Genomic DNA, 61620 nt, shown 5'->3' with positions numbered 1-61620 from the left:
TTGCTTGCTACCAAAGAACACTTAATCACCCTGCATCTGATCACACTGTCCTGGCCACCCCACAGATTGTCCTGAGGACAAATAGACCACCGAGTGTAAGAGTGTTTTGCTGGCCATAAAGCTCTGGAGGGGGTTTGGCATCTTCACCACGTGGATTCAAAGTCACAGAGAGAACAGGCCAGGAACACAAGTCCTAGAGGCTGGGAAATTCCCACTGCATTGGTCTCATGGAGTTTAGAATCCATCATGCCAAGGTAGCCCAACGCCCAGAGAGAATGATGTGCATGGTGCACTGCAGAGTGTTTTCCACGGGCCCCGAGCACCTGGCCAGCAGCACCAGCCCTGCCCACTGCAAGCAGGCATCACAGGCTGGGCTTGTGGTTCACAGATTCGGTGGGATAAATCCTCCGTGCCTCAGAAACCAGCTAAACAAACAAGGGAGCGCATGACGTCAGTGCCTGCTTTGCCTTCTGAAGACCAGGAATGGGCAGAATGATGCTGGGGTTATAATTAGCTCCATTGAGATGCTTTGTAAAATGCCCAGCGGTTTTGATGCAAACCATCCAGCCTGCCGTTTCCTTGGTTTCCTATTGTGGCTCTTTCCAGCCATAACACATGAGCCCAGAACACTGTTTGTTCTCTTAAAAGAAAGGGCTTGCCTTTAGAGTAGGGCTTCCCTCGTAGCTCCAGTCGGTAAAAAATCTGCTTGCAGTGCAGGAAACCAGGATTCCTGGGTCAGAAAGATCCCCTGGATCCTGGAAATGGCGATACATCCATCAAGGAAATGGGAACCCACTCCAGTATTCTTGCCTGGAGAATCCCATTGACAGAGGAGCCTGGCAGGCTACAGTCCATGGTGTCTCAAAGAGAGTCGGACACGACTTAGTGACTAAACCACCACCATGGTGAGAGCTCAGGGTGGGCTCTGTCTGCTCAGCCAGTTGATGACTTCTAAATACCCAGTCAGGAGGTAAGTGCTTATCCCACTGGTCTCTGTTGTACACTGTCAAGAGGAATTTTAAATCCTAAAGCGAACAGAAATGAAATACACAAGCCAGCCTCGCCCCTCAGTTTTCAGTGCAGAAGAAGCACAGCTTTCCTTGACTTGGTGTCCAGTGTGTGCAAGATACTATGCACGGACCTCCCTGGTACCTCAGTGGTTAAGAATCCACCTGCCAATGCAGGAGATGCAGGTGTGATCCCTGGTTCGGGAAGATCCCACATACTGTGGAGTAACTAAGCCCTCAAGCTGCAACTACTGAGCCTGTGCTCTGGAACCCGGGAGCCGTAACCACTGCGCCCACGTGCCACAACTTCCAAAGGGTTGTCCATGGAAACCAAGGCCTCCCTGCAGAGTTTGGGAGGAAGAGCTATGGTGACTATGGAGCGCCAGGCACTGGAAGCTGCAGCCTAGCCCTGGAGATGGTCCTTGTGCGGCCTCTACCCAGGGAAACCTCGGGGAGGGCACTGCACACGGGGTCATGTGGCAGTAGGGGTTTGCCGGCCCCCCGAGGGGCAGTCATCATTCACCCAGGACGGGTCTGCTCTGCACCTGCCATCCTGCTGCTGGTGGGGGGGAGGTGAGAACCCTGGGTGCACCCCGCCATCCGAGAGCAGTGCCCAGGAGACAGGCAAATGTGGTCTGAGCTGCAGAGCAGCACAAAGGGGACCCCGGGCCCTCAGACCTTCGGGGTTAGCAGACCCACTCGTATGGTGCTGGTGAAACTCATTTTAATCTCCGCAGCATGATCACTGCAGTGCCTTAGATGCAATGACACATCTCAGAACCTCATTCAGAAGAGTCTCAGAGCCTCTCCCTCCATTTGCCTGCTACACCTTAACAGATGGTCGATTAGGTATCCACCCAGGTCAACTTTACTCTAACCTGGGCAGGACGTGCGGGAGGCTCTGAGCTGCACCCTCCATGGGCTGAGACATCACAGAACCTCCCCAAAGAAAGCTCCGGATGACACAGAGCAGCCATAGAGCAGCCAAGGGGCAGAAGGAAAAAGACACCACTCAAGAAAGAACCTTTCTTGTTGACTCAGGACCAGAGCAATTCGTTTGTTCGAGGACTTCATTTTTCATGAGTTAAATCAGTCACGATTTCCGAGCACACAGTGTGTGCCCACGCGTGTCAGAACCACGGATGTGCTTGCAGATGGGACCAGAGACAGCACTATGTGGGCTTTGGACACCCTAGTTTTGAGGAACAGTGGCCATACTGATGCTCCAACCCAGGGAGCAGCCCCAGGCCCCAATTCCTTTTAATTCCCTTTTCAGTCCAGTGTTCAAGGCCCCGTGGTCACCAGTGCTCTTGGAAGTTCTGCCTTGGAGGCTCTGGGAGCAAGAGCCAAAGCCCATCCAGCCCCCACTCCCCCAAGCTGGCAGGATCACCCGCTGTGGTCTCAAACCACATTTGCATAAACCATCATTTTCTTGGATTTCTAGGTTCTGTTCTCATGCACAGGCCAGGCTTGGGAAGTTGTGCAAAGCTCAGGAAGTGAATTCCTCATAAGAAAATGATTTATAACATGACCGCTCTAGGGCTACACGCGGTCAGAATAAGTCCAGCTCAACTTCTCCCCAAGTTCATCAATTATTTCTCCCTCAGCCCCTCCTTGTCTGCCCCACCACACACATGCGCACATTCATGCACACACAGCACACACACTGCCCTCAGCTCACTTGGGTCATGCCCCTGTTTTCACGTCTGTGTCTCCCTCACCAGCCAGCCATGCCCCGGGACAGTGACCCAGCTGGGAACCCTGGTCTCAAATGTCAGCCTGGAGAGTGACCCCCACTGAGGGTCTTCAGACACCTGTTGTCCCTTAGTTGGCAGCTCATCCACACCAGCCAGAGTCTCAGAGCCTTTCTAGAAGGTCCTGCCCACCCCAAGGGGATGGTGAACGATAAGAAAGGCAAGTATCAAGCAGGCTCATATGTCGTCTTCACCCTCAGACCAGAACAGCATCCTTTGGGCGTCCCAGTGCCCACCAAGAGCCCAGTGGGACCCAGTGAGGCAGCTGACATCCAGCCTCAGGAGTGTGGGTGCCATGATCCTCAGAGCAGCTGCGGGGTGGTGTGAGGAGGCCCCTGGGTGTCTGATACTCTTTCCCTCCAAGCGGCTCGGAGACCTGTTTTAAGCAGGTGGGGGAAGGTGGGGTGGGGGTGGTGATCTATAGTTTCCCTGTCACCCCTTCTTCTCTGGGGACCTTCAGAAACATGGCCTTAACACACGGCCTTCAGGGACATTTCTAACTGGTTGCCCTGGGCCCCACCAGGGTGACTGGCACTGACCCTCTGTTTCTCTTGAAGAAGCAAAAGCAGGAGGACTTGCCTTCAGGGTTTGAAAGCCTGAGTTCTGGCCCCAGATCGGAAGCTTGGAATGACTGGGCTGTCACTTTGCTCCCGTGTGTTGGGTTCCTTGGAGGTGGCCTGGACCTGTCTCCTCGCTGTCAGCCCAGACAGAGGGCTGGCTCAGCCTCTCCCAGAACACGCATGGGTTTGCACGGCAGCATCAGAGGAGGGAAACGAATCCTGTGTTCTGTGGTCCCTGCCAACTTCTTGATGATCAGCAAAAGTCATGGACAATTAACCATCCGCTCCCAGGGACACGCTCGACATGGACAGGGGCGTGGACAGGGTCGCCAAGGCAGGCATGCCTCCAGGGCATCAAACCACAGGGAGAATCCAGGGTCATACAGGGTGTGGGCTCTGGGCACAGATGGAGCCAAGTCCTGCTCCAGTTGTTCCCAGTGGCTCTTACGGGTCACCCAGGAGCTTGACTCCTCCTGACACACTTACCAAATTTCACTCAAACTCATGAAGAATACAGATTTGTCCATTTGAAAATCATAAAAGTCTCCCAGCTGGAGAAGACTTTAAAGTCACTTACTTCAACCTTTTTTGTGACCCTCGCACCACAGGTAGGTATGCAATCTCCCCATCAGGGGGTCCTCGCCCCCTAGGGGCTCGACTGGAGGGTCCCTTCATGCTGAGCCCCGCTCCCCCACAGCATGTCCTGGCCCAGCCTCATGGGAACAGCGCCTACGCCGTCCAGGGGCTCGTCAGCTCTCTTAGTCAGGTGTGTGTCCCCTCCCCCATTTCTCATACAGCATGGGTGCGGGCCCACGAGGCCCCAGCTCTCCTCTTGGCAAAGCTCCCCATCCGATGTGCCCCTGATGTGGAGAGAGGCGCCCCTTGCAGGACGAGTCGCACTGCTCGGTGGCCCAGCAAAGCCTGAGTGGGATGAGCCCTCGTGCCTTCAACACTGCCCTTCTGTTAGCGCAGTGGCAGCTCAGATTCCCGGCAGGCACGACCTTCCAGGACTGAGGATTAACTTCATCCTCAACCAGCTTGCAGCCCGTCCCAGCCCATCTCAGCCCGTCTCAGCCTGTGCGCACTGGCTCCCATCACCCCTCCCCAAGCTTCTACAATTCACTTCCTGGACCCAAGAGCCAGGCCTTTTGTTTGCTGGGCATTTTAATTTAGAAGTAGACAGCTAAACCACAAATCAAAATTAGGGCACACCCACCCACATCCTTCGAAAGTTGCCAGAGAACATCCAACAAACAAGATCCAACAGGAGAGCAAGAATGTTCGAGCTGACCTGAAGCCCAGCCCTCATCTCCTCTGGACACTTGATGCCCTATCCATTTTAGCCGGTGATTCATTCAAGCCCTGCAGGGTCCAGTGGCCTCAAGGGATGAAGGCATCTATTAAAGCAAATGTTCTGATGTCGAGAGCCACAGGGCCTTTCCCTCTCTTCGGCCCGTGGAACACAGCCGGGGGCTGGGGCCAGCAGAGGGGCCCAGCGAAGTTGAGCCTCCTGGTCCCAGAAGGGCTGCCAGAGAGCCAAGCAAACCAGTGCTCTCCCACCTGGCCCGCCATGCCGCCTACCTGGCACCCAGGGCTGGGTGCCCCCAGCAGACTCCGCCCACAGCAAGCACCACTGCCACCTTTGGGGCCCCACCACAGTAGTGGGGTGTGCCAGCTTCCTTCTTGTTTTCCTTGAGTCTCAGTCTCTGAACAGCACTGGTAGAAGGAAAGGAAGAGAAGGGAGGATGAAGAAGGCAAAGATGGAGAGACACAAGATGAGTCCTGGGCCTCTTTGAAAACCTGGACAGAACTCTGCACTCTGATGTTTTGCAGGAAAGCAGACTCTAAGAGGAACAGCGTGCACTGACCTCTGTGCTTGGAGAGAAAAGAAATTTGTCCTTCCAGCCTGCATGGAGAAAGGGGGCTTCCCCAGTGCACCCAAGCCACCAGCCAGGGTCACACCCTGGACACAGAATCCAGCAGGAGGGCTGGCCTCGAATTCCCTAACAGCAGTGACCCTGGGCGAAGGCCCTTCCCGCTGGGGATGTGGGGTCTTGTCCACTGAGGGGTGACCCCGCGCGCTCGCCGGCTACCCCAGGGCCTAGAGACTGAGCACAGAGGATCACCCTCCACGCAGGCGGTCTTTGCTCCTCCTGGCTCATAAATCATGTTTCGTTACCAGCCCACGAGTTCTCCTGGGGACCGACTTCTTTGACTCCGCTTTTGGTTGAAAGGAAAACAGAGTGCAGCAAGAAGCACGACTCAAGCTTTTCCCCAAATGTTTCCAAGATGCTGTTGGTGTGGTTCCTCTTATGTGGGGGCTGTGCTGGCCAGAGGCACCCACTCCGCTCACACGCAGCTAGGGAGCAGAAACACTACCGGAGCATCTCCGTTATTCGGCAGGCCTTTCTGTGGTGTCTCAGTTTTTAACTGCAGTTTCCTTTGGAAATGCTCAGAGCAAAGACATCTGTTTCCTTTCATTGGGATTTTTATGTTCTTCCAGCCAAAAAAGGAGAGGACAGAGTTCATTAATTCAGCCTAGTAATAATTACAGTGTCCACATAAATTCTGTTGAGTTTGGTGCTTTCAAATATTGAAGCCTCCACCCCCTCCTCCCCTCCTGCTTTCTCAGTTGAGAGGTGAAGATGACAAGAAAACCAGGACGACCCTGGAGGTCTTGCCAACCATAAGGAACTTGCCACCAGCTCTCCAGGAGAACGGTGACATCCCCAAGACCCCCAGACAGCACAAGGACACGGTGGGCCCAATTCGGTGGACACAGGGAGATTCAGACCGCCCCACATTTTATTTGTTGAAAAAGTAAAAATCTGCCCCAGAGAAGAGAGGGCAGAAGGAGGCGGGGCCGGGACGTGAAAGCCCACATAAGAAACTTGGACTTCTTCCTTAAAGCATGGGCTCTCAACTCCTCAGAGGTCAGGACTGTGTCATACATAGCTCCTGTTGTCTAGGTTCTAAGCCTGGTGTGGAGCCCACAGTCTAAGCTCTGCACATCCCGATGAGTTGAGGTGATTGATGGATTTTAATTCAGCACCACTGCCCCTCAGGAAAAAATGAAAACTGATGGTGCTCGATAATGACACCAGGAAGCCTGATTCTCTGGGACCTCAGAAGCTTCACAAACTCTTGACATGTGCAGCTTTTGTACCAAACAACCTAATTAGTTTTTTCACAAAATCATCTGGGTATGTATTCTGCATGCTTCTCAGGAGAGCTCCTGCAGACTCTATAGGAGGCAGGTTCATTGACCATCATGGTTAGGCAAAGCCAGCAGCAGTCTGGCCCTTGAGGTCAGCAGGCAGGCATCGGCTGCAGCCTCCCTGCCTGCCCTCCTCCAGCAGCCACGGCGGAGCCAGAACAAGCTTCCTTATTTCGTTCCTGTCGCTCATGACGTCCAGGCTCCTATGTTCATGTGCTGTGCCCCCACCTAACTGGATGCGTGCAGAGGGCAGTCTGCACACCCAACTGCCGAGCTCCCCTGTTAACCAACTGCCTGCAAGAGCCCCTGTGCTCACCTAAAACACGCAAAAATGATCACGTGGGGTCAAACTAAAAAGCTTCTGCACAGCAAAGAAAGCCATCAACAAAAAGAAAAGGCAACCTATGGAATAAGAGAAAATGTCTGCACATCATATACATGATAAGGGGTTAATATCCAAAAAATATTTAAAAACTCAAACAACTGGAAAGCGAACAAACAGGGAGCTCCCTGGCGGCCTAGTGGCCAGGATTCAGAGCCTTCACTGCTGCAGGCCGGGCTCAACCAGGGTTAGGGAACCGAGATCCCACAGGCCACGAGGTGTGGCCAAATATATGTGCATGGACATATGTATCTCTATATATCCATATATATTTTCATATTGTTGTTCAGTCACTCAGCCGTATCTGACTCTTTGTAACTCCATGGACTGCAACATGCCAGCTTCCCTGTCCTTCACCAGCTCCCAGAGTTTGCTCAAACTTTTGTCCACTGAGTCGATGAAAAGAGCAAACAATTCAATTTTCAAATGAGCAGAAGAATAGACATTTCCCCAAAGAAGACATACAAAAAATGGTCAACAGGCTTGTGAAATGAAAATCAAAACCACAATGATATATCACCTCATACCTGTCAGGAGACTACCACCAAAGAGACAGTAATAAACTCTGGCGAGGGTGTGGCGAAAAGGGAACCCTGACACAGTGGTGGTGGGAATGTAAATTGATGCAGCCACTGTGGAAAACAGTATGGAGGTTCCTCAAAACATTAAAAACAGAACGAGCATATGACCTACAATTCCACTCCTGGGTTTGTATTCAAAGAAAATGAAAACACTAACCAGAAAAGGTGCCTGCACTCCAACGCTCACAGCAGCATTATCGACAATAGCCAATAACCTCAGTGTCCACCAACCGATAACTGGGTGTGTGAATACAAACACACACACACGCTGGACTACTACTCAGCCATGGAGAAGAGAGAAACGTTGCCATTTGCAGCAACACGGAAGGACCAGGAGGGTCTTCTGTGAGTAAAGTCAGACCCAGAAAGAAAGGCTGAATGTTTTATGTTTCAACCGCTGCCTTCTTTCATAAATTAAGTTTTACTGGAACAGGGCATGCTCCCTCAACTACGTATTATCTGTGGTGGCTCTTTGCTACAACGGATGTGTTGAGTAGTTGTGACAGAGACCACATGTGTCCTGTAATATCTGAAATATTTACTATCTGGGCCCTTTGCAGGCAAACTTTTCCCAAAACCTCTGGTCAAAAGAGGTTATCTTCTCTGTGGTAACAAACAACTCCAAAATCTCAGTGGATTCACACACTGGGTCTGGATAAACCCCAGGCACCCTGTTCCCCATGGAAAAACATGTCTCGATCCCATGACTCTGCCACCACAACACAAAGCTTCCTGGATCACTGAGTAAGGAAGAACACACAGGCTTCTCACCTCCCCACCCGCACCACGACTCCACCCATAGAGCTTCAAGGCGCCCGACCAGGATGGCTGGAAGCAGACAGAAACCAGGTATTGGTAGGAAGTATAATATCTACCAAACAGATTTTATTACATCTCAGTAATTTCTTTCCATTCGTATTAAAAAGTTTTTATTTGGTTGTTAAATTTTCAACATGTATTGAAAGATTCTTATGGGTTTTCTCCATAGGAAATGCAAAGTAATAAATTATGCTCATAACTTTTCTGTGGGGGACTCATTCATGTGTTGCTGCAATAAAGTCTATTTAGTGAAATTTTTATGATGGTTGACTTTTATATATTAATATTTTATTATTGCAGCTATATCCACGTGTGAGATTAGGCTGTTGTTTTCCCTTTTAGTATTACCTTTATCATATTTTATGCTGGGAAAATCTCAATCTCAGTATTCATTAAAATCACAAGGAGCTTTTGCAAAACACCAATGTCCATATGTTTTGGACAGTTAGGCACAATGAGGAGACAAGGGAATATGTCCCAAACAAAAGAACAAGACAAAACTTCAGGAAAAGAACAAAACAGAAATAAGCAATCTTCCAGGTAAAGGGTCAAGAGTAGGGACTTCCCTGGTGGTTGAGAGGCTGGGACTCCACGCTCCCAATGTGGGGGGCCAGGTTTCAGTCCCTGGTCAGGTAACTAAATCCCACAAGCTGTGATTAAGATCCAGTGCAGTCAAATAAATAAAAATAAATATTAAAAAGTAACAGCAATAAAATTACTCACTGAACTCAGAAGAATGGAGGAACACATTGAGAACTTCAACAAAGAGATAAAATATTAAAAAGAACTGAATCAGAGCTGAAGAATACAATAACTAAAATTTTAAAAATATACTAGAGGAAATCAGGAGCAAATTAGATGATACAGAAGAATAGACTGGGGATCTGGAAGACAGTCTGGTAGAAATCACTCCCATCAGAACCAGCAAAAAAAAAAGAAGACAGTTTAAGAGACAACATCAGGCTTACAAACATTGCCATATAAGGGTCCCAGAGGGAGAAGAGAAAGATAAAGGAAAAGAAAACCCAGTGGGAGAAATAATAGCTGAAAACATTCCTAACCTACTGAAGAAAAGAGACATGCACGTCCAGGAAGCACAGAGAGTCCCAAACAACCTGAACCAGAAGGCAAATTCCTTTAAAGGAGTAATAAATAGACTGATAGCTGACTTCTTACAGGACCAGTGGGAGCCAATGACAATGGAAGCATGTTTTTAAAGGACTGAAAGAAAATAACTGCAAACCTAGATGGTACACCCAGCAAAAATATCGTCCCAGGATACAGATGAAATGATGACATTTTCAGATAAATTATTTAAAAGACAGGCTGTAGCAAGGGCAGGCTAGGACACATCAGCGCTCAGGAACACCATTCAAACACAGCAGAATCTACTGGGAAGCAGCAGACCCTGCCAATGGCAGTTAGGTTTCCCAGTTCCTCTCTGCCTGGTTTTGGAAGTAGAATGGACACCTTTGGTCAATTGTGAGGGGTGGGAAGGCTGGCAGGAGAAAAGGTCTATGATCCTCAGTCTTTACTTCATGGTCCCAAGACGACCACTTTGGTCCCAAAGCCAACCAAGTTCACGTTTCAATCTGGAGAACAGTATCAAGGAAACAATGACATAAGCAAAAATAAGAAAATGAAATGTCCTAGTAGCTTCCAGCAGTCTCCCACTTGCTTCTGACTGCTCATATCACGGGATCTCCCCCCAACAAGCAGTGTCAATGTTTTTACCTGGCAAATGCCACCCCAAACAATGGCAGGGTCTGTGGATGCAGAAGGAAGGGAGTGATGTGGAGAAAAGGCAGGTGGGCCTTCACAGCTAAGCCAGTTTCACAGGAAATACACCATCCAAACTACATCAAAACTCAATGGAATGCCTGCTTTGCAGTCGACATTTTCTTTAAGGTTACATTCTAGTCTCTGAAAGTCTGTGTGGCATCTTTTGGTTGGTTTGTTTCCTTTTTACAGATGCTTCCAGGCTGAATTTGTGGAACATGGTTTGGACACCACAAAGATTGTTTTATTCTTTACGGTCAATCAAAAATGTCTTCTTAGAAGTCAAAGAACATCATTAGAAATGGTATGCAAAGGAATAAATCTAAAACTGTTCCCCAAAAGTTAAAATCAGATTTTTTTTAATTGATAAGTGTCCTGAGGCATCATTCCTTTCCATTGAGGTAGGTCGAGGAAGTGTATTTATTCATCCTTAGGATAAACCATATACTGGCGATAATGAACTCCACCCATGCCTCACTCTCTGCATAGCCTAACGAGAAGCAGACGGTCCCAGCGGCCCCCGCCCTCTCCTTTCGCTTCAAGGCTGGCAGCTTCAGAAGGAGCTGCTCGTGGAGCAGGCCAATCATTCCCTTCGTCCTCGTGCACTGTGCCAGGCAGAGGGGAAGATGCCCCCTTCATCGCAGGGGAGACACTGCCATTCACTTCCAGACTGGCCATGGGACCAGAGCTCCTCACCCAGAGGCATCGTCCCCTCTGCCCATCTGCCCAGGTGGAGGGTTTGCACAGATGAGGTCAGGATCCTGGCTCCAAGGCCAGCTCCCCCGCCAGGACAGTAAGTTCCTGACCATCAGCTTGTGACTGTGGAGGCACCCTCTTCAAAGACAACAGCTACACAACTCGGTGAGGAGCCGGCCACCCAGGAAGGTCCCCTTTCAGAAGGCCCTGGGTGACCCAGATAACTGACCCGTCGAGTGACCCACTCCTCTCTGCCTGCACCCCAGTTCCTACCCTTATGCTTTCAATTTGCCAATAATTGAAATAACCTACAAAACACAGAGCACCCCACCCGGGACCCTAATAAAGGGCGAGCCCCTGGTCCTCACTCCTTCCCTCCTTCAACCTTGACCACAGTATGTGGTCAGGGTGTGCTGCACGTCCGCCAGGACTGCTGAGTCATAAATCTTCTTTTTTCCAAACTTTCCTGGTGCTTGTTGCTGAGGTGCATTCTGCAGTCATAAGACCCACAAGGCCTGATCCAGCCACATCCTTGGACCCTGGTCAGGGAGATGTCTGTAGGGGCTGCTGCAGGTGGGATGATCGACGTGAGCACCACAGGCATCTCTAGCCAGGAGCATCACTGTCATAGACTGAGACTTCCAGGAAACACTCTGCTGTGAAGATGTGTGTGCAAACTAAGTCACTTCAGTTGTGTCTGACTCCTTGCGAACCCATGGACTGCAACACAGGCTTCCCTGTCCTTCACCATCTCAGAGCTTATTCAAACTCATGTCTATTGAGTCAGTGATGCCATCCAACCATCTCATCCTCTGTCACCCTCTTCTCCTCCTACATTCAATTTTTCCTAGAATCAGAGTCTTTTCCAATGAGTTGGTTCTTTCCATCAGGTGACAAAGCATTAGAGCTTCAGCTTTAGCATCAGTCCTTCCAATGAATATTCAGGTTGATTTCCTTTAGGATTGACTGGTTTGATCTTCTTGTAGTCCAAGGGACTCTCAAGAGTCTCTCCAGTACCACAGTTCAAAAGCATCAGTTCTTAAGCACTCAGCCTCCTTTATGGTCCAGCTGTCACATTCAACATGACTACTGGAAAAACCATAGCTTTGACTATACAGACCTTGTCAGCAAAGTGATGTCTCTGCTTAGGAGATTTACTTTTTAAATTTCTGTTGCTTTCAAGCCCGTGTTGAAGCTTTCCTCTTCCCTCGCCAAGGTTCAACCTGAAAGTCAGTACACAGGCCTCTTACACATTAGCCAGGTGGGCAGGGTGTGCACATGCAACCCAGAATTCAACCACTTCAATTGTTAACTTAAAAAGCTGCTCATCAAGAATCAGATAGAAAAGCACATAACGCCTTACGCAATTATCAGATATTGTAAAAAGTTAAAGCTTACAATGTAAGTCAGTAATGAAATTAAAGGTATATTCTATAGCATCTTTTCATTAAAGACATCACTAGCATTTACCCACATTATTGCTATAATTATCCCAATTTTATAATGGAAAAACAAACTTTACATCAGCTATGTTATCTTCTGAAGGAGAGGGGAGAAGTTTCGTATCTATCCTTAGAATCAAGACAAACGCTTCCTTCATTTGGTAATGACACTTTGCATAATAAACATAAAATTCTGGTTTGAGATGATAAACCAGCTCGCCTGGGTTGCCCGTCCCCCTCAAGATTTGAGACTGCACTGCCACCTGGTGGAATTAAGTTTGACAACAATTCATTTGTGAGCTTGCCAGCCTTTGGGAAAGACCAACATCCTGGTAAAGATTGAAGGCAAAAGGAGAAGAGGGCAACAGAGGATGAGATGGTTGGATGGCATCGCTGACTCAATGGACATCAATCTGAGCAAACTCTGGAAGATGATGAAGGACAGGGAAGCCTGGTGTGCTTCAGTCCATGGGGTCTCAAAGAGTTGGACATGGACACAATTTAGTGACTGAACACACACACACACCCACACACCCACACACACACCCCCCCCAAACACACACACACACACCAAACACACACACAGCCTTTGGTTTACTATTTTTAAAAATAAAAAGGTGGTTATCATTTAACTTAAAAAAAAATGGAAGGGTCTGAGGGACACAGGATTGAAGGTGCCAAATTAAAACAAAATTTCCAAATCTTCTTGGAAAGCCGTTAGCCCCATCTATCCCCTGGAACAAAGCCCAACCCCACGGACACCTAGAACTCAGTGAGTATCCCCCAGGTACCCCGTGGAGGTCACACTACACTTCCAATATCCCTGTTTGCTTTAAAACCCAGTCGTGCCTCTCGGCCAAAGCCAAATGACAAGGCTCTGGAGGTTAGGAAACCTACTAGTTAGTGACCTAGTTTTAGAAAACCTCAAAGAACCTACGAGCACAGGTGTTACGTGAAACCAATGAATTCTGGTGATTCTCATTTCAAACATCTCACAGCACTTACAATATTAAGGCTGAGATTTTAAGGAGAATTTCCTAAGACCAAGTGGTTTAGCACAATAGCTAACGAGCTGTGGACAGGAAGAGGATGCGTTGCTGCCTCTCAGGGAAAGGGCTTTGGGGGTGCCCTCAGCAGTACCCAAAACTCTCCCCAGGATGACCCCAATGCAGCCCAGTACAACCACACAGAACTAGACTTGTATGTGTTGTTCAGTCGCTCAATTGTGTCTGACTCTGCAACCCCATGGGCTCAATGGACATCACACTTCCCTGTCCTTCACAGTCTCCTAGAGTTTCCTCAAACCCACATCCACTGAGTCTGTGATGCCATACAACCATCTCATCCTCTGTCCTCCCCTTCTCCTTCTGCCTTCAATCCTTCTAGGCATCAGGGTCTTTTCCAATGAGCTGGTTCTTCACATCAGGTGGCCAAAGTATTGGACTTCAGTAATTAATGCATATTTACATCAAATATTATACTAACTCTACGTACTTGATACTTAGCTCAGCATTCAAGAAGCTGCTGATAAGCCATCTCTGGGGAGAAGTATCAGAATTCTTTTCTACTATATGCATCTCTATAATTTCTAAGCTTCTAAAGTCAGCGTCACCTTCATATTCAGAAAAAAAAAAAAAAGGAAATAAAAAACCAAAATGCATCATGTGTAACACTGTGAGAACAACCCTAAATGTTAAGGTATTTTTACATTTTCTAACTCAAGGTCCTCACTTTCATTACACAGCTGTTAGAAACTTCTAAATACTTACTGTATCTTTCTGATACATGATCAAAGGACAGAGTACAAACGCCAATTTTAATATGCTTATTATGTACCCCAAACTATGCTGGGTTCTTTAAAGTGCCCTGCAGTCCTCACCACACCCACCCTGGATTGCACGGGAAGTGTGACCAGCAGGCGTGTGGCTGCTAAGGGGGCCTTGCGGAGGTCGCGCCATGTGCAAGAGTGGAGCTGAAACCCGAACCCAGGCTCATCTCTTCTCCAAAGCCAGGTCAGTTAAAGGTGTTTGCATTCGACCAGGCACTGCATTCAGCAGATCTGGTTCACGACTTCAAAATGTCAAGCCAGTCCCCTCTCTGAATATTGCACTTTAATTCTCGACCCGAATAATCAGACAACGGCCCACTTTCTGCCTCCCTTGTAGGTGGACAACACCTGCTTCCATCTGCTGAGCGTCTGCTTGGCACCAGGCTCTGCTTTCCCACCCCCTTCATGTTCAGTGAAGCAGGCATGGGTAGGATGCCCTCTTATGAGCAGAAAAATTGGGGCACAGAGAAAAAACACCCCAGGTCATAACCAAGGATGTGACCAAACTCAGAACATAAACCTGCCACGTCAGCCCAGGCCCCAGACTAGTAAACCCTCTGACATGCTCCCTTCCCAACCAGCTCATGCTTCATACTCGAAACTGTAACACTAAACACCACATATATAGCCAGTCATCTGAGTTAACTGCTTGAAAGGCCAGCTGTAAAGAGCCTGGGTTGCAAAATGCTTAAACTCTGAAACCATATCGTGGCCACAAGCTTCTAGCCACTAATGCAGTGTGTAATAAGTGTAGAATATTGTCTTGACGCCAAGATTTTCAAAAGCAGAAAATTACTTAATACATCCAGTACTGAGAGACTAAGACCAAAGCATGCTCTCATTTGTACTGAATTGAACATCAGTAAGCAAGAAGAGATAAGAAAGCCTTCCTCAGCGATCAGTGCAAAGAAATAGAGGAAAACAACAGAATGGGAAAGACTAGAGATCTCCTCAAGAAAACTAGAGATACCAAGGGAACATTTCATGCAAAGATGGGCTCGATAAAGGACAGAAATGGTATGGACCTAAAAGAAGCAGAAGATATTAAGAAGAGATGGCAAGAATACACAGAAGAACTGTACAAAAAAGATCTTCACAACCCAGATAATCACGATGGTGTGATCACTGACCTAGAGCCAGACATCCTGGAATGTGAAGTCAAGTGGGCCTTAGAAAGCATCACTACAAACAAAGCTAGTGGAGGTGATAGAATTCCAGTTGAGCTATTTCAAATCCTGAAAGATGATGCTGTGAAAGTGCTGCACTCAATATGCCAGAAAATTTGGAAAACTCAGCAGTGGCCACAGGACTGGAAAAGGTCAGTTTTCATTCCAATCCCAAAGAAAGGCAATGCCAAAGAATGCTCAAACTACTGCACAATTGCACTCATCTCACACGCTAGTAAAGTAATGCTCAAAATTCTCTAAACCAGGCTTCAGCAATATGTGAACCATGAACTTCTGATGTTCAAGCTGGTTTTAGAAAAGGCAGAGGAACCAGAGATCAAATTGCCAACATCCGCTGGATCATGGAAAAAGCAAAAGAGTTCCAGAAAAACATCTATTTCTGTTTTATTGACTATGCCAAAGCCTTTAACTGTGTGGATCACAATAAACTGTGGAAAATTCTGAAAGAGATGGGAATACCAGACCACCTGACCTGCCTCTTGAGAAATCTGTATGCAGGTCAGAAAGCAACAGTTAGAACTGGACATGGAACAACAGACTGGTTCCAAATAGGAAAAGGAGTACGTCAAGGCTGTATATTGTCACCCTGCTTATTTAACTTATATGCAGAGTACATCATGAGAAACGCTGGACTGGAAGAAACACAAGCTGGAATCAAGATTGCCAGGACAAATATCAATAACCTCAGATATGCAGATGACACCACCCTTATGGCAGAAAGTGAAGAGGAACTCAAAAGCCTCTTGATGAAAGTGAAAGTGGACAGTGAAAAAGTTGGCTTAAAGCTCAACATTCAGAAAACGAAGATCATGGCATCTGGTCCCACCACTTCATGGGAAATAGATGGGGAAACAGTGGAAACAGTGTCAGACTTTATTTTTCTGGGCTCCAAAATCACTGCAGATGGTGATTGAAGCCATGAAATTAAAAGACGCTTACTCCTTGGAAGGAAAGTTATGACCAACCTAGATAGCATATTCAAAAGCAGAGACATTACTTTGCCAACAAAGGTCCATCTAGTCAAGGCTATGGTTTTTCCTGTGGTCATGTATGGATGTGAGAGTTGGGACTGTGAAGAAGGCTGAGCGCCGAAGAATTGATGCTTTTGAACTGTAGTGTTGGAGAAGACTCTTGAGAGTCCCTTGGACTGCAAGGAGATCCAACCAGTCCATTCTCAAGGAGATCAGCCCTGGGATTTCTTTGGAAGGAATGATGCTGAAGCTGAAACTCCAGTACTTTGGCCACCTCATGCGAAGAGTTGACTCACTGAAAAAGACTCTGATGCTGGGAGGGATTGGGGGCAGGAGGAGAAGAGGATGATAGAGGCTGAGATGGCTGGATGGCATCACCGACTCGATGGACGTGAGTCTGAGTGAACTCCGGGAGTTGGTGATGGACAGGGAGGCCTGGCATGCTGCGATTCATGGGGTTGCAGAGAGTTGGACACGACTGAGCGACTGAACTGAACTGAAGCCAATATGGGGGACTCCCTGGTGACTCAGCGGTAAAGAACTCACCTGCCCATGCAGGAGACCTGGGTTCGATCCCTGGGTCAGAAGATCTCCTGGAGGCCAAAACGGCAACCCATTGCAGTCTTCTTGCCTGGGAAATCCCATGGACAAAGCAGCCTGGCGGACTACACCCCTTGGGGCCACAAAGAGTTGGACACAACTTAGTGACTAAACAACAACAAAAGCCAATTTTGCAGCTTCATCCATCTTCTTCTCAAAGACAGTGGGGCCCGTGGAGACCCACGCCTTGGACCAGGACTTGGCTCATTACAGTAGCCTGGAAAGGCCAGTCCTCCCAGTTCTCCTCTGTTAAAAGGTGCTCCAGAGAGAAGTTATGTAAGCTCTGATCTACAACGGTTCCTCCTAGAAGTGGCTTCCATTGCTCCTCAGACTTTAAGGGTGTTTCAGCTGACGATGCTTTGGACCGTCTGGGCCCAACCACCTGTTGAAAAAGGTCAAGTGTCTTCAGGAATCTTTTGTCCCCTGAGAATATTCCCATGGATCCCACCGTCCACAACTCAATCCCAACCTGGTGTCATCGTACCTCGGCCCACGCCCGCCAGTGCCCAGCTCAGGGGAGGAGTCGCCGCCAGTCCCACGAGATGAGGACCTGAGCCGGCTCCAGCTCAGGTGAGTCCAGGACTCGTCCCACCAACCCAGAAGCAAGACAGAGCCTTCGTAACAGGAAGTGAATCACACGTGGGAACCAAGTCCATGCCTCGCGTTTCCCCAAAGTGAGAAGCCCCAGTGTTTACATTCCTCCCTTTTCAAAACATGCAAGAAAAACCACCTCCATCCAACACAAGTATGAACACACAGTCCGCAGCACATGCGTTAAGCAGACAGCAAGGCGGTGTGGCCACGTGAGGGTCCCACATGTGGACCTGCGTTCTCGCCTCCCTCCCCGTAGACTCACTGTCCTTACAGCTCAAGTTCTGTGCGGCTGTGTACACACATCACACAGGCGGCTTGTAGGGCAGCGTTTGCCCACCTTCCTATCTCCCTCCTACAACGAAACCGTGAGAGACGCGGCTTTAGCAGAAGGGCCGGGACCTTCAGGGTCTTGCTGTCACAATTTCAGTGCCAGCCTTGGCAGCAAAACATCCCTGTAACGAGTGCAAGCTGGCAGGGAAGAGGAGCACGTGGTGTGTCAGGTCCTGGAACTCGTACGAGACATGCCAAGGAGATTCCCGGACGTGTGCACGCCTCCAAGAACTTCTAGCGGAGGGAGAACTCGACACAGCCCGCTGAGTAAAGGATGGCATTTATGTCACAGATTGTAACCGGCAAATACACTACGTGCTGATGGTGACGTACTAGAGGGGTGACATCTTGACGCAAGGACGAGGAGGACCCCCGGACTCCGCGGGCCAGCGGTCTGCCTGACGGAAGCGTCCTCAGGAGAGGGCATAGAGGGGGCGTCAGTCCTTCTCTCTGATGAGCTCCTTTTCTCTTTTCCTTTTCTGTTGGAGTACAGCTGCTTTACCACTAACCTTGTGCTAGTTTCTGCAGTAGATGATTTACTTTTTAAAAGAAGCCAAGAAATCAAAGGCAAATATGGAAAAATGAAATGCCAAAGCTGAGGAAAAGTTCATGGTGAAAACAAAGCCCCAGGGGAAAGGCGACCCCATCCTGCAGGCACGCCCATCTCAGCCCTGCGACCCTGGGGTGGGGACACAGGCAAACGGAAACCTTGTCTCCTACTGGCCTCTGTTGTAGCTCAGTCACTCAGGCGTGCCTGACTGTGACCCCACGGACTGCAGCGTGCCAGGCTTCCCTGTCCTTGGCTAACTCCCAGTTTGCTCAAATTCATGTCCATTGAGTCAGCGGTGCAATCTAACCAGGCCTCTCTCTGCAAGGTACTTTTCTAGAGTTAAGGGATCTAAGTATTGGATGGAAAGAAATGTTTATTTACATTTGAAACCTACTTCTTGGAAACATTTGTACCGTTAATGCCTCAACCAGATACAGCAATGTTACAATGTTACATTGTTAAAAACTTGGAACAGCATGTGCCCTTGTATGGCCTCTCCGTGCAAACACTATAAGGACAAACACACAAATTTTGAGCACTTTATAAAGTTCACCGTCAAGAACCTAAGCACATATTCCGATGTACTTACCTCCCTAAAATTCCACCGACCACTTGTCTGACAAAGGAACACTTTACCCAATTAAAAATTAAGATTCTTAAGCCATTTCCTCATTGTAGAATGTAGGATCTTGGTAAGAAACTGATTTCTTAAAACGTGTAAGGAAATTCCCCAGTTAACAAGTTCCATGGGGGTGGCAGGGGGTGCTCACGGTCTAAGAGCATTTTCCCCTTAAGAAGATGAGAATTCAACTTGATAAACATGATCATTAAACTTTTACAAGAAATTCTGATTTTTATTTCAGTTATTTCACAAAACTTAATTGGTGGCAAAGTACAGAAGGGCATTTGAAGAAATACTTTGCAACAAAGCTTCCCTTTGCTTCTCTAAAGTTAAAGTTGGATTTTTCAAATCAATTATTTCCCTAAATTTAAATCAAAGCAGCTTGCTACACACCCTTGTATATTTATCTACATACTGCACATTTAAGGATACACACTTAGGATTAAAACAGCACACGATGAAAAAGCAAGTTTGCCCCCAAAACTACATTAAATTCTTTATGTAACTCCCAACAAACCTTTACTTCTTAAAACAAGGAATTCACTAAAATGAGGAATTCTGCTAGAAATGTCAAATGGACAAGTACCTGCAATTCTTCATAACTTTTTTTATAACTCCGTTGTCAGTTATTTCTTTCCCCTTCAAAATCTACATTTTTCCTCAAACTCCATAAACGTGTACAACACTTGATCTCTTTTGTTCTTTGTAGGATTATAAAGTGAAAGTGAAAATGAAGTCGCTCAGTCATGTCCAACTCTTTGCGACTCCATGGTCTGTAGCCTATCAGGCTCCTCTGTCCATGGGATTCTCTAGGCAAGAATACTGGAGTGGGTTGCCATTTCTTTCTCCAGGATTATAAACAGTATCACACTTTTAGACTATGAATGATCAAAATCCATACACTTGGTTTAATCATTAAATATTTAAGGACCCTGTAGATTAAAGACTGAGGTCACACTCTGTTCCTCCAGCTGTGAAGGTCACACAGAAGCCAGTTTCTGAATTCCACTGTCTCCTGCTTATGTGACATTGATAAACGTGTTTGGCTATGCTCATCCTGGCTTTATTTAAGAGCTGAGATTGCTAGTGGCCAGTTATTTCAATTCTACGGGAAATAAAGGCAAGAAAAAAGGTCTTAGAAAATTCAGGACCACAAGGTTCCAAGGTTCCAGTCCACCCTCTGGATGTGTGGGCTGGGCATCATGGATACAAGACAGCTGACGGGACTCAGTCATTTCACACGACTGACTGTCGGACACCCCTGGGTTATGGTTTCCTGGAGGAATCTTGGAACCCATCCATCCTCGGGCACAGGAGGGCTGCATCATTTGTGCAGTCGGCCACAGGCATCACAGGACCATGCCAGCGACGGCCCTGACTAGGACAGGACATGAGGCACCCCCTCCACGAGATGGACCTCAGTGGGCCAGAGCCTGGGCTCTAGGACCACATCATCAGGACCCAACGCCTGACCTGTTACCTAGATCCCCTAAGCCTGAGCATCCTTCACTTCCCTAAGCCTGTCTGGCCCTCCCCGACAAAGATGCTAAGAACAGCACCTGTATCCCAGGACGGGGGTGAGGACTACCAGTTGACCTAAAAGTAACACTGGCACACTGTGATAAAGATCTTGAAAACCATTCCGTGCTTTGAGAAACATGACGGGTGAAACACGTTCCTCAGGTGGGTAATCACTTTGGGTGTCTGCTAGCAAAGCAGTTATTAAAGCTGAACTTCAAAACATTTGTCAAATCATTCATTTTTGGACAGATGATTAGATCCTTTTGCAAGCTAAAAAACTTTACTGGTGTTCTAACCAACCTAACTTCACAAAGACAGCTCATGCAGTAGTAATCCCTAAAGGTGATGCCTGCAAGTTAATAAAGGTTAACATACTAAGAATTCTGAAAATGCAGGTTACCTATATTGTTAAGACTTCAGTCTTACTTAAAACTGATTTTGTACCTTGCTTTGGCATTTTAAAGACTCTAAAGCAGTTTTCTGGCTGCAGATTTAAATGACTGGAGCTTAAAATAAAAGACCATGCCAGGTCTCCACTCCCCACCAATTAAGGGGTATCTCCGCAGGTACCAGTCAAGGGTCAGGACACTTTCTGAACTGCATCACACCCGCTAATGCATGGGTCTGGTCACCCACTACTGAAATCTAACATAATGAATAACTATCTTCGTAGTTTCCTACACCTTTTCCAAGGTGGGTGTTATTAATACACACCGAACAACTGGAAAACAAGAAAACCAGTTTTAAAACAAGAGCAATGTGGTAACAGGGAACGTATGAATAATTAGAAAGGGAATTTACCTGGCCAGTCGAGCTTTACACTGTAATTATAATGCTCAAAACCTTACAATCAAGAATGTGATCACAAAGATACTTTAGGATCACAAAAACCATTTTTGCAGTCACTTATACTTGGTTTTCAATAAACCTGAGAAAGTATATTAAGTTAAAAAAAGATGCAAAGTTGTATGCAATTTATGGTTATGCTTGATCAGTACTATTATAGGGAAATATTCGCAGAAACTGATGCTGGATGGCAGAACTTAGCATTAGTTTTTTAATATATTTTCCAAATTGCCTAAAATGCACACCTCATGATTTCTACAATCAGAAATGCAGGAAAACTGAACTCTCTCTCCCTTCAAGGGTGATGTTCTCACTTCTCTGCGCCCACCCCACAGGCTGGGAGTTCCCAAGAGGCCACGGCTGCCCAGGGCTCTCCAGAAGCTTGGCTCTCAGGGCGGGAGAGTGCAGCTGTCCCCATCTCCTACCCAAAAGCCCTTGACCTCCAGGTCAAGGTCACTAAGAGAAGACCACCTGCCAGCAGACTCGAGTCCCAGTCAGTGACAGGCCATCACTCCCTGACGCAACGTGAGCACAGGCATGGCCGTACTCCATGGAGATCAAATCCCCTCTTGCTGCTTTTTAGAAAGGAAAATGACACTTCACCACGTTTATGAACAGTTTATTTATTCACACAATAGTTTATCTCCCTTTGAAAGCTAGCATATGAAGATCACTTATTTACCTTGTTTTGTTGTTTTTCCACATGGGAAAACCTTGATCGTCCCCTAATTCTCATAAAGGTCAATGTTTTAAAATTTATGCACATACCAGAATCAACGAAAGCAATGTGCAAAGCTCTGGGAAAACTAGTGCTTGAATGTTTTTAAAGTGGCAGAAGATTACAATTCAGGGATAAACCCTGTAAGGAACTGTATTTTTTACCTTATGGGTAAAACTTGTTTTCAAAGTGGTATATTTCGGATGATTACAATCCAGAACTAAATCCCATGGCAGACAACATCCGTTTTAGGGGAACTTCTGAGCTAAGATAACAGAAAGAAAAATTAAGAATATTACTTTTCCCTGATGAGAATTTCTGACTTTGATACATACTTTTTTCCAAATGTCATTTAAGGTGACATACGACACACTCAGAATATAACTCTTAAATCTGTCTCTTGTAAATACAAGAATGGGCAAAATTACGTACATTAGTTACAGGAAGAACATAGGAAGGCGGTGCACTTAGCATCACATAAGAAGGTTAAGGCCTTAGATACCTGGCTGTGGCTTCAGTGACGTCAACAGCGCGTTCCCCTCATGCTTACATTCCAAGTAAGCAGGCAGGCAAAGCAAAGATTTCTAAACATGTAAGTGTTAAAGATAGTTTAACCTCTATATTACCAATTAATACAGTTGGGACTCTTCTCAAGTAACTGTCATAAAGCGGCCAAATCACACTTCATATGGAAATAAGGCGCCTCCCATACAGTCAGAGCGCTTCCTGGAATGTAAAGCGGAGGAGCAGCCCACGTGGACTTTTTATGTTGTACACGGTTCCCAGCTAAGACCAACCACTGCATCACACAGTCTGTGAAATGCCTACCGGAAAATGCATTTACTTCTTACCAGTTGGGAGGGGGTAATCCTAGCCTAAACATTAAAGCCAGACATGTAGGTGAGACTATTCCATGGCGGCCTGTGATTTCATCTTAGGACAGGAAGTTTCACACTGTTATTAAACAGCATATTAATGTCCACTATTCCTGTCATGTCAAAGTTATCAGAAACAGACAGGAAGCTGGAGTCCGGAGAGCAGGCTTCCTGGTCCGGCCCTGCCTCCACCTCCCATGAGACATGAGCGAAGTTGTCAGCTCCCCAAAAGGCCTCAGAGCCCTCAACCAGAAAACACAGGAGCTGAACAAATTGAACCCTAACTACACAGGATTCCCATCAAATGGGATTCTGCTAAATTTAGCTTGAAAACTGACAGCTCTAAAACTACCGGCCTGATGCTCATCAGGGAGAGATTCAGGCCAGGGAGCACCTGCTTCTGCACTGACGGGGTGGGATGGCAAGGCTGCTGCCAGCGTGTGTTTCCAGGTTCCAAGTAGAAGGAGCGTCCACCCTGGGCTCCACGCAGGCGGGTGGCTCCAGAGACATGCGTATGTTCTTGTAACTTGTGCACACAGGCCAGGGGTTTTCTAGAAGACACCACACAGCACATGGATCTGACAAGCCCAAAACACATCTGAAATGCAAATGCAACCAAATACTTCAGACTGTTTCTCTCCTTCATAAAATGCACACACAGATGTGGGGCCAACACCCTTCACTGCACGCCAGGTCCCCAAGTCCAACTTCCCTTTCAGATATGAGTGCTTCTTTTACAAAACCAACACCTATTTTCAAAAATCAAAATTTACTTGGATTAGATTGTACTTAGTAGGAAAAGTGAATCTATTTTTTCTAGTTTCAAGATTTTCTATGCCAACACAGAAGTAACTAAGTGAGACATAAGACTTAAGTGCAGGGAAGTACACCAGACCCCGCCACGCAGTTACACCGAAAACCCACTTCACGTGGCTGACACAGAGACTTGCAAAGAAGGTCATTTTTCACAAAGGAATTCCCCAGGCTTACTCAGTAATACCAAAATTCCATAATGGAAGTTACCTCACATGTCAAATTGGACCGGGGTGGGGGCGAACTGCAGGGGTACATTTAAGTGTTATTCCGAGATGCTACAAAATCACTAGGCTGGTCAAAAAGCAGTGATTAGAACCAAGGAAAATTAGTCTTTCTCGAGAAGATAGACACTCAAAGAACCTGAGAACAGGGTAAATTAAACAGAATCGCACCACAGGGCAGACACGTAAACTGACTGACATCACAGCACTTTTTTTTAATTCTCACGATATTTGCTTATTTTGTATTATCTTGAAGACAAACGGATTATGACCTTCTAAAATACCAAAAGTGTCCTGAAATCTTACCAATTCCTTTCCTTAAAGGAACGACGCCTTTGAACCACAAACACCATGACACCTGCAAGGGTTTCCGTGAGATAAGTCATGCGTTTCATAACCCAGATCGCCACACAGCGCGCTCCCTGACACCCGCCTCAGGACACGACAGACACAAGCTATCGAGCAAGAATCTGTTAACAGTTTTATTATTTTTGTGTTAAATACCATGGGACAGGATTGGAAGGATGAAAAACTCAGTCAACAACTGCCTCACAAGGGATAAGAAAAATTCTGCCATGATATTAGCAAAGGTGAAGGAGAAAATTTACACTGTACGAGGCACCATTTCCCCACAGAATACCTCTTGGCATTTCCTGAATGAGTGGGATTAGCAATCTAAATAAATCATATTTCAAGAGGTAACAGCAACAGATAAAATTTAAAGGGATTATTAAAATAACATTTACAAGACTCTGAACAATTCTTGAACTCTTATTAAAACCACAAAGAAAGAACAATTCTTTATTTATGAATTTCATAAAGGACTGAATGTGCAATGACGCCTGCTAGGGACGGTCTGGTGGCGGTGGCGCTGTCCGGAGCCCAGCACTCTGCTCTTACGCGTTTCTTTCTAACCGTGAGACCGTTACGGGCGAGGCCTACATGACGCTGTACACACAAAGCATGGTCACCGTGGGCCACATGGTCACCGTGGGCCACACTACCAGTGAGATGGCAGGTAAACGAATCTTTTCTGGTCAAGAGGAAAAAAAGAAAGAGCACTCTGCATGCTTCACTCTACAAGATGAATTTCCCTAGAAAGAATCCAATGAAAATGGCTGCAATGACAACAAGAAGTGAAGGAAGAGGACTGGTGACGTTCTCTCTGAAGGACACAGCTGAGGTGGATCCAGGTTTATCCGAATGTGCTACCTTCCTGAGCCGTAAGCCTTCATCCTAGGAAAAAACACAGGCACAAAAAGAGATTTCAAAAACAAATGGCATCAGACCACAAGCTACAAATCCAGAGACAGACAACAGAGCCATACGCAGGTGACCCGGGGGGCCCACAGTGTCCTCATAAACGGCCCTTCAGCCACAGATGCCCAGAAACAGGTCAGTGCTAGTCAGAGTCCGGCTTACACACGTGGCAAGCCAGCCCCACACAGGGAGAGCCGGGACCTCGCGGGACTGGGGGAGAGGGAGGGTGTGAGTAAAGGGCTAGCACCTGGCCTGGACCACGGAGGAGACACAGGACCCTGTTTTGTAAGAAAGAAGGGACACAAAAGAGGGGGAGAGCTGCTCGCAGGACCCAGGCCCAAGGCTCTGCACCTGGACTGGAGACCACTTTTCTGCAAGGTGATCTCCACTTCCAGACCAGAGCGGCTGCTCTATCCTGACTGATGCTGTCTCACACAGCAGTTTCTGACAGTCAGCCTGGGATTTTAGGGGACAAGGTTCTCAGTAACACGACAACAGTCACTCAAAGTAGGAGGCTGTTACGACACTTCACCAGCTGCAGAATGACACTGGAAAACACCCACACCTCTGCACTAAGGCAGTTGGCTTCACCTGGCCTACCACTGTGACCAGAGAGGGGGCAATGCTTCACATCCTCAGCACATGCTGGTCTCGCTTCTCGCACTCCCCCCGCCCCGCCGCCGTGCATTCATCAGTAACACCACATGCCCTTGGCGTCATGCTGTCTGCCTGTATGCCCGGCTGCTCGGAGGGGCTGTGGGTTTGGGTCTTGTTCCGGTTAGTCCTATGTGGACACCAAAATGACTCTCAGTCCCAGAGAGAACTTTAAAAGGCACTCCAGATGACTCTGCCTCCCTGGGTTTGGGGTGCGGCCCGGACATGAGGTAAGAGCTCACAGGAGACTCCAATGAACAGGCTGGATGAGGAAGAGGGGGTGGGGAGATGAAGGGCAGTGGGAGATCCTGCCCAGGGAGGCTGCCGCAATGCCAGCCTCGATGTGAGCTGTTAAAGGGCCAGAGGTCAACTCAGTGCACCAGTGGCCTTCAAGGTTCTTTTATCTTTTAAAAAGCAGGATGCTTCTTCAAACAGCATCTCCTAGAGAACATCAGTCAATTCCACCAACTGTCTCCCAGCGTGCTCAGCCTGGCAGTTCCTGGCATTCAGGCCTCAGCTCTCTGAACACCTGGGCTCAGCACGCTGGGGAGCACACCGTCCACCAAACACAGAAGTGAGGTCACGGCGGGTAAAGGCGAAGTGCAAACAGCAGCCCCCTTACAACTGCATGGGGCTGTGCGTGGTTGTGAAACAGAGACCATCTCTCCACCCTCCAGGTAGGTGCTCGAGGCAGGGGCCTTGGAGAGGGGCTTGGGAGAGGGAGAAACAGCCAGAAAAACCATCTCAGCACAGGTCAAGCCACCTCACAGGAGCCTTCAATGGGAGTCATGCATGAAATTTAAAATTTTCTAAGCCCATTAAAAAGGTACCAAAATTGATAAAATTAGCTTTAATAATGTATCTTTTACTGAATCCAATAGAATTCAACATTATTTCAACATAACAATACAAAACAGGGATTTTTCTTGCACTATGTGATCACAGCACATCTTAATTCCAACGAAGCACACCCTGGTGGCCCACCCTGGACGACGGGGGCTCCTCGCGGGGACGGCACTGCTGCCGCAACCGACGAGGCCAGGCCCGGGCACGGAGGCTGCGCCAGCGAGCGAGAAAGCGGCAAGGCCAGGCCGGCCCCCAGCGCCCAGGGCGCCGCCGAGCGGGGCCGGGCGGGCACTCACCCTCAGGAGCCGGTTCTCTTCCGACAGCTTCATCATCTCCCCCTGCAGCCGCTTGCACTCCTCCACGAGCTTCCTCGTCTCGGTGTCACTGAGGGAAACGCTGTGCGGCTTTGGCACGGGCCCATCCTGCTTCGCAGCGTTCAGGGGAACGGCTTTGCTGGGTTCCATGTCGTTCTGCATCACAAAGATAGCAGGCGGGGAGTTTGTCAATTGACAACTCTCCTTACTGGTTTTAAACAAAACTTAAACTCCACATCCTTGTCCAAGAAATTATTTACACAGCAAGTTCTGACAGGCTTCAATTTCATTATTAACGGTTTTAAAATGTCCAACATCTGGTCCCCTGTGACCAGCTCTACAGGACAACAGTGAGCACGAGTGGTCACCAAGGTCCGAGCACGTGGCTCCCTGCTCTGCACCCACCTCCCACCCCAGAGCAGCGAGCATGCAGCTCACATCGTCCTCCAAGATTCTTTCCTACCACACCTCAAAGTCTGGGAGAGCAAGAGTCACTCGTCTGTGCGTTCACCCCTAAACCCAGCACCCCAGCCAGTGGTCACTCAACAAGGACACTGAGGGATGCCTGCCCGGATCCACACACAAAGTTCACGGTCAGTGCTGATTCTGCAGCCCGAGTGAGGTGCCGGAGGGCAGGGGGATGCAGTCGCAACCACTCAAATGAAATCAGACCACCTAAGAGAAATGCGTGAGAGAAAACCCAAGTTCTGTTCACAGAAAAAAGTCACTGGAGGACCTGGAGCCTGAAGGGGAGATAATGAGCACAAACACGTGTCATGGGTAAAAAGCAGGCAGGGAGAGTCCGCCTGACAACTGCGCTCAAACATGAGTGGCCCCCAAGTTTATGAAGTAACACTCCCTGCTGTAAGTCATCAGATTCAGTACAGGGCCAAAGTGGTGCTCTGGCACTCTAAATTACAACCCCCGCGTCTTAAGTCAGGCCAGCACTGACCCATGTGACCCAGCGGGCCCCCAGGTGCCCTAAGCCTCAACTGGACACCTGTCCACCTGAACCTCCTCTCCACCTTCAAGCACCCCAACAGGACTAGCATAGCAAGTCTTGTCTTCAATTAAAATTTTACTTGCTAAAAATTTAACTTTTCAGATAGCAAGGTATAAACTGCTTTATTCAGACATAAAATTCTACCAAAAACATTTTCAAAGTCAACTTTACGGCAGGTTCCACAGTACTCACCAGAGGATTTAATTACAGTCAACACCTGCCACAGCATCCCAGTTCTGGAATTCACACTGAGTACAAGTGGGGACAAGACATACTTCCTATGAAGGGGTTGTGCTCTGATTGCTATGTCTAGATCCATGTAAAAATAAACACCACTGATTATACTGAGGTCCCAGTCAACACTCAGATCCCCCTCTCTCTCCAAAGCATCCCCGCCGGGCCGGGTACAAGAAGCTTGCTTCATGATCCTCTCTGCTTCTGTGCGAGCCTCCTCCTCCCTCTCTCCCTTTCCAGCCAAGCCCTTCAGGTCTGCTAAAAATCCCGTTTCAGACGATGGTACCCTCCACCAGTAGCTTCTCTCTTTCTTTCCTTCATAGTCACTAGAGTTCACTTCAAAATGGCTTCCCAAGACTTCTCACTTTCCACCTGAAAGCAGCCCAGCGACTGGGAACCAGGATAGCACACGGCCTTCCTTCCTCCATGAAGACCAACGGTCCACGATACCACAACTCGGGGAAACAGCATCACCCTCATGCCAGAAAACTAAGAAATTAACAGGAGATACAAAAGGTCAACCAAGCAAAGACAAAATTAGAATGAGGACTCATCAAATTCTTCCCAAATGGCTTTTTATTTTTGAACAAATTTTTGAAATTCTAGAAAATTGAGAATATAAGAGAGGAAATTACCTCCCATTCTCTCATCAATTCAACATAACTATTATTCCTGTATTATCTTCCAATATTCTTTCATATGCATGTTTTATAAACTCAGCATACATTTAACTTTTAAATCTTTCTTTATTCATTTATACGTACATCTTTTAAGTGTCATTCTAAATGACATGATGTCACTAAATACTATTCTGTGCCTTACCAAAGTTACTTAAACATTTCACTCTTATTAATATCTGATGGGAAGCTCCCACTCTGGGATTTTAAATACCACCTCAACTGACAGCATCTCACAGTGACAGAATGAGATCTTTTAATTGAAAATTTTCCTTAATGTAGTTATAGTGCCTTTATAAGGAAAAGGAAAAGAAATGTCATGACCAATCTGTGGTGCATACATGTTAAAGAGTAGAATGCATGGGATAATAGTGAAGCCTAAACACTTGTCAGAAGTGAGCCCAACAGGTCATGAGATAGTCACACTGAGTATGTGCACACACACCCTGTGATCACAAGATTCAGGTCCCTACAAACCAGTCAGCACACACAGCAGGGGAAAGGAAATCCAATGTACTGATTAACTACTTTACAGTGGAAGCATACAGAAGCTAACTCGGGGTGGCTAAAGAAGGGTTGAGTGGGGGGCGTCACTGGTGTGGGACAAGCTGGAGACACCAAGGCTGCTGGGACCTAACTACAGGCTCCACTGCATGGTCCCTCCTCCAGAGTTGCTTCAGACGCTCCCCCAAAGAGGAGATGGGTTCTTCTGAACCCGTCTGGACACCAACTGGAGGCATTCAACAAGCTGTGACGCCGAGCAGCCAAGGAGCAGTGACGCTGCGCACATCTAACACTGCAACTTGGAAGAGACTCAGCAGTCAAGGCCATGGTACCACGAAGAGCATGCTGCCCTGTTTCACATGACTCAGCCTATCAGCAGTAAGCCCCTCCACCTAGGAGATGAATTTACCGCTGTACTTTTTAGAAAGCCTCCTTTAGAATCTCAGTTCCAATAATACTCTGAATTATTCCCTTTAGGGATAATTAGAAAAAGTGAGGGCTTAGGGGCTGCCAGAAAAGGAAAGGTGCGATAAAAGGCAAATATGGTTTCTGCACTGAAGCCCTGGGATGGACAGAGGAGGGAAAGAAGGCACACCGGGGCAACACTCGTGGCTCCTGGGGGAGTGAGGGGTCCAAGGCATGTGCAGGGAGGGGGTAAAGAGCAAAGCCCAGAGCTGCAGCAGGAAACCGCAGGAGGCTCAAATAAGACCTCAGCTGAGAGGAGGCAGTGTTGAATATAAAGTTACCAAAATATCAATACATCTGCAGTCTAAACTAAAATCACAAAACTGTTAGAAAGTATTAGACCTTTAGAGAAAGGAGTAGGTTTTGAAGCCTTAGTGTACGTGTTCTCTGAAAGCCAGAGCTCCCCAGAAGCAGGAAATGCGAGAGAGAGGCAGCCTACGGCACCAGGGACACCCCCAGGAGGTCAAGGTCGACAGGTGTGCCAGTGTCGTACTCAACTGGATGTTAGGTGCACACAAGCATACACAAAGGCGCACACACGGAGACACTAATAAACTCAAATGTGACCTCAGATCTGTAGGGCTCCTGCCACCATTCTCCCCCGGGGGCACCAACAGTTAAAGACAGTGACCGTCAGCTGCATGGGACAGATGTGAGGCAGAAATCTCACTGATCTTTCTTATGTATAAACATAAAACACCTGCCTGGAGAGTGACATCCACCAGCTCCTCCCCCTTGACTGACACCTGCTGCCCCCATCAGATTTTTCCCAGAAGATGCTCCCCAAACCTCAGCGACAGTGAAAAAGCATGCCCACTTCATAATAATGCTCCCATTTACACTGTTCTGCTCACGACTGGGATGTTAAAAGAGAAGAATTTGTATGTGTAGTTTTTAAGTGACTGTGGTTCTGCTGTCATTTTAAACATAGCTGAAATTTTCAGTTCTAGTTACTGCACATAAAACACTCACAATAAATACCTCGCACGTGCTCAGTGACTACGTCACCGTGATCAGTGACACTGGCAGACTCGTCTATCTGTCAGCTCCCTGAAACAAACCTTCTGCTTCTCCTGTTTGAACACACTGAAGGCCCTGGGCTCATTCTTCGCACTATAAGTGGTAGGTGCTGTGCCTGTGCTGTTGATGCTGCTCAGCGGAGCGACGGCCACGGCGGGCCCTGGAGGAGCGAGACCCTGAGGTGCAGGGGAAACACAGTCTCAGATTCACACCGAGCTCTGACCACTCCTGCGAGGGACTGGGGATGACTAACACAGAGATCATTAGGCTCTCAACATTCAACTTATTCTATAAAGACGTGTCAAACATAAGAAATAGTAATAAATAATAGTTATGTTAAAGCAAAAAGTACCTTTTTGAAGTTTTTCTATGAATTAGCTACAATCAACTTGCATTACGTTCACTAAACTAAATGCATAAACCTTATTAACCTTAGGCCAGCCTCATGTTGTCCTAGAATGAGGACCTTCTACCTGCGTGGCTTCTAATTTTTGTTACTAATGAATACTTGTCAATACCTGAAGAACAAGCACTTCAGTTTTCTTACCTTTGAAAACACTCAACTTGAATAATGTTTAAATTAAATAAATTTTTCCAAGGGTTCAAAAATTACAATATATTTATACACTTCTGTTTTCAGCACAGACACCCCTCCCACAAACACAAACATGCGCGTGCACACACCCCTACCTGCCTCCCAGGATCAAGACACAAACACACACAGAGCATTCTAGCACACCATTGTATCTCCACAGTTCTCTATCTTCTCAAATTCCTTTAACACACTTAAAGATAATACCATACAAAAAGGCTGTAGCAGACTCAAATAATACTTACTGATATCCAGGTCACTATACATAACTATGATAAGACCTCTCCATCTTACTTGATAATGCACTGTCGCCAATCTGTTCTTTATCTCAACAGAAAATAATGCACACTTAATCATAAAAAATCTTTATACACAGGACCCCTGAGGTTCCCTTTCTTGACTGCCCTTCACTCTTCATTATGATAAGTATTTTTTCCTTGAAAATAACATTGTATCATAAAGCAAATGTCATTAACAGATGTTAAATGGAGGGCTTATAAATGAAATGTAATACTTTTTTAAAATTTGGAAAATGTCAAGTAAAGTTGGTGGCCTAAAAAAAAAAATTTTATTTCAACAGAATTAAGTGATCAAATATCATTACTAACAAGTTAATTTAAAACCATGAACAGTAACTGGACGTCAGATTTCACAATACAGAGATAATCATAACTAACAAGCGTTAATAACTCAGACAACTGCGCTTGCCATGAACTTACTAAAACGCACCACCAACGTGCTCAGGACCCTGAGGACTGGGGGCCACAAGTCTCAGTGCCTAAAAGCAGAACTGGCCAGGAAGTGTTAGTAACAGGACCTCTTTTCATTCTAAAATGAAAGGTTTCTTGGACTCCTAGACCATTCTAGGTACGATCCAAATCAGAGACCTATTTCCCAAAAAGAAGCCCATATTCTAATGATGGTTCAAATACATTATGACTGTTTCATCACAAAAATGACCTCCCTAAACAATAGACTAAAAAATACATGGACTCAACCACTATACTAGCACCCTTCCTACAAGATAACCAAAACCTTCATTTTCTTAGTTATATATTTGGCATCAAGGCTCTAAAAACCCTAAGGAAATCAACAACATAATAACATACTCTTTTCCAACTGCCTTTAGGAACAGCAAACGCCAAGAACTAACAGCACACCTGAACAGACACGGATCCTCACACAGGGTGCCGTACCTCATGTGCTTAACTGACTGTCTACTTCTTTGGGGTGGCTCAGGGAGGTGGGTGAGGGGCTGCGGGCAGGGGTGAGAGGGGATGGGGTACCAAACGTTAAGACACACTGAGTCAACATCACAACGCTGAGACTTGTTGCCTACACCAACTCTGAGAACAAAGTATAACAACTATGATAGCTACCGCACCATCTATCAGCTTTGGATATTAACTAAAGCTTTCTAAATGGATTACTAAAGGTCCTAAATTCAGATGGGCAACTCTTCAGAGTGAATGTGGAAGGGGCCGCTAACTGGCATGGGCTTCTCTTCAGGTCCACACTCTAAGCGCTGAACACAAGGCGAGTGCCATCTGGACAGAGTTGTATATTAAACCACAGGCTGTCACCAGCAACTTGGTCAAGACTAAATTGAATTTTGTGGAAATTAACACACTTTTAAAAACATATAAACGAACAAACTAAATAAGAGGTGAAACCATGTCACCATAGGAATTTACTACACAATAATCGTACTACATACTAAAAAATGTTTCGTACTTTACTTCTAAAAATACATGCTACTGTTTTCAAGTGTGTTTTCCTTGAATAAGGGAGTGTCCTCCTTAATCAATTTGTGTAGACAGCATTCAGCTTCATATGGCACCTAACCAATTTATCTGTAGTAAACTGACAAACTTTATCTATGCAAACCACGACTCAATGATGCCCTAATTCCCTAATAAACAAAGTTCTTACTAAAGTGAAGATACATATACAGAAATGGGGTATGAAGTAATTTCATAACTGTACCTATGGCTGTTAGAAAGAAAGTAGTATGTCACAGACACTATGATCTTAGAGCAGTTTCATTAACATTGTCTGTAGTTAACACTGAACTGGAGTGGCAAGATTCCATTAGGGTCTTACCAACAGGGTCTCATCAGTAGATGAATAAAGCATTAGAAAAGAGGTGTTTCAAATGTACTTTTACACACACGTGTGTGTATCCATACATATATATAAGGTTTCATCCTTAACCATTATAACAAACACATAAAAACTTTGTATTTTTTATATTATAAACATTCCAGGTTTGGTTACTTTGATGCTTCACATTTTCTATAAAGATTTTGACACAAGGGAAAGCTGACACCTCAACAGGAAGTCACTAATCAACAATTCAGATGGCAGGGCTGGGGCAGGCTGCACCCACTTCAGTGATCCCTGTGTCACAGGGGTTTCTTATAGAACCTGCAGGTTAGCAGCACCACAAGAATGAGTTTAAGCAGGAACAGTTTCCAAACGAGTATTTTACAGAACACCTGGTACCAACATGGAAACTCTAAGGGGCTGAAACACAAATGAGTTTAAGTCTGAGAGTCCACAGAACACAGCAAAGAGGAGAAAAGGAAGGAGGTGGCAAAGCTAATGGAACATATCGTCAGAAGGACACAGTGAGTGGAGGCCTCTAACCTAAGAGAAAGACTGAGAACTCCGCCCCTGACTGTACCAGCAAGCATCAGATGAGCGCCACGTACTTCTAACACAATGAGGCAGGAGTGACAGAACCACCACTACCCAACCTTCAGTGAATTAATGGACCTAAACCACGTCTTCTCACTTTCAACTTTACTGACATTTAGGGCTAGAGAATCTTTGCTCTGGGAAAGGTCCTGTGAGTGTGTTCCTGGCCTCTACCCACTAGCTGTCTGTAGACACCGCCCCCCGTCCCCTTCCCCCCCGCCGCCACCCCAATGGCTGTGACAACCAAAAATGCCTCCAGACATGGACAAATGTCCCCTGGCTGGGAACCACTGTCTACACACCAACAGCTGCTAGCTTCAAAACAAAAAAGACACTATGTGCCTCCCTGAAAGAACAGATAATCATCTATACAGCAGTCCTGCCCTCTCCCTCACCAGCAAAAAATAAGCCTCAATTTAATCCAGTCTCTAGATTCGATTACGGGAAATACCAAAAACAGCAGAAAAGTTAGATGACATCTGAAGGATGCAACCAACAAAAGCCAGGCTACAGGCAACTCTATAGGACAAACCTGATTCAATAAACAATGTTCAAGAGGAAAACAAGGGAATATACAGTTTAAGAGTCTTAAGAAACATATCATCCAAGAGCAGTATGTTTGATTTCAAATCCAACAAACTACAAACGTCCAGATGACACTTGTGACTCCGCCTGGCAGTGTGATGTTAATGACGCATTAAACTTTCAAAGACTAACGACAGTGGTGGCTTCACTCTTCTACTCTTCTTAATACCCTTCGCTTTGAACAATATATACGGAAATAATAACGGATTGAAATTAATTCATTAATTATGTCTGAGATGTGACTTCACACAGTATGTGAGATGGGAAGTGATAGAGATGAGAGAAAATCAAGCTGGTTCACAGGGGTTAACTTACTGTTCATTTTTCTAGGTATTTAAAGGTTTCATAGTCAATTGCTTTTAAAAACTCATTACCTTTAGCAAGTATCCCCTATAATTTAATTGGTCAGTAAAAACTATACTGCAAGTCCAAGTAGTTCAATAAGTGAACATCCTTCTGCAGCCAGTATATCAAGCTCAGGATCAGCCACTCTCTGGCGAACTTTGAAATTGCTGAACACACTCCAGGTTACTAACAACCTGCTCTGGAAAACTTTTAGGACCAAACTACTTTGGCTTTAGCTCCATGGTGAGGGGTTCTGAGCTCACCACGCAGTATCTGTTCAAGCCTTTAGCAGACCCAAAGGCCCTCTAGCTGGATAATCTGGGCTACACCTCTGTCTGGTGCCCCTGCTACTTCCTTCCTGTTTAAGGTGGAAGATGGCCAGGCCCATCTATCAGAGTCATGTCATTTCCCTCAATCTCTGGTTTGGTTTCCAATACTACCTGGGTCCCGGCCCTTTTCAGATTATAATCTCAAATGCTCTCCAATCCAGAGCATAAGAGAAGCCCAGTTGAAAGACAGCTCTGTGCTTATTAAACAACTGTAAAAATCATAAAGCTCATAAAAGTGAGAAAATACCCAAATGTGTTTTTAAAATAAATCAGCCCTATTCCAATGAACGCTGCCTCCTGGAACACATCTGAAGGGAAGGACAGCCTGTGTGGAAGAGATACCTGCAGCTCCATGTTCACACAGCAGCAGCATCTACGACAGACAAGACAGGGGGCAACCTAAGTGCCCATCAAGAGAATGGATGAAGCAGCTGTGGTGTATACGCACGGACTGGAATGCGTGTATACAATGGAATATTATCCAGCCATTAAAAAGGAAACCCTGCCATTTGTGACAACATGGATGAACCTTAGGGGCATTATACTAAGTGAAGTGAGAGAAAGACAAATACTGTATGATGAGCTCACTTACACATGGAATCTTAAAACAACAACAAAGTCCCAAACTCTCAGAAACAGATTAGGTCTGTGGCTATAAGAGTCGGGTATGGAGAGGAGCAACTGGATAAAGGTGGTCAGAAGATACACACCCCCAGATAAACAAGAACTGGGGATGTAACATATAGCATGGTGACTACAGTTAACACCACTGTGTGGTACACTCAACACCTTTTAAGAGAGCAGATCCTAAGAGTTCTGATCGCAGGGGAAAACTGTTTTTTTGGTAGTTGTATGAGACAATGGATGTTACCTAAACTTACTGCAGTAATCATTTCACAACGTATGGAAGACTAGTCTTTATGCTGACACCTTAAACTTATACAGCATGTCAACTACAGCTCAACAAAACTAGAAATAAAACAAGTCAACCCAGACAACGTGCTACTGTGCTTTCTTGGTTCCAGTAAGAACTACGCAAGCTATTAGCCTCCTGGCAGCCTCAGCGAAAAAAGAATGTGAACTCCATGTGGGAAGTGTCAAAACTTCAGTGCTGTTGCACCACCAGAACCTTGCTCTCCAGTAAGAACATGTGTTCACATTCTGTCTTTGGCAAATATTTTAAGATCCCCTTAAAAAGGCATTAAAAACACAATAAATGATTTGGTCAACACCTAATTACCACTCAGGCACTTTTTCATTTCAGCTTATCCTCAAAAAGAAGCACAATAATCGAGCCCATGTATTTAACCTCCAAGTTTACTTTTCAACAGGGCAAATGGCCTCCAGAGCAAAGACAACAGTCATGTAAGATTATAACCTAATTGTGCCAAACAATGCTATGTGATCATATTACTTTATGTGTTAAATCACATGCACACAAATCTACCGACCCCTCAAGTCCCTCCTAAAAACCACAGAAAAAATTCAAATTTGCATTTCACAAAAGGAACAGAGAAAGCAACCACAACCCATTCTCTAAGGCTACTTTTTAAACTGTCTCTCAAATTTTATTTGCCTCACACTAATCAAAACACAACATAAAAATCATTTACTAAGGGATAAAATCAGAATTATTTTGACCAATAACAATAGTGAACAAAATACCTGGGAATAGCCAAATCTGGAATAAATGTTTGTCCATGTAAATTAAATTTTACCCCTAGGCTGCAGGTGTAGCTGCCAAAAAGCAGTTTATGTCTGTAACTTAGTTATATTTATGTATACACACGTCTTATTCTAACAAAGAACTTGAAGTGGTTTAAGTGGTAAGATTTTGGTAGGAAGAGATGGTTCTTCTCCATCATGCAGCTTTTTTAATTATTTCTTTTTTAATCATACTTTTAATCAAAAGTATCTAAAAGTACTTTTCCTCTTGAACAAACAAAATGTTGTAACATGAAAAGAGCACGACCACACCATGTTTTTAAAAAAAGCCTAGGCATCGAATCTAGAACAGCTATATCATGCATCACACACCCACCAAGGCCAAAACCAGCAGCAGAAGTTAAATCTCAGTGTAAGAGCTGAGCAGCTTCCAATTTTCTTAAATTTTTCTACTTACCAATTTATCATTTTCATTGGGCATTTCAAATACACATCTCAATTTAGAATCCATTAATTCATCGGGTTTCGCTTCTTTCCACTAAAAACAAAGGAAACCAAACAATGAGACAGAGGAAATACAATTGCGACAAGTAGGTTTCCTCTCAAGGGATAACCAAAGGGTTAGTGTAGCTGCCTGGAGACAGGCTGGGAGGTTTCCAGGTGCCACAGAACTTTCTACAGAACCTTACAAGAGCTATTGTCACCACCATTAAAACCACACTAACATCCCTAGAAACGACCAGGCTTCACTGTTAGCAATGCACTTCTAAACTGTCTCTAACAAATACGACTTCAAAATTCCTTCATTCTTGACATGAGTTAGGATTATCCATAGAGAAGAGATGCACAGATCTTTTTAATTTTAAAAAGTAGGTTTCTCAATGAAGAACTAAACAAAACCCAAGTTTAAACAACATTCCCCCAAAAGATTTCTGTTCAATTTCTCTACTCACCACAGCTTCCATGTCTGAAATGTTTGGTGGAGCAAAGATGGTCTGTACCATGAACTTGTGTTTACTCTTCTCATTGGGGTCATAGTCAAAAGGCTGCAGCATTACTGCAGAAGAAAGGACACATCACTGACTTTTGACCGTTCCCAGCACTCACTCACTAATTTGAAAATTTAAAGAAAACCAGGAAAGTTGCAAGAAACACTGGATTATTAAAGTTGATTCAGAATCAGTTTTATGATTTTCAATTATTTTTACCTTGTCTACATTTTTAATTTGCTACATCTTTAACAACCCACAAAATAAATGGCTATTTAAAAAAATAAGTATCTATAATTTCCCTCTCTAAACTTAAGTTTGGAAAATTTTCAAAACTTTGCTAACGTTAACTATTACAATGCCTATAAACTCAAAATCTAGTAAATTTGTATTTAAAACCACTTATAAATTTAGTTTTCACATTAGTATTTAGTGATAACAGCTCTTAAAATCAGACAACTAGAATATTTATAGGAGAAATTCTAGGTAACTTAAAACTCACTACCATTTATTAGTGCTTCAATATAACTAGCTTTTTCTAAAATAGATTTTAAATAAACACCTATTCAAGAGTTTATCAGTGTGTTTAAATGAGTCTAAGCCAACAAAGTGTAGAAGGAAACCATACAGCCTCATCATTTCTGAACTTTTCCCACTGTCCTACTAATTATATTTAAAATTTTTTCCCAAGCATTTATGGTTTTCAATGGCCTACAAGAGGTTTTTTAGAGGCTCTGTATGGTTGAAATTATGTAATATAATCTAATAAGAGATTATAAAGAATGAATCAGCAATTCCACAAAATATGTACACAATACTGTGGAGTTAACTTCCCTGCTAATATTTAGATTATTTCTAAGATAGATGTCAACATTTTCAAAAACTCAGATGAAATTAAGCAAATCCAAGAAATAGCAATTATATAAGAACTTCTTCTTTATAAGGTCCGTCTGAGAGATCCTTAACTCCCATTATGGTAAAAAAAAAAAAAAAAAATTTTAACGGCCAAATACACAGCAGTAGAAAATGCACAAGATAGGGGGAGTCCCTGGTGGCTCAGTGGCAAAGAATCTGCCTGCCAATGCAGGAGACACAGGTTCAATCCTTGATCCAGGAAGATCCCACAGGCCACAGGGCAACTAATAAGCCCTTGGTACACAACTACTGAGCCTGTGCTCTGGAGCCCAGGAACCACAACTACTGAGCCCGAGTACCTAAAGCCTGTGCTCTGCACAAGAGAAGCCACGGCAATGAGAAGTTTGCGCACCACAACTAGAGAATACCCATGCAGCAACAAAGAACCAGCAGCCATAAATAAGTAAATAAGCAAAATTATGAAAAAAAGAAAACGCACAGGATAAATGTGCGTTTATCCAGATAATGCACAATCTATCTCCAGGAACACCTTTCACTGAACAACCACCCCAGGATATTCACTAGAAACTGAATAAAAGGAAAACTTCAAACAAAAATGTGACAGTGACTTGCTGACAGACCTCATAACAAGAGAAAGACAATCTTAATCCATAAAAGTGCGTGCTAAGTGAATATGCAGTCAATCAAGGAGGGCTGCTGGATGAAGTGTTAATGGAGAACCCCTCATCCACTGAGGTGCTGCACTAAGCTGGAGTGCCAAGCTCCAAGTGGAGAAAAGGCGTCAAGGATGCGTGTGGACACAGGAACCAGTGTGTCTGGAGGTCTTAGTAACTCAGATGCTCAATACAAGGTGGGGCTTATTGTGGGAGAAAGTGCTTTGAGAAATATATACATATTCTTAAAAAACACTAATACTGGAAAAGCTCCATGAATTAGAACCCTCCAAGAAAGTCACTCTGAATAGTTCCATGGAATCCTAGGGTACAGATGCTTGCGCCAAAACCCACTTTTAACCATGTGGATAGAAATTATTTTATCTTCTTCCAATTGAGCTGTAGGCTTGTGGCCTTAGAGAGCAACTGCCAGAACACACGTGCCCACTGCATACTCTTCTCACTGCCCGCCACCTTTCCCATGAACCGACAGCTCGGACAAACACGACAGCAAGCCTGCCCGGCTGCCACACCATAAAACTCCTTCTCCGGGGCCTCCAGGCTCTGCGTCTGGGGCTAGGGACCGAGGGAGGATTCGGTGCCCCACAAACCCTGACTGCGATCTGGCCTCAACTGCCGCACATCAGGTTCCACCGCACAACGTCTCAAGGAGCCAGCCCCCAGCCGGCTCTGTGGGCCTGCAAACTGGAACACTGATACAGAACTGTGTGCTGTCTTAGTCACACCTGTCAGGATTACCCAGGATACTCTGTGTGCTTTGACACACACACGTCTGGGCTGTATCCGCAGAGACTCTACTCTGGAGAAGCCCGTGCTGCTATGACAGGCCTTCACAAAGGTGAGAACCACGGCCGGAAAACAGGAGTAACTTGTCTTGGTGTGGGGCCTGAGAGGCGCTGCCATTAAGTAACCTGTACCCTCGACTACCTTCCTGCCTCCACTGTGAGACAGTGTCATGAGGGAAGAAGGAGCAGTCTGGGGGCACTGACTGTGCTCCACGGCAGGAGCAAGCAATCCGTGTGAGGAAGGAGCCACCATGGGCCCCGGACTTCAAGTAAACACAGAAGGGCCACAAAACTGACACGGCATTCACAGTAAAGACAGAAGCCTCATCAACTACTGTAAGTTACTGGCCAAAGATACACACTGTACATTCTTAAGCAAAAGACTGAGAATAATCCCTCAATAGCTGCATGTAAAGCGTACCAGCTAGTTATCCATGGGAGAGATGAGAAAAGCCAAAACTGATACAAAATTTCAAAGACCAAATAGTAAGGGCAAAGGACGTGGTGGTAGTAAGCTGCAGAAATAAAGAACAACATAACATTTTAGACGGTCAGTGACTGCTTTCAGGCCACCCCACCCGCAAACACACCCCACTCCACCCCAAGAGAAGGGGGAACTGTCTCTGCAGCAGTGTGCACACAGGGAGGGCAGCATGAACATGTGCTACCTGAAACGGTCACAGTCAAGCCGGGGTCAATGATCCCACTGTTGGGCCGCACACAGTACCGACGAGGCGCTGTCGTCTTCACTTTGAAACACACTTTTCGATCTGAAGGATTTCGCAACTTAAGGTTTGTAGTGACTACATCTGTGAAGGGGCCTGTAAGATTTAAGAAACAAAAACAGGGGGGGAAATGTAATTGGATTCACACCCACACAAAAACAGAATTCAAAACTGGACAAACAAAACCTTGACTTTATGAAGTCCACGTACAGGTGGGGACTCAAGGAGCCGTGCTCTCTCCTTCGTTGCTAACCAACCCATAAAATTCCTACTTGAACTTTTCTTGTTTTCATCAAGTAAAATGTGTTCTGAAAGTTTCACAACTTACGAAATAAGCCCCAAACTGTATTCTCCCAGTACATGCTTACCACATTACTGAAAAGATCGGTTCTCCAGTGCCCTGCAAACCAGAGCCCGTCTTCAGACTTACCTGACCGAGCCAAAGGCAAAGTCTCTCCACCTAAAGCCAGCAGGCCCAGAGACAGGTGGTCCCACCCCAGCTCCATCAGCTTTGATCCCCTCACTCGCTCCTTCTCTCACTCATGTTCATCACATGCTGACTAAGATAACTGTGTCAAATGCTCTACATACAAAGGTTTTTTAAACTTTGGTTCAACACCCAAACATAAAATTGCAAAACAAAGAAACCAAACGGTGATGCAGTCCTGCCTGAATTAAGTAAATCTAAGACCGTTTTTTGTTTTTAAAAAAGGGGGAGAGTGGGGTGCAGAGAAACAGTACAGTTCTCAGTTCAAGAAAAGCCTAAAGACATTATATGCAGATTTAGACAATAAACTGAATACTGGTTAATAAGGAGACAGAAGATAGAACTTAAAAAATATGTCCCCATGAGAAGCAACAACCACACACTTCTCACTAACCCAAAAGCAATTTTAAGTGGTTTCTAAACGGAAAAAAAAAACCTTTAGAAGGCTGAAATCAAATTTCAAGGCTGAAATTAAATAAACGAGAATAAACATGTCTTTTAAAACTGTAAAATATTTCTAGTATGCTTTAAAATGTTTCTAGTAAGGATCCCAGACTGAGAAAATTCCCCAACTCTGCCAAACAAGTTTCCCACTTTGCTGAGTAGTGGGAAGTTATCTAAGACAAAGGCTTGAAGGGAACAACACACAAAAATGAAGGACAGTGTGAGGAGGGTGGGGTGGAAAGCAGACCAAACTGATAAGAGGAGAGGAAAAGAGAGACTTCAAATCAAAGGCCAGGAAAAAGCACTTACTTCAAGCCCAAGGAAATAATTAATTCTAATCTGTGCTTAAAAGTTTTTTGAGTTATAAGATATTTTCTAACAAAGATTTGGAACTGGGATGAGAGGGAGGAGCTAGAAATAAGAGAACATTAGAAGAAAACACAAAGGCAGAGAACCAGTTATAGGAAAAATTTTAACATGAAACAGGTATTTAAATCAACAAGTAGGCTTTTTTTTTTTTAACATATACAATCTACACGAGAACTACAATCTCTTGGACAGCTCGCTTTCACTTCAAGGTCGAGTCCCTAACTGGATCTGCACATTACTGCACACCCTTGCTGCTCCTCCCAGCACAACGACTGCTTGCACGTTTTGACAAGCAGCTGACACCCCATCCCCACACACCCATCCCGGGAGTAAGGGGAAGCCCCCAGCTACATTCTGCCACGTGAATCCACTGGTAAAACTATGAATCTTAGAGAGACAGATCCCATTTCCTAACATTCTCAAAATCCACAAGTTACTACAGGTAACTGAGAACGTGTCAATTTTTATGTTATTATTTCAACTAGGATTTTAACATTACCGCTAAGTATAATTTTTAAAAGTTTGTTTTCAGAAGTTTCTTAGTAAAACAGCTAACATTTTACGAATCTTAATTTAGAACAATCCTGCATTTTCATAACATAATTATATAACCTTGTCATTTTAAATTCAATTTCTAAAATCTCCCCTATTTTAGAGGAAAGTGCGAACTATTCAAAATAAGGTAAAATAACTGTTTTTTTAAACTGATTTTTTAAATGACTATGTGTCAATTTCATCAACATGAATTCTGAAACACTACTCACATTTTAGATTGCACATCAGGGAATATAAATCTTAAATTAACAGACTGTGATCTTTCTAGACATGAAAACGCAAACTATCTAAAGATGCAAATAATACGTCAAAAGAAAAAAAATTCACTAAAACCAAATTCTTAACTGAATATGTTAACCTCCTCAGTAAAATGTAAAATCACCTGTAACAAACCCACCTAACAAATGCATCTAAGGTTTTCTGCACCGCTTTGTCCCTCTAACCAAGTCTCTCAATAAGGGTTGCTTCCAGCAGACAGTTCAGAGTCCAAAGCCATTTTCCAGGTTAAAATGCAAAATCACCAAGTACTAATGACCACAAGCGTAAGAACCAGATTTATAGCTAGAAGCAGGTTCAGGTAGAGATATGTTACACTTTGTGGGTCACAGAAACTCTGAGAATCTCACGAAATTAAATGTAGGTATTCTGTCTGACGGGAGGAATGGAGGCGCTGCTGCTGGGGGAAGGAACAGGACAGCAGTGTTCTGTGACGCCCAGGCAGACCCGTGTAGTCAAGGGCCCACCAAACCTGCACACAGCCCTCCAGACAGCCACACTGCTAAAAAAAAAAAAAAAAAAAAAAAACTCTTTTCCAGAAATACATCTATTGCAAAAACTCTGTTCTCTCTTTGTCCAAAAATCTAAAATGTGAGTTCACCAATACAGAAAATTATTCTACCAACAGCAATGCCACTCAGGACATGTGAATCCTGCAACAGGTCTGGGACAGTCAGCACACGTGTGTGGGTGACGGTCATGTGAGTGCACCCACATGCATAAAGATTCTCTCGCCCTGATTTCAAGACATTAGAGAAAACCAGTCAGCCTCCACCAGACAACTCTTGCCTCACTTCCCTTAAAGCTCACTTGTTGAGGGAGGTCACAGGCTTCCGGCTACTTCATTAGTCTTCCAGTACAGTCTATATAAATGTACTATCTATCTATCTATATACAGATACACTACATCTAGTACAGTCTACATAGGATAGATCTTCTACTAGTCTTCCAGTACAGTCATACCCAACACTTACACATCGAAATGCCTATTTTATTACAAATCCAGTTTCTTCTCCTGTATGCTATAGTCAGGGCATATATTAAGATTTTCACTATGTACATCGGTAGTTGTAATTCATACATGAATTTCATCTCAGAATACAATACTGGGCACTACAAAATATAAAATGTTAAAATGGGATACTGTGTCAAATAAGGTTAAAAACTACTGCATTCTATCAATACTCTCCAGCTTTACTAATATCCTGTGTTTTAAACACCTAACTGTTTAGAAAAACATGCAGATGGTCACCGTAAAAAAGAGTAGTTAGCTGTGCAGGGAAAGGAGGAGGGCTCTGCTGAAGCCAAGTTCCATTTCTGAGCCTGGGCCGTGACTGCACGGCTACTGACTCTCTGATAATTCTATCAACTGCACATGGTTTTTCTTTTATGAAAAACAGTACTTTTTTTTTTTTTTTAAGAAAAGATGACTCTTGGTATAACCTTAAAAAAAAACTGAAAAAAACCTGTGAAAAGCACTTCTGATGAAAAAGTGAAACATTTGAAGCAAACTACATAGGAAATAAACACCCATGTTTTGAGGATTTCTAAAACAATCCCTGTAATTGAGAGAAATCCAGCCATGTGTCCAACATAAATGCTTAGTTTAACATTTAGAAACACAATTACTACAACAGTCCATTTAAGATTATTTGGTAGTAAACTAATCACCAACCACAGATACCATCTGGTATTCCCTACTTGAGAGATGAAATTTCACTGTTTACACGTAAAAATATTCCACATAAAACAAAATTCCACACAATACAGATTACATTTAAACTCTCTTACGGAAAAGAAACAAAACAAAATTAATTTTATTAAAAGTCTACCTTTTCACCACACAGGCTGCCCTCCTCTCCTCCCCTCTCAAGCAGCCAGGCCACTTGGGGTTACCAAGTACTCCGCCCTAACTCTACCAGTTACCATTCCCCGTAAACCAGCACCCTAGCCTCAGCCCCAAACTGACAGAAATGTAACATACTTCAATGTGGGCTCAGTGTTAAAAAGCCTGGAAAAACCTGTACCCTCAGACTTCAGAAATGTAGGAAAAGCTTAGGGCCACTCACCTGGAAGGCTGTCCTTAGGGAGACCAGCCTGACTCCTTTACCTAAAAATAAAAATGTATTCCAGGCACGAAACACTGGCTATCTAAAATTTAGACCAATGATTTCCTTTTAAATAGTTCTCCAAACCATCCAATCTTAAAAGGAACACAATTGAGCTAAAAACAACTAAAAGTAGAACCACTCTGACTAAACAATCTTTAAAATGGTTATCATCTGTCCATATTTTGATGTAAATTGCTGTTAAAAGTTTTCTTTAAATGCCAGGCTTTGTTTAGTTACAAAGAAAACTGACTGGCAGGGGGGTGGGGTGGGGCGGTGGGGGGAGAGAATAGTTGCCTTTTCTCCCAGCGTTTTGAAGAATTTCAGAGATATCAAAATAACTCAACTGTGAATAGTCCTATATGCATCACCTAGACTCTACAACTGACACCTGCTGTTACTGTAAGATCTAGCAACCTACCTAGCCATCTGTGTCCATCCATCTTATCTTCCTACGTTCCAAGGTTCTGAAAACTCCTGAACACCTCATCATGTATACCAACTTGAGTTCAATAGTATCTGCTTACTGAGAACAGAATCAAATGTTATTTCAGGATACGTGGTCCTGAATACAGCATGAAGCATTACAGAAATAGAAAAGGTCTCTGGGATGCGGCTCCAGAATAAACGGCTGTGTGCAAGAATGGTACCCTGCAAAGGCTGTGGCATCCTTTAGACCAGGAACTCGGAGGCCTGCTGGCAGACCAGTCTCCATGGGTCCTGGTATTTCTGCAGCTTGGCCAGTGCAGGCCCTGGGGGCTTTCACACAGTCAGTCTTTCCAAGGATGTACAGCAGAGACAACAGCCCTGGAAGACAGTTCCTCCTCCTGGAGAGAGCAGGCTTCTCTACTATCCAGCATGATAAAACTCAGGTCTTCCTCTGGAAAAAGGTCAGGCAGGTTTCTGTGCAGCCCATCCTGAAAGATTCAGGGCCCTAGGCTCAAAGTTTCCCAGCTATGACACAAAGCCACCACGTGGGCAGCACCTGCCTACACTGAAGCCCTGTGTGTCACCCCGTGGAATGAAGGGCAAAGGAAACCAACACAGCTATGAAGACGCTGCCTGTAGTGCCCTGACCATCACACACCATGGTCTCTAAACCCAGGGGTCCCATGCCTTCCACAGCACCCACAACACCGAAGCAGACTCAACGTCCTGAAGTGATCACAGCAGCTTTCACAATCTAGCCTTTACTGGACACTCACCAAGTATCAAGAACTCTGCATGAATTATGTCATCTAACCCTAATAACAAGCCATGAGGCTGATACTTTTATTACTTATTATTCTTACTTTACAGATGAGTCAACTGTGACTCAGTATAAGAACACTTGTCCAAGGTCAGACAAGCACAGAACCGTGCAAGTGGGAAGTCAAAGCAGGTTTGTCTCCAGGGCCTGAATTCTCATAAATTCTCTATAGATTCTATGTGAACTACCTGGCTGTATTTATTTCCTAATTCATAAGCCCTTCTAGGTTGACTTCTGCAGCATTAAGGCATGAAACTGCAGTCAAATCAGTAATACAGGAAAAAGATTTTTAATGGTTACTGTATTTCCCTTGGTTCCACAGGAAAAACATTTCCAGAAATGTTTCCACCAAGAAAACAGTTTTTCTCTTTTATACCAAAGAATGCCCTAATACATAAAGCTACCTAACTTTATTTACCTTTACTCCATTTTCCCCCAAACATACTGAAATATCAGACCTGAGAGAATGTGAGCTCTGTGAAGACTGGTCTCATGTACAGCTTGCCCCCAGCTGCTAGGACAATCCCTGGCACAGCAGGTACTAAATAAATGTCATCATAGAAGCATTCGTGTAAAAACAAACAGAGGACCACTTCAGGAAACAAAATGAATCAATTCAAGATGGTTTATAGTTATTAAAATACTAAACATACCTTTTTATAAGGTTTCATTACTACAAAAGTATGGACGCGAGATTAATACAAAAGCCAAACTTCACTATTTTATTTAAACATACCACCCTTATGGCAGAAAGTGAAGAACTAAAGAGCCTCTTGATGAAAGTGAAAGAGGAGAGTGAAAAAGTTGGCTTAAAACTCAACATTCAGAAAAGTAAGATCATGGCATCTGGTCCCATCACTTCATGGCAAATAGATGGGGAAACAATGGAAACGGTGAGAGACTTTATTTTCTTGGGCTCCAAAATCACTGCAGATGGTGACTGCAGCCATGAAATTAAAAGACCCTTGCTCCTTGGAAGAAAAGCTATGACCAACCTAAACAGCATATTAAAAAGCAGAGACATTACTTTGCCAACAAAGGTCCGTCTAGGCAAAGCTATGGTTTTTCCAGCAGTCATGTATGCATATAAGTTGGACTATAAAGAAAGCTGAGGGCCGAAGAATTGATGCTTTTGAACTGTGGTGTTGGAGAAGACTCTTGAGAGTCCCCTGGATTGCAAGGAGATCCAACCAGTCAATCCCAAAGGAAATCAGTCCTGAATATTCACTGGAAGGACTGATGCTGAAGCTAAAACTCCAATACTTTGGGCCACCTGATGGGAAGAACCGACTCATTGGAAAAGACCCTGATGCTGGGAAAGACTGAAAGCAGGAGCAGAAGGGGACAACAGAGGATGAGATGGTTGGATAGAATCACCGACTCAATGGACATGAGTTTGAGTAAGCTCCAGGAGTTGGTGATGGACAGGGAGGCCTGGCGTGCTGCAGTCCCATGGGGTCACAAAGAGTCGGACACAATTGAGCGACTGAACTGAACTATTTCTTTGATTTGAACTATATCTTTGATTTCGTAAACTGTTTCACTGCCCTCGTTTATCCATATTACATAATCAGCAAAAAAACCTCAGAATTCATCATGAAAAATCTCCAAAATCCACTTAAGGTAGTAGTGTGTGGTCATTTCTAGGGGCTTGGAGTCAGGGTTACAAGTGACCAGCAGGCAGGAACCATGTCCTTTCTTTACCTGGCAGCGCTTTCAGTTAACTTAGCAGTGTTCTGAGCACACAGTCAAGTACTCACCCATCATCTGCCAGTGAAGAAGCATGGGCACCATGCAGTCAAAGCCCTGACTCTCATCCTCCCTGTGGGAGGCGGGGCTGTGGGCGGTGGGGCGGGCGGGGGTGCCCTTGAGCAAATCTTGTCACTTCTCCAGCACAGCCTAACCCCTACTCCAGCTTAGCAGACAAAACCAGCTCCAATTCCTAAACTCCTCTCAGTCCTAAAACTACATGACATTTGGGAACAACTTTACTGCCTTAATTAGAAAACACCTACTACTCCAGGGAAGCAGGGCAGATAATCCAATCTCAGATGATCACGGCCTTACTGACATTCAGCATAAAGCTACTAAACATTTTAGGAGTACTCTTTCTGACCTTCTGATGCACAGACTGCTCACTCTGACCTAAACAATCTTTGTGACAGAGAATACACAACTGCACTGTATTCACCAAGAAATGAAACAATTTGATTTGTAACATTTTTATATAAATTTTATGTTCTTCCACTGTGCAACATTATAAAGAAAAATCGTATGTACACACACATAAAATTTAATGCTTGCAATTAAAATTAAACATTAAATGTGGAGGCTGCTTAAGTGAACACCTTCATTAAAAGAGAAATAAGTGCTTCATATCTGAAGAGTTTAGACTACTTTTTAAAACCTAGGTTGGCAGGATAGGAAAGAATAAAAGAGAAATGGATACTTTGGGGAGAACTTGAAATAAATGTTTGAGCACCACTTATAAATCTAAAGCTCTTGTTAGACTGGAAGCAAAATAGTTATGAAAAAATTATCAACAATACTATAAATTTTACGGAGAAGGCAATGGCACCCCACTCCAGTACTCTTGCCTGGAAAATCGCATGGACAGAGGAGCCTGGTAGGCTGCAGTCCATGGGGTCGCTAAGAGTCAGACGTGACTCAGAGACTTCACCTTCATGCATTGGAGAAGGAAATGGCAACGCACTCCAGTGTTCTTGCCTGGAGAATCCCAGGGACGGGGAGCCTGGTGGGCTGCTGTCTATGGGTCACACAGAGTCGGACACGACTGAAGCGACTTAGCAGCAGCAGCAACAGGTGTTATAGGTGGTAGGATTGAGAATTTGCTTTATACTGTTCTATACTTTCTCAACTTTCGACATCAAGCACTGATTTTACAATCAGAAGGGATTTTTAAACATGGATTCATATTAGCTTAATTTATTCATAAAAGCTTTTATTTTTAAAGTCAGGGTGGGGGTACTGAGAAGATACAAAAAAGCTATCTTTGGAAGATGTGGTTATTGAGATGTTTGGCAGTGGGAACCATACTCAGAAAACAAAACCAAGGAATTCATCTTTCCCTATAAGCTATAAAAGTAAAATTTGTTCATAGAGAAAACAAACAGAAAACACACACTGTGATGCAAAGGTACTCTATCCCTTCAAAGGTGTACCAGTCACTCCAATTTATGTCAGATTATCCAAGCACCAAAATAAAATACATGTGTATAAATATATATATATGGAAATATATAGCTACAAAATAAAAGGCTGTCAAAATGTAGCCCATAAGAAACCTGTCAAATTATACTGCAAACTAGTACTTTAAAGTCCTCTCATATTAACACTGCCTGGAAACTCCCATGGATGGAGGAGCCTGGTGGGCTGCAGTCCATGGGGTCACTAAGAGTCAGACACGACAGAGCAACTTCACTTTCACTTTTCACTTTCATGCATTGGAGAAGGAAATGGCAACCCACTCCAGTGTTCTTGCGTGGAGAATCCCAGGGACGGCAGAGCCTGGTGGGCTGCTCTCTATGGGGTAGCACAGAGTTGGACACGACTGATGTGACTTAGCAGCATATTAATAATTCTTTAACATATCTATTTTTTAAAATGGCAACTGAAATCAATCATATCCTTTAAAAGTTGAAATACAAATAACTAAACATCTCATTAATTTAAACATGAATTTTGAAAACAGTACCAAATGTTGGCAGTAACTCTACCACAGTTAACATCCCAAATGCCAGAGAAAAGCAGCTAAGCAAACTACAGCATATTAATAACACAGCATCAAAGATGGCAGCTATAAAAATTTAAGACGTTGGTGGAGATTATTTTTGTAAACTGAAACATGTCACAGTCATCAAGTTGAACATATTCTCTTAAGTTTTGTAGTCTAATTTTATTTAAGCAAGGAGTTTTACTAGGAAGAATACAATCACATTAAGAGTTGATTCTAAAGATCCACTCAATCTATGGCACAGGAAATGAAGTACAGCTGGCCTCACAAAAGGCTACTTTCAAGAGAAACTGCCACCTGCATCCACAAGCTCTCTGTCATCTGCTCTCCCCTTCCTCTCAGCTAGCTGCTTCTGCTTGCACAGGGCCCACTGCAGCCACTGTCTCCAACCCTCTGCGACCTCAAAAGTCTTTCAAGAGGAGACATCAAAACATTGACTGTCAGCCATCCATACATACACGGTCCAGCCTGGGGGAGATGCCCACAAGACCAATGAGTCCAGTAGTCTGGACACAGAGGGAGGGCTCCTGTGAGCATCCACACTGCTCTTAAATACAGTCTGTGTGGGCAAGGCCGATTCTCTGAGTAACAAACACCCTCGACAATCTACCATGCTTCTCACCAGGGACCACCAACTGATGCTGACAGTAGGAGTTCAATTTGTCAGCTGTCACAGGACACTTATGATTTATAAATTAGATCCACTTTCAAACAAACATGGTTTTCTACTTGTCTTCATATGCCTTAATTTTAACTGTTACTGGATGGTTACAGATTTGTTTTCTACTGACCTTACATAGGCACCTCATTGTAGGACAATTGAAACTTTTGATACAATCTCCCAAAGTATCAAGTCTAATAACAAAATAATTTTTTCTCTTACTATGAAGAGCATTGAATGTTCATGCAGAAATCTTGAAAAACACAGAAAAGTAAAAACAAAAGCATCCTAAAGTAGACCTAAGGACTGCTGACGTCCTTTTCTTTCTGATCTTTTTCCTCACACATGTTACCATAAATGCACTCATATTTACGCAACTTCTCATGGGCGGGATAAGGCTGTCATCACCAATCAACTTATCACTAGAAAGGGGACAAGCAGCCATTATCACCTGATGTGACACAATTCTATCTATGAAGTACCTGTACCAAAAAAATACTGAAACCTGAATCTTTAAGCCCTTAAATCCAACTCCAAACTTACAAGAAATACATACCAGAAATATCACAAGTCTGGGACACTCCACTGGACAACGACGGGGTCTTTTCAACAAGTGAATGGTGCGATAAAAAGCAGGTGGACGAGGCATTGCCAAAGATTAGGACAGCCTGACACCCAGCAACCAAAAATCAGCACTATGGGAAGATTTCAACAGACTAGACATCAGATTACTGAAAAATTACTTTTGGTTTTATGAAGTGACAATGGTGTCTTGATTATGTAAAGAAAAAGCCTCTTTTTTCTTATTAGAAATGTAAGCTCAAATATTCAGGCTTGAGATGTTATGATAGCCAGAATTTGTTTAAAATACTGCAGTAATCCTACTCTCCCCAAAACAGTAAAATACTAATAATCATTAAACTTACAATTATATGAAGCTATTAAAGAGTACAGAAGTTCATTAAGTTATAGAAAGTTTTTTATGAATGTTTTTAAAGTTTTCATAAGGAATTTTAGAGTAATCTGAGTCATATTTTAGGCATAATAAACCCAGTAAACAAGCATTTGCAAAAATAACTGACCCTCCCTTTACATTTAATTTTTTTTAATCAAGAAATTTTCTTTAGTGGTCACACAATATTACATTTTGTGGTCTGTAAAGTTTAATAAACTGGTGAATATTATGTTCTTTTAAACCAATTTTTTATTAAGGAAAGCAAGATCCATGCTATATTAACTACTATATCCTCTGAAAGACAGGAGTTCACTGCAGGGTCAGTAAAGATAACAGAAGCAGCAAGACAAAGAGTTAGCAAGCCCCTCTGAAAGCAATGATAAAGGGGTCCTTGCTACAAGACTTGCCTCACAGCTCATCTCCACATGGTTAAGGAACAGGTAATTACTACAATACAGAAAACAACAACAAAATTACCAATACTAACAATCACAAAATACCAAACTCAGAAGAACCTCATCAAGGTTTCCCAATTCTTATGTTCTTCCATTTCATAGAATTGTGTTTCCGTTTTGCACTCAACCATCCTATGCATTCACAAACCTTTACAGCCAGACCACCACCGAGAAATCACCCACCCCTGCTTCTCTGCTTCTCACTTCACAAATGAAAAAAGCGAAGCACAGTAGTCAGCTCTTAACAAAATACCCTCTTCTGGAACTACAAAGCTCTGAAAACACTACCTGCAAAGGCAGACAAAGCATCTACTGAAAGACGCAAGGCTAAAACCATGACAATTAGAGGACAGAGGGATGGTCTGAGTCTTATTAACGCGATCAACACTGACTGGGCAATCACCCAGGCCAGATCTTGTTATCACGGATATAAAAATAAATGGGCATATCCTCAAGCGCTTCACAAACAGCTTGTGAGAGAAAAGTATGTAAACATCAGTACTGTGCCATGTGGTGAGTGCGGTAATTGCCAGTGAGCAGCACCGAGGACAGGGTCAAGAAAACGGCAGTGGCCCGGGGCCTGGAGAGCCAGAGACAGCACCGGAGGTAGGGCTCCTGCAGGGGAGACAGCCCTCCGGACAGGAGGTGACGACATTCGGAAGCGAGCATGCAGAGGCCTGCAGCACTGACGGCGTCTGGAGAAACCACTGCATGCAAGCAAAGCTACAGCAGAGGTGAACTGAAGAGGCAGGCGCGGATCTGGGCTCCAGTAAGTGCGTAACAGGAAAATGCTACAGGTTCTTCAACCAGGGAGGCAATGGGATCTGGTGTGCGCTTTTCACAGGGTAGTTCTTTCAGCATCCGTGAGGACAACAGGCTGGAGGAAGTGGGACACAAGGAGAAAGGGACCAGCCTGCTGACCGGTAGAGGAAAGAGAATCACCTGAAGCAAAGAAACGAGCCAAGTCCAGATCCCTCCAGAGTCAGGCACGTGGACCCCAAATGCCCATGGGTTCCCTCCTTAAGTCCAGCTGGAGGACCTAAATGCAGCTACCCTATCTGAGGAGGTCAGGACCTTCCCGCAGGTGCTCTCCCAGGCCCCTGAATGCTGCCAGCATCTGCCAGTTCCCCTCTCCAGCTGTGCAGCCAGAGACCGCAGCGCTGTCCGGACACTCTCCCGCCATGCACACACCCAACAGACCCCCTCAAACGTCTCACCATCCCCACCACTGCCCCTCCAGCAGTCAGCACCTGCATGGACGGCAGCCACAGCATGGGTCATCTCTCGCTCCCTCCAACACAAGTCCACACTATGACCAGATTACAACACTCCTGTCAACACAAACGTGGTGTCAGCCCACTACCTCCACACCTCTGCCTTCTCCCCACTGAAGATCAACAGTGGGTCAAGATAAAAACAGAACTGCTAAGCCAACACCCATGCATCCTGGCTGACCCAGCGACTGGGGTACTGACCCCGCAGCCTTGTAAACACAGGAGAGGTTATTTAACACATCGAACACCACACCCTCCTGCCTCAGAACCCTTGCACCTGCCGCTCCAGGAGTGTACTCCTTCCCTCTTCACCCAGATAACTTCCACTCACTCTTGGAATCTTAGTCAACCTGTAGCAGCCTTCCTCGACCACATCAAAAACCCCTATTTCACGTTCTCACAGCACCACAGACTCTTCAAAGCTAATTTGTCTTCTGATGATCTGATTAGCTTCTACCGCTCCCATGACCATCACCTCATAAAAATAAAGATTCTTTTACTCAAAACTGTAGTTCCAACACTTATTCAGTGTGCATCACATATAGTAGAAACTCAATTCTTTCTTATATAGCTGAATGAATTAAAGCAAATGAATTGAGAAACTGAGCTGCATTTAAAAGGAGAGATTCAAAAGTTATCTCTGGGATGCAAAAATACAGACTTTAATTTTTAGATGTGCACAGCATTTCTGGAATGAGTAATCAAGATGCCACAAAAAAGAAATTAACAACATAGGAAAAGGAGTAGGCGTGCACATAAAAAGCCCAGTTCAGGATACGCAGAGTTTGAGATATCTGTGCATGTGTGCTGAGTCGAGGCCTACTCATTGTGACCCCATGGACTGCAGCCCGCCAGGCTCCTCTGTCCATGAATTTCCCAGGAAAGAATACTGGAGTGGTTGCCATTTCCTTTTCCAGGGAACCTGCGACCCAGGGATCGAACCCAGGTCTCCCTCATTGCAGGCGAATTTTTTATCACTGAGCCACCACCTGTACTGTGCTTAGTCACTCAGTCGTGTCTGACTCTTTGTGACCTCATGGGCTGTAGCCTGCCAAGTTCCTCTATCCATGGGGATTCTCCAGGCAAGAACACTGGAGTGGGTACCCTATCCCTTCTCCAGGGGACCGTCCCAAACCAGGAATCGAACCAAAGTCTCCTGCATTGCAGGCAGTTTCTTTACCAGGTGAACTACCAAGGAGCCACCTGCTGCTGCTAAGTCACTTCAGTCATGTCCGACTCTGTGTGACCCCATAGACAGCAGCCCACCAGGCTCCCCTGTCCCTGGGATTCTCCACGCAGGAACACTGGAGTGGGTTGCCATTTCCTTCTCCAATGCATGAAAGTGAAAAGTGAAAGTGAAGTCACTCAGTCGTGTCCGACTCTTCACGACCCCATGGACTGCAGCCTACCAGGCTCCTCCATCCATGGGATTTTCCAGGCAAGAAAGAGGACTGGAGTGGGGTGCCACTGCCTTCTCCAGGGAGCCACCTGAGCAACATTCAAATCCAGGATAGTCAAGAAGTAATCAGTATGTGGTAAAGAACCCACCTGCCAACGCAGGAGACAGAAAAGAGGCAGAGGCTCAACCCCTGGGTTGGGGAGATCTCCTGGAGGGGAACATGGCGACCCACTCCAGCATTCTTGCCTAGACAATTCCATGGACAGAGGAGTGTGGTGGGCTACAGTCCATAAGGTCGCAAAGAGTCAGACATGACTGAGGCAACTTAGCATGCATGCACCCCATCAGTATGGACTCCAAAGCGGATGGCGACATGAGGAACTTCCCAACCTAGGATCAAACCCATGCCCCCTGCAGTCAAAGCACAGTCTTAACCACTGTACCACTGAGCAATCCCCCAAAGCTGATTTTAACTCTGAACTCAACACAGATTTGGGTGTACAGCAATGTGTGAAAAGAGCATGGAGGAGACAGAGAAGCCCTCAAAACAAGGGAGACTGAACAAGGGAAGTTCAGAGTGAGATAAAATTGAAACCAAATCAGAATCTCAAAAACAAGAGCATTTAAGAAAAAGGAGGTAACAAATCAGACAGCAAAGATGAAGGCTGGAGAACAACTGTGTCACAGGAGTCAGAAGAATCGAGTTATTAAAAAGCGAGCTGTCAACACTGGGAAGTGCCAAAGACACGTCCAGGGAGAGAGAAAGCACCGTGGTCACCACAGTGGCCATCAGAAGAGACCCGGAACTCCTACTGCTTTTCCAAGAAGCCTGACCACAAAGGAAACAAAGCCCAGGAGACACGAGAGCCTCAGGGAGCTGGGAGTCAAGGAAGTACAATATCTTGCTGGTTTGTTTGTTTTTAAAAGGGAAGACTTAGGTTTATGTGTTCTTATGTTTAAAGGAAACGTTGACAGAGAAAATACCTGCTGAAACAGGGTCTGAGTCATAAGCCATCTCTACCTTAACCAGCAAAACCAGCAGAACCAACAAGCTTGGACATGAGAAGGGCTCTGCCTTCTCAGGGAAGTGTGGACGTGTGCCGACGAACAGGTGCTACAAGAGGGGACAGCACATCCCAGAGGGCGTGTATGCCGCACTTAAAAGAGTTACGCTCTCACCCAGAGGGCAGTCAAGAGCTCCCTGAAAACGGTTAAGGAAGATATGACACCCATGTCCAGGGTGTGGGGAAACAGGCCAGGGGTCTGATGTAGCCGCTGTGAAACGAGAGTGAGCGGAGACGCCTGCAACGGTGCCACACACCCTCCAGGAGGAGGCTTGTTCCCCATCCTCCCTTGGGTCTCTTCTTCCTGATGTGCTGCTATCCAAAGATGCTTTGTCTGAACATCACTGGTCCCTGGTCGCTCAGAGCGCTTAGTTTTCTTTACTGATGCTATTACTACGGGCCACCTTCAACACAATGATTTTGGTCTATTTTCCTTTCTCCGATCATGGCCAGTAAGAATATATTCACAACTTATTTCAGCACTTTCTAAACTTTCTTCTCCAAACTTCCCTCCAAAATGAACAGGCTGGAAAAATAAAATGTTGTATAATACAAACGAAAAAATTTTACAAGAGTAAATAAACACTTTAAAGACCCCCCCCCCAAAAAAGTCTCACATGTAATGCAAAATTTCACACCTGAATTCTATGTCAAATTACTGCCAAAGCTTAAAAAACAGAATTTTAAAATATCTACATCTTTTTCTTTACTAATGCAACAAAAAAACTACTTCAGAGTTCATGACATTATAAAAGTACTTTCATATAAACAATTGTATAAAACAAACTAGAATAAAATATTAATGTAGGAAATGTATTAAACTGTTATTTGCTTCTCCAAAATTGTGCAAAGTGCCAATAATTCATAGCAAGATGACTTTATTATGCATGTAACAGAAAAATGCACCATACAATCTCAAAATGATTAAATGATTCATTCTTGGAGAAACTATCTTAATCAAATGTAAAGTTAAAATAATTCAAATAAATCTACCAGAAGATGACATTTTGCAAAAATATCCTTAGACTTCAACTAAAAACTGCAGATGATTTAAAGTAGAGTTGAAAGATTTTTTTCACACCATCATCAAAATTAGCATGAAGAGAATTGCTGATTTCAAATGAGTCTCCTCACTTAATGCTGAACTGGTCTTTGGAATACAGAGGTTTCCATCAACAACTTATTTACCTCTGACTAAAAGAGTAACTTTTAAGAAGGAAGGAATCAAATGACACCAAATGTAGCCTCCCAATTCGTCCTACCCGCTCTACTTTCCCAATCCTCCCCATTCCGTACTCTTAAACAGAAGCACACAGCACACCCTGGGTACCTAAGCACAAGCCAAACTTTTCTCACATCAGGAAAGGAGCAAAGCATTCCCATGACCTGCGCTCCCGCTTCCCCAATTGAAAGCAAGCCAATAAAAGTGTCGGAGAAGACTCTTCAGAGTCCCTTGCACTTCAAGCAGATCAAACCAGTCAATCCTAAAGAAAATCAACCCTGAATATCCATTGGAAGGACTGATGTTGATGCTGAAGCTCCAACACTTTGGCCACCTGATGCGAAGAGCCAACTCACTGGAAAAGATTCTGATGTTGGGAAAAACTGAAGGCAAAAAGAAGGGGGTGGCAGAGGATGAGATGGTTAAATAGCATCACCCAACAATGGACATGAATCTGAGCATTCCGGGAGACAGTGCAGGACACTGGAGCCTGATGTGCTACAGTACAGTCCATGGGGGTCACAGTCATACAGGACTTGGCGACTGAACAACTCCTCCTAAAACAAGTGGGGAGGAAGGAAGAAGGGGCTTCTTTCCTCATACTTGCTTTGCCTCTGTTACAGCATCTGCAGGCCTCTTCCATCTGGGAGTTCAAGCACTAAGAAAAACATGTTTTACTCCTTAAACTACAAACTGTGGTTCTTTTCTCCACCTTGCTTAGCACTGAATCCCCAAATACAAGCTGATGTTTGCTGAGTAAATTACTCATTGTTGAATACTCTTCATCAAATATAGAGATGGTACAAAGCTTTCAATAGTGTTTGCTAAGTAAATGGCCCAGTTGAATATGTGTCCCTATAAACTTTTCCATGAAATCCTTTTTTTAAAAAAGTCAACTAATGTCCAAACTTTAATAGGCCTTGTGAATTACTTTCATCCATAACACAAGAATCTGTTCTGTAATCATAGCTAGTTAATTCTTCAATACCTAAAATAAGCATCTGGCAAGTCTTTGGGTTGGGGTTTTGGTTGTTCCTTTAACTTGCCTCTTTGCTATTATTAGCCTCTTACTACTCAAACGGTAAAGAATCCAAAGAAGATTTCGCCGGTAAAAAATCCACCTGCAATTCAAGAGACTTAAGAAACGGAGATTTGATTCCTGGGTGGGGAAGATCCCCTGGAGAAGGAAATGACAACCCACGCCAGTATTCCTGCCTGGAGAATCCCATGGACAGACGAGCCTGGCAGGCAACAGTCCATGGAGTCAGCAAAGAGACGGAGACGACTGAGCCAGTAAGCATGTCATTGAAACATACCGACTTCTCTAAGTTTCTTCTTAGAAACTTAGAGATCTCTGTGAACACTTCTTGACCTAAAACTAGTTTTAACGGCGTCCAGGTCCCTAATGGCAACACACACAGATTAACGAGAAAACTTCCTCTGTAAAATCAGCCTCCCCTAAAATAAGTGCAAAACACCTAAACTCTCAGAAGAACTACCTACCATAAAGGTTTACATTAAATTCTTCTATTCTCAGATAAGAGCTACAGAGTTAGGTAGTACCTGAACTTTGGTATTCATGATTCCCCTAGGTGTTTTATTAACCCCCCTTTCAGCGAAAACTATGTAAACTCACGTTACGCCCATAAACTTGCTACAATAAAATGCACTTAAGAAGCCTCGCTAAATATTTCATGGAGTCGTCTTAAAACCGAATTCTCACCTAACACGCGGCTCACTGACATTTCCATTCAAAGAAACTCGCAAATGCACTGAAGAGCTTGCAAAATACAGGTTTTATACACAACTCCTCTCATAGCGGCAGAATACATCTTAAAGCTCTTAAACTATTTAAAACGTGTCCTACGGAAACCAAGGTGTTTTCTTTCGCACTCCATTTCTTTCGGTTTGATTCTCTAAAGCACTGGAGCGGCCTCACAGTCCCAAGCCCGTGTGCTCGTGGGGCCCCCGGAATGAAGGACGAGTCACGGGCTCCGCTAGCTCCCCGCGCCCGCAGCATCCCCAGCAAGAACCGCCTGAGTCGCTCCCGCGGCCCCCGGGTCCCCGCGCAGGTGACGCCCCGCGCAGGTGTCGCCCGGCGCGGAGGACGTCCAGCCGCCTCCGGCCCGCTGACGCAAAGCCCGGCCCGCGCCCGCGCCAGACCGACGACCGCCCTGCCTGCCCCGCGTCCCCGGCCAGCCGCCCACGCCCGGACCCCGCCCCGGCCCGCGGGCCAAGGACAAGGCCGCCGCCGCAGCGAGGCGCCCGCGGGCCGCAAGATGGCGGCGGGAGGCTGGAGGGGCGCGCGCGCCCGCGCGGGCGGGGCCGGACCGGGCGCGGGCGGCGGGGGAGGGGGCCCACCGGGCGCGGCCGCCACCCACTGCCCGCCGCTCCCGCAGGCCGCCCCTGCCAACCTTTGAATTTGAGGTCTGTGGGCGGGTCGAGGACTAGGATCTGCTCGTGCTTCGCCATGGTCCCGGAGGCGGACGCCATCGGAGACAGCGCAGAGCGGGGGCGCGCCCGCGGCGGGTCGCTAGCTGCGGGCGGGGGGCGGCGACGGCGCGGGTCGGCCCGGCTCGACGCAGGGCCAGCGCTCGGCTCCCGGACCCGACACCCGCCGCTCTGTCGGCGACTCGCTGGGCCGCTCGCCGGTCCGCAGCTCCGGGTCTCACAACTGACTCAACCCCACACCAGCCGCCGCGGCCACGCGCACTGCGATCCTCGGCGCCCCACGTGACGCCTCTGCGTGCCTACGTGCGCGCCCCGGCGGCCGCGAGGCCTCGCTCCCGGCCCGCCCTCCACGCCGTCAGGCGCGACCGGCTGCTGCGCCTGCGCGTCCCTGGCCCGCCGCGCTCTGAGCCTAGCCAAGCTGTCAAGGGAGCGGGCGTGGACGGGGCGGAGCTCAGCTCCCTGGCACTGACGCGGCGCGCACCGCAGAGCGGGAGGGCGCAGTCCTCGGTCACGTTCAGCTGCAGTTACGAGACTGGACTGGAAAACCCGCTAAGGTAGCCCATCGCCATCTCCCAAGCGGGAATGCCAAATAGCCGAAGTAGGAGCGAACAGGCTCGTGGACTACAACTCCCAACATGCTCCGCGCGGGGCGGGGTCTCCAGCCGGACCGGTCCTCTTGCGGCGCTGCGTGGTGCTTGCTGGGAGTTGTAGTAGCGGCTGAGCGCGGGCGGGAAGAAGGGGCGGTTGGAGGCTGGGGTGAGGCTTGCCAACTCTCATTTCGGTTCCCAAAGGATGTCTCATATGCCCTGGAAAAAGAAAAACAACTTTTGGAGACTGCCCCGAGGTTCCCCGGTTAGAAGTATAGAGGCTTCCCAGAGGAGAACATGCCAGGATCTGTTAGTATGCTCTCTCCCTAATTCTATCCATCCCTCCGTCGGTACAGCTGTGGTTCTCCAGTCCAAGCTCTCCAGCTTCCCGAATTCTCTTCTGGGATGCAAAAGCCCTTGAGGAAACACACCTCCTCTGTCGAGGACGCGTCGTTGGGGACCTGATGAGGCAAGCGTTATCAAACTGGAAATAAAAGTCAGAGTCTACAGCGTTTGTTCCTCTGTCTCTTGCTCAGTTTTGACTGATAACGATGAGCCCAAAGCAAAACAGTTGTCACGTTCACATGTTGGCAGCTAATTCCATCTGCAGTATTAAGAGAGCCTGTAGTTAACTGAGCTGAAGGAGAAAAAAATGCCAACAGCAGAGTTGCTGACCAGTCTTTAACGGATCTCCAGGGTAGTCGGGGACAGGAACATGTAACAAACGAGTGTGCTGTAAATCAGCCGTCATGGTGCTGCTGGAATTCAAATCCCTGGGAAGCACCGCGTAACAACGCTCAAATTGATGCTGCCGCGGTGGAGGAGGAGCCCAGTTGCTCTAGAAAACAAACCAGACAAATGGGACAGTGGCCTAGCCGTGTACACAGAGTCCACGTCCTCACTGCAGTACAGGCATCGGAACCCACTTGGGAACAGCTCTCCGGAGTAGCTAACCTAGCATGCGCACAAGGCTGTAGGCTGTGCCCAAGGAGAGCAGTGTAGCTTCAGCAGGATGCCAGAGCTTAATTTGTTGGAAATGCGTGCGTCCTCAGTCCTGTCGACTCCCTGCGACCCCATGGACTGTAGCCCGCCAAGCCGCTCTGTCCAGGGGATACTCCAAGCAAGAATACTGGAGTGGGTTGTCATTTTCTT

The 61620-nt window shown here is 45.4% G+C and overlaps 1 protein-coding gene across 3 annotated transcripts; it reads right to left on the bottom strand.

Annotated features, from left to right (window-relative positions):
• Window positions 1–24374: 24374 nt before the first annotated feature.
• VAPA (VAMP associated protein A) lies at window positions 24375–60186 on the bottom strand. 3 transcript variants are annotated; one of them, XM_061399943.1, is made up of 7 exons: window positions 59845–60186; window positions 41102–41254; window positions 38063–38166; window positions 37567–37647; window positions 30935–31069; window positions 26973–27146; window positions 24375–25152 (listed from the first exon to the last, which is right to left on the bottom strand). In XM_061399943.1, the coding sequence occupies exons 1-7, from the start codon at window positions 59921–59923 to the stop codon at window positions 24994–24996; spliced, it is 885 nt and encodes a 294-aa protein (XP_061255927.1). In that variant the 5' UTR covers window positions 59924–60186; the 3' UTR covers window positions 24375–24993. The 3 variants fall into 3 exon arrangements, with proteins under 3 accessions (XP_061255927.1, XP_061255928.1, XP_061255929.1); XM_061399944.1 differs by lacking the exon at window positions 59845–60186 and adding an exon at window positions 59154–59404; XM_061399945.1 differs by lacking the exon at window positions 30935–31069 and having other exon boundaries at window positions 59845–60173.
• Window positions 60187–61620: the final 1434 nt, after the last annotated feature.

Source organism: Bos javanicus, chromosome 24, assembly GCF_032452875.1.
Source record: "Bos javanicus breed banteng chromosome 24, ARS-OSU_banteng_1.0, whole genome shotgun sequence".
NCBI classification, from domain to species: domain Eukaryota; kingdom Metazoa; phylum Chordata; class Mammalia; order Artiodactyla; family Bovidae; genus Bos; species Bos javanicus.
Note: the sequence above shows the minus strand (reverse complement) of the source record. Positions and strands in the feature narration are given on the sequence as shown.

What these genes read in the sequence shown, in the direction of transcription:
- VAPA (XM_061399943.1), bottom strand. Translation starts at nt 59,923, where the DNA reads ATGGCGTCCGCCTCCGGGACCATGGCGAAGCACGAGCAGATCCTAGTC. An exon ending in TTTCAGACATGGAAGCTGTG is followed by an intron (nt 37,648 to 38,062) that starts GTGAGTAGAGAA and finishes CTTTGTTTTTAG; the next exon opens with TGGAAAGAAGCGAAACCCGA. An exon ending in TCAAACAGGAGAAGCAGAAG is followed by an intron (nt 27,147 to 30,934) that starts GTTTGTTTCAGG and finishes TTTGTGATGCAG; the next exon opens with AACGACATGGAACCCAGCAA.